Below are 72,089 nucleotides of genomic sequence, written 5' to 3' on the forward strand. Positions count from 1 at the left end.
GATTGCTGGAGATTTGCATACTTATCAGCATCTTTCAGGATTGACAAAACCTTCCGGTTTGTATCACATACAACCTTTCCTCAAGAAAAATCGTCGAGGAAACAATGTTTTTTTGACATCCTATCTGCAAGATTTCATAAATAATGCAGTAATCGCTAATATAATTCCAACAGACTCTTAGCATCGCTACGAGTGAGAAAGTCTCATCATAGTCAACTCCTTGAACTTGTTGGAAAACATCTTAACGACAAGTCGAGCTTTCTTAATGGTGATACTTACCATCATTGTCTGTCTTCCTTTTAAAATCCATCTGTACTCAACAGCCTTATGACCATCGAGCTGTTCCGCCAAAGTCTACACTTTGTTTTCATACATGGATCCTCTCTCGGATTTTATGGCCTCGAGCCATTTATCGGAATCCGGGCCCACCATCGCTTCTCCATGGCTCGTAGGTTCATTGTTGTCTAGCAACATGACTTCCAAGACAGGATTACGTACCACTCTGAAGTAGTACGCATCCTTGTCATCCCACGAGGTTTGGTAGTGACTTGATCCTGAAGTTTCATGATCACTATCATAAGCTTCCACTTCAATTGGTGTAGGTGCCACAGGAACAACTTCCTGTGCCCTGCCACACACTAGTTGAAGAGACGGTTCAATAACCTCATCAAGTCTCCACCATCCTCCCACTCAATTCTTTCGAGAGAAACTTTTCCTCGAGAAAGGACCCGATTCTAGAAACAATCCCTTATTGCTTTCGGATCTGAGACAGGAGGTATACCCAACTGTTTTGGGTGTCCTATGAAGATGCATTTATCCGCTTTGGGTTCGAGCTTATCAGCCTGAAACTTTTTCACATAAGCGTCGTAGCCCCAAACTTTTAAGAAATGACAGCTTAGGTTTCTCTAAACCATAGTTCAATATGGTGTCATCTCATCGGAATTACGTGGTGCCCTATTTAAAGTGAATGCGGTTGTCTCTAATGCCTAACCCATAAAAACTATCGTGGTAATTCAATAAGAGACATCATGGTATGCATCATATCCAATAGGGTGCAGTTATGATGTTCGAACACACCATCACAGTATGGTGTTCCAGGCTGTATTAGTCGTGAAACAATTTCCACAATATCTTAATTCCGTGCCAAACTCGTAATTCAGATATTCATCTCTATGATCATATCATAGATATTTTATCCGCTTGTCACGACGATCTTTCAACTTCACCCTGAAATTACTTGAACCTTTCAATAATTCAGACTCGTGATTCATCAAGTAAATATACTCAACATCTACTCAAATCATCTGTGAAGTAAGAACATAACGATATCCACTACATGCCTCAGCACTCATTGGACTGCACACATCAAAATGTATTACTTCCAGCAAGTTGCTTTCTGGTTCCATTTTACTGAAAACAAGGCTTTCAGTCATCTTGCCCATGTGGTATGATTTGCATGTCTCAAGTGATTCAAAATCAAGTGAGTCCAAACGGTCCATTTGCATGGAGTTTCTTCATGCATATGCACCAATAGACACGGTTCGCATGTCTCAAACTTTTCAAAAATGAGTGAGTCCAAAGATCCATCAACATGGAGCTTCTTCATGCATTTTATACTGATATGACTTACATGGCAGTGCCACAAGTAGGTGGTACTATCATTACTATCTTATATCTTTTGGCATGAACATGTGTATCACTACGATCGAGATTCAATGAACCATTCATTTTAGGTGCAAGACCATTGAAGGTATTATCCAAATAAACAGAGTAACAATTATTCTCCTTAAATGAATAACCGTATTGCGATAGTCATAATCCAATCATGTCTATGCTCAATGCAAACACCAAATAACAATTATTTGGGTTTAACACCAATCTCGATGGTAGAGGGAGCGTGCGATGCTTGATCATATCAACATTGGAAACACTTTCAACACATATCGTCAGCTCACCTTTAGCTAGTCTCCGTTTATTCCGTAGCCTTTTTGTTTCGAGTTACTAACACTTAGCAACCGAACCGGTATCTAATACCCTGGTGCTACTAGGAGTACTAGTAAAGTACACATCAACACAATGTATATCCAATATACTTCTATCGACCTTGCCAGCCTTATAATCTACCAAGTGTCTAGGGTAATTCTACTCCAGTGGCTGTTCCCCTTATTATAGAAGCACTTAGTCTCGGGTTTGGGTTCAACTTTGGGTTTCTTCACTAGAGCAGCAGCTGAATTGCCGTTTCATGAAGTATCCCTTCCTGCCCTTGCCCTTCTTGAAACTAGTGGTTTCACCAACCATCAACAATTGATGCTCCTTCTTGATTTCTACTTTTGTGGTGTCAAACATTGCGAATATCTCAAGGATTGTCATATATGTCCTCGATATATTATAGTTCATCACGAAGCTCTAGCAGCTTGGTGGTAATGACTTCGGAGAAACATCACTATCTCATCTGGAAGATCAACTCCCACTCGATTCAAATGATTGTTGTACTCAGACAATCTGAGCACAAGCTCAACAATTGAGCTTTTCTTCCTTAGTTTGTAGGCTAAGAAAATCGTCGGAGGACTTATACCTCTTGACGTGGACACGAGCCTGAAATCCTAATTTCAGCCCTCAAAACATCTCATATGTTTCGCGACGTTTCAAAAACATCTTCGGTGCCTCAACTCTAAACCGTTTAACTAAACTATCATGTAGTTATCAAAACGTGTATGTCAGATGTTCGCAACATCCACAGACAACGTTCGAGGTTCAGCACACTGAGCGGTGCATTAAGGACATAAGCCTTCTAAGAAGCAATGAGGACAATCCTCAGTTTATGGACCTAGTCCGCATAATTGCTATTATCAACTTTCAACTAAATTTTCTCTAGGAACATAACTAAACAGTAGAACTAAAGCGCGAGCTACGACATAATTTGCAAAATCCTTTTTGACTATGTTCAGGATAAACAAGTTCATCTTATGAACTCCCACTCAGATAGACATCCCTCCAGTAATCTAAGCGATTACATGATCCGAGTCAACTAGGCCGTGTCCGATCATCACGTGAGACGGACTAGTCAACATCGGTGAACATCTTCATGTTGATCGTATCTACCATACGACTCATGCTCGACCTTTCGGTCTTCTGTGTTCCGTGGCCATGTCTGTACATGCTAGGCTCGTCAAGTTAACCCTAAGTGTTTTGCATGTGTAAAACTGTCTTACACCCGTTGTATGTGAACGTAAGGATCTATCACACCCGATCATCACGTGGTGCTTCGAAACGACGAACTTTAGCAACGGTGCACAGTTAGGGGAGAACACTTCTTCAAATTTTAATGAGGGATCATCTTATTTACTACCGTCGTTCTAAGCGAATAAGATGTATAAACATGATAAACATCACATGCAATCAAATAATAGTGACATGATATGGCCAATATCATATAGCTCCTTTGATCTCCATCTTCGGGGCTCCATGATCATCATCGTCACCGGCATGACACCATGATCTCCATCATCATGATCTCCATCATCATGTCTTCATGAAGTTGTCACGTCATCTATTACTTCTACTACTATGGCTAACGCTTTAGCAATAAAGTAAAGTAACTACATGACGTTTATGTTGACACGCAGGTCATAAATAAATTAAGACAACTCCTATGGCTCCTGCCGATTGTCATACTCATCGACATGCAAGTCGTGATTCCTATTACAAGAACATGATCAATCTCATACATCACATATATCATTCATCACATCCTTTGGGCCATATCACATCACATAGCATACCCTGCAAAAACAAGTTAGACGTTCTCTAATTATTGTTTGCATGTTTTACGTGGCTGCTATGGGTTTCTAGTAAGAACGGTTCTTACCTACGCAAAGACCACAACGTGATATGCCAATTGCTATTTACCCTTCATAAGGACCCTTTTCATCGAATCTGATCCGACTAAAGTGGGAGAGACTGGCACCCGCTAGCCACCTTATGCAACTAGTGCATGTCAGTCGGTGGAACCGGTCTCACGTAAGAATACGTGTAAGGTCGGTCCGGGCCGCTTCATCCCACGATGCCGCCGAATCAAGATTGGACTAGTAACGGTAAGCATATTGAACAAGATCAACACCCACAACTACTTTGTGTTCTACTCGTGCATAGAATCTACGCAATAGACCTAGCTCATGATGCCACTGTTGGGGAACGTAGCAGAAATTCAAACTTTTCCAACGTGTCACCAAGATCTATCTATGGAGAAACTAGCAACGAGGGGAAGGAGAGTGCATCTACATACCCTTGTAGATCGCTAAGCGGAAGCGTTCAAGAGAACGGGGTTGATGGAGTCGTACTCGTTGTGATCCAAATCACCGATGACCAAGTGCCGAACGGACGGCACCTCCGCGTTGAACACACGTACAGCCCGGTGACGTCTCCCACGCCTTGATCCAGTAAGGAGAGAGGGAGAGGTTGAGGAAGACTCCATCCAGCAGCAGCACAACGGCGTGGTGGTGGTGGAGGAGCGTGGCAATCCTGCAGGGCTTTGCCAAGCACCACGGGAGAGGAGAATGACTTAGGAGAAGGGGAGGGCTGCACCAGAACATTGGTATGGCTGCCCTCCCACCCCCCACATATATATAGGGGCAAGGGAGAGGGGGGAGGCGCAGCCTTGGCCCTTCCTCCAAGGAAGGGTGCGGCTAGGGAGAGTCCCTCCTCCCCAAGGCACCTCGGAGGTGCCTTCCCCCTTTAGGACTCTTCCTTTCCTTGCCCTTTGGCGCATGGGCCTCTTGGGGCTGGTGCCCTTGGCCCATATAGGCCAAGGTGCACACCCCTACAGCCCATGTCGCCCCCCGGGGCAGGTGGCCCCACCCGGTGGACCCCCGGGACCCTTCCGGTGGTCCCGGTACAATACCGGTGACCCCGAAACTTGTCCGGTGACCAAAACAGGACTTCCCATATATAAATCTTTACCTCCGGACCATTCCGAAACTCCTCGTGACGCCCGGGATCTCATCCGGGACTCCGAACAACATTCGGTAACCACATACAAACTTCCTTTATAACCCTAGCGTCATCGAACCTTAAGTGTGTAGACCCTACGGGTTCGGGAACCATGCAGACATGACCGAGACGTTCTCCGGTCAACAACCAACAGCGGGATCTGGATACCCATGTTGGCTCCCACATGTTCCACGATGATCTCATCTGATGAACCACGATGTCAAGGACTTAATCAATCCCGTATACAATTCCCTTTGTCTATCGGTACGATACTTGCCCAAGATTCGATCGTCGGTATCCCAATACCTTGTTCAATCTCGTTACCGGCAAGTCTCTTTACTCGTTCCGTAACACATCATCCCGTGATCAACTCCTTGATCACATTGTGCACATTATGATGATGTCCTACCGAGTGGGCCCAGAGATACCTCTCCGTTTACACGGAGTGACAAATCCCAGTCTTGATTCGTGCCAACCCAACAGACACTTTCGGAGATACCTGTAGTGTACCTTTAAGCCACCCAGTTACGTTGTGACGTTTGGCACACCCAAAGCACTCCTACAGTATCGGGGAGTTGCACAATCTCATGGTCTAAGGAAATGATACTTGACATTAGAAAAGCTTTAGCATACGAACTACACGATCTTTGTGCTAGGCTTAGGATTGGGTCTTGTCCATCACATCATTCTCCTAATGATGTGATCCCGTTATCAACGACATCCAATGTCCATGGTCAGGAAACCGTAACCATCTATTGATCAACGAGCTAGTCAACTAGAGGCTTACTAGGGACATGGTGTTGTCTATGTATCCACACATGTATCTGAGTTTCCTATCAATACTATTATAGCATGGATAATAAACGATTATCATGAACAAGGAAATATAATAATAATCAATTTATTATTGCCTCTAGGGCATATTTCCAACAGATAGTTCATTTGACATTCTAGCCCTGATGATTCAAGAACGTCCTGATTTCAAGACACTCGATCCATCTGACATACTTGAAAGGCTCAACACAAATGAGTTTCAGCTTTCTGAGAAAAGAGATATCTACGGTCCAAACTATGGGAGAACTCGTGCCTTGAAGGCAAAAGTTGTTTCCTCATCTGAAGAAGAATCTGACAGCAGTTCTGATGATCCTGAAGACATTGGAAGGGAACTTGCAATGCTAGTAAAGAAGTTCCAAAGATTCACCAAGAAGAAAGGCTTCAGAAAATCTTCACGATCAAGCTCAAGGAATGATGAAGTTTCTGCTCATGACTACAAGAAGAAAACATGTCACAAGTGCAAGAAAACTGGACACTTCATCTCTGAGTGTCCACAGTGGGACAATGAGAACAGAAAGAAGAAGAAGAGCAAGGAATATGACTCTGATGACAAGAAGAAGAAGAAATATTCAAAGTCTTCTTCCAAGTCTTCCTCAAAGTCTTCATCACACAAGAAGAGCTCATCTGGCAAGGCACGTGCGTTTGTTGGCAAGGAAATGGATTCAGAGGAGGAGTCCGCTTCGGAGGAGGCAGAGGTGGAGTCTGAGGAGGAGTCTGATTCTGGCATTGCGAGTCTGGCTACAGCATACGTCGCCAAGTCCATCTTCAACACTGAAGACAATGACTTCATCACCAACACCGATGCAAATGACAAGGACGACTCGACTCCTTCCTACTGCTTTATGGCACGCGGTGCTAAGGTAAACACACGCACTACTCACTATCAAACATCCAGTGACGATGATTCTGATTGTGATTCAAAACCCAGCTACAAAACACTTGCTAAAATTGCAACTGAACAACAGAAAGCCATGGAACATATTCAAAAACTGTTAGACAGAAGCGATGATCTATTGGGTGCTGAAATGACTCGATCTGAATCCTTAATTGAAGACATAAAAAATCTTCACGTTAAGTATCAGGAACTTGAAGATCGTCATGATACTCTCTCAACTACTCATGAAAAGCTCTCCTATGATTATCTTCAAAGGAAGCAAGATCTTGAGAAATTGAGAGCGGCTCATGAAGACCTTCAAAAGGAAAACGAGTCACTACGTGCCGAATAGATCAGTTTCGCTCAGGAAGGATTTGAACCACCATGCCTTAAATGCATTGAGCGTGATAATGTTACTTCTGTTGCTGAATGTTCCACTGCTACTGCTATTGCAATATCTTCAACTGTTGAAGTGGTAACTAACCCCTCTGCTGAGGACACCACTGCTATTGCTGATGAGAATGCTAGATTGAAGACATTGCTTGAAACAGGGATGTACAAAAGTCTTAAAGGGCATCAGACATTATGTGATGTCCTCAAGAAGCAGATTCTGAACCGAAACCCTAGGAAAGAGGGTGTTGGGTTCGTAAGGAAAATAAATGCAGATGGCTCTTACTGGAAACCTGAGCAGTACCCCAAAACCACATGGGTTGCTGCAAAGGAATCCTCAGCAGATCCACCCAATCTATCTGGCTTCACTTGTGCTAACCCCATTATCATTGATGAATCCTTTGATGCAAACTATAAACTGTTTAAGAATCAGAATGGTGAAGTGTTTGCCAGGTACATTGGTACTAACTGCAGGAATGGACCGCCTATGAAGAGGATCTGGGTTCCAAAAATGTGTCTGGAGAATCTTCCTGTGAATGTCTTCATGACACATCACATGAAGAAGACAAACCTCAGACCAAAGGCTTCATATGGTCCAAAGGCTTCATACAGACAGAGGACTCACCTGAGTCGCACTAACGCAAATGTTTTGCAGGGAAACCATACTCAGGCATATGAATATGAGAGCGGTTCATCGAACCGTCATGTTCATATGACCAAAAACGATTCTGCCTATTCTTATGAGTATTATTGTCCGCCTGCTGGACTGTTTGCTAGGGCTCCAAAGCCAAAATTCTCAGATGCTGCACTTAGACTTATTGCTTCTAAGCCACCCTTGAAGATGTGGGTGGTTAAGAAATCTTAACTCTCTTTTGCAGGGAAAGGTCTCTAGCAGAAAACCAAAATCTTCTGACGTTATTGCTGGGGACCTTAAAAAACTTGTGGGGCGCAAGATTAAATGCCCGAATGGCATCACTATGTATTTCGTTCCTGAATCACATGCTACTCTCCCTATTAGTCCTAATCTGGATCTAAGTTTTCATAACCCACTGGTTCGTCAAATGTTTCTGCTTCACAATACTCTTCGTGAAGCCTATCCCCCTAACTGCACTGTAGGGTACGACACCAGCGGCTTCAGAATGGATTATTGACAGTGGATGTACAAATCACATGACTGGCAAACAAAGTCTTCTCATGGACTCAACCTTACGTCCATCCGACAAGAGCCACATCACATTTGCTGACACTGGTAAAAGTAAGGTATTGGGTCTAGGTAGAGTTGCAATATCAAAGGATCAACACATGGATAAAGTCATGCTTGTTGAATCCCTTGGCTTCAACTTAATGTCTGTCTCAATGCTTTGTGATTTGAACATGATCATACTATTTGGAAAATATCGTTGCCTGGTGCTAATGGAATATGACAAGTCTCTAGTGTTTGAAGGGTATCGGAAATATGATTTGTACGTGGTAGATTTCTCAGCAGGGCCACAGCTTGCAGTATGCCTTCTAGCAAAGGCTTCAGAATGCTGGCTTTGGCATCGGAGGCTTGGGCATGCTGCCATGAGGAACCTCCACACACTTGCAAAGAAGAAGCATGTCATAGGCATCGAAGGCGTCAAGTTCAAGAAAGATCACTTATGCGGTGCCTGTTAAGCAGGGAAGATGACGAGGGCAAAACATCCCTCGAAGGCAATCATGACCACTACTCGACCCTTCGAACTGCTTCACATGGATCTGTTTGGTCCCACTCACTACTCAACCTTCTCCACTACTGCTTGCCTCTATGGCTTTGTCATTGTTGATGATTATTCTAGATATACTTGGGTGCACATAATCCTTTACAAGACTGAAGTGCAGGATGTCTTCAGACGCTTCGCCAATCGAGCTATGAACAATTATGGCGCCAAGATAAAGCACATCAGAAGTGACAATGGCACTGAATTCAAGAACACTGGCCTTGATACATATCTTGATACCTTGGGCATCACACATGAATTCTCAGCTCCGTATACGCCACAGCAGAATGGCATCGTCGAACGCAAGAACAGAACACTCATTGAGATGGCCAGAACGATGCTAGATGAGTACAAGACTCCAAGAAAATTCTGGCCTGAAGCCATTGACACTGCATGCCACACAATCAACCGTGTTTATCTTCACAAGCTTCTGAACAAGACATCTTATGAACTCCTAATTGGCAAGAAGCCAAATGTCAGTTACTTCAGAGTATTTGGCGCAAGATGCTGGATCAAGGACCCACACCACACCTCAAAGTTTGCACCAAAAGCACATGAGGGTTTTATGCTTGGATATGGAAAGGATTCGCACTCCTACAGAGTCTTCAATCTCTTTCATTACAAAGTGGTTGAAACAGTGGATGTGCGGTTCGATGAAACCAATGGTTCACAAAGAGAGCAACTGCCAAATGTGCTAGATGAAGTTCCAGCTAGTGAATCTATCAAGCTTATGGGAACTGGAGAGATTATACCTTCTGAAGCTCATCCTGAAGAAGAACTTATCATCTCAGCACCGGATCCACATGAAGACAATGCTCAGCCTGAAGACATTCCTCCCAACGACAACACAGATCGGCAAGAGCAAAGTCTTCGCCCTGTACATCCTCGTGTAGCCAATGAAGTGCAGATTGACAGAATAATTGACAGCATCAATGCACCTGGTCCACTCACTCGTTCAAGGGCAACTCAGCTGGCAAATTTCTGTGGGCACTTCGCATTCGTCTCAATTACAGAACCCAAGAAAGTTGAAGAAGCCTTCATGGAACCTGAATGGATTCAAGCTATGCAAGAAGAGCTTCAACAGTTTGAGCTGAACAATGTATGAGAACTGGTTAAGCGTCCTAATCCACGGAAGCATAACATTATAGGCACCAAATGGATATACCGCAACAAGCAAGATGAGCATGGTCAAATCGTCAGAAACAAAGCTCGCCTTGTTGCTCAAGGATATACTCAAGTGGAAGGCATTGACTTCGATGAAACATTTGCTCCTGTGGCTAGACTTGAAGCCATACGTATACTACTGGCCTATGCAAATCATCATAACATACTTCTGTATCAAATGGATGTGAAGAGTGCCTTTCTCAATGGCAAGATTGAAGAAGAAGTGTATGTTGCGCAACCACCTGGGTTTGAAGATCCAAAACATCCTGACATGGTATACAAGCTCAATAAGGCACTGTATGGCCTCAAACAAGCCCCTCGGGCCTGGTATGACACACTCAAATACTTCCTGAAGAGCAAAGGCTTCATACCTGGTTCCCTAGATCCCACTCTCTTCACGAAGACATATGATGGTGAACTGTTTATGTGCCAAATATATGTGGATGACATTATCTTCGGCTGCACCAATCAGAAGTACAGTGAAGAGTTTGGCTATATGATGCAAGAGCAATATCAGATGTCTATGATGGGGGAGCTAAAGTTCTTCCTCGGTCTTCAAATACGGCAACAACGCAACGGCATCTTCATATCTCAAGAGAAATATCTTAAAGAGTGCCTGAAGAAGTTCGGTATGCAAGACTCCAAAGGCTTCACAACACCAATGCCAGCCAAACATCATCTGGGTCCCGACGACAATGGTAAAGAGTTCGATCAAAAGGTATACCGCTCCATGATTGGTTCTTTGCTTTATTTATGTGCATCTAGGCCAGATATTATGCTTAGTGTTTGCATGTGTGCTCGATTTCAAGCGGCACCAAAGGAATCGCATCACTTAGCTGCGAAGCGAATTCTTCGATATTTGGCTCACACCCCAACTCTAGGATTATGGTATCCAAAGGGCTCAGAGTTTGATCTGGTTGGATTCTCAGATGCTGATTATGCTGGTGACAAGGTTGATCGGAAGTCCACATCGGGCACATGTCACTTTCTAGGACGATCACTCGTATGTTGGTCTTCAAAGAAGCAGAACTGTGTATCTCTCTCCACTGCTGAATCTGAATACATTGCTGCTGGATCTTGCTGCGCTCAGCTTCTGTGGATGAAGCAAACTCTCAAGGACTATGGCGTTCATCTGAAGCAAGTGCCACTTTACTGCGACAATGAAAGCGCCATCAAGATTGCCAACAACCTAGTTCAGCACTCGAAGACAAAGCACATTGAAATTCGTCATCACTTTCTCAGAGATCATGTTGTGAAGGAAGATATTGATATCATACACGTCAACACTGAAGAGCAATTGGCAGATATCTTCACTAAGCCCTTGGATGAGAAGAGATTTTGCAAGTTACGGTGTGAGCTAAATATCTTGGAATCCTCAAATGTCCTGTGATCAGGCACACATCCTAACACTTATGCATATTGATGACTTAGATGTGCAACACACGAAGTAACGTATATCTTCAATCAATGAAGACATACATTCTGAGTGTGAATACATTAATGTGGAAATTAACTTCAGAGCGCCACGACAATTGTGCGCCGTGTCTGAGTCTAATACTTCCTATACGGTGGGTAACGCCACCACCAAATGTTCCATTTTAAAGTGTTTCACTCATGGCGTTACCTTGCAATGTCTTCACATTTGGTTTGGCTTCAATCGTAACATGTCTTCATGATTATCTTCACTATGATGATATATAGATGTATACTAGTCTTCTGTCCTCTACAGCATTCACTTATAGCTATGTCTTCTTGTTCGAATCCTTTTTGAACTAAGTGAATGTGATCGGACCCTAACCTCTCTATGCTTTCTACCTCAAACTCTATCTCTCCAAGTCATATGCATTCTATTGAAACTGTCGAATGTCTTCTCTGCGTCCTTGTCAGCAGAAGACACAGAGACAAACTTTAAAACCGTTTTCAATGCTCATTCATCCACAAGAAATCTGGAGAAGTAGGAACGACCACCCGACAATTCAGGCGTGCGTGGGATGTGGAACTGCCCTCGATATTCCGCATGGTGGCCACGTGTTGTTCAGATGCGAATCGCCAGGGGCACCTGTGTAATAGCGCAGTGCCGCCCCTGTAACTATAAATACACACTCGCCTCGGTCATTATCTCCTTCTTCCTCCCTCGCACGAACCCTAGCGCCACCGCTAGCTCTCAACGATGCCGGCGACGAAGCGCTTCACTGCCGCAACCTCTCCGACGTCGTTTTCACGCCAACCGCGGACTTCGACCTCTCCGCCGTCGCCGTAGGTGTCTTCCGTCGTCAAGTTAGGGCACGGAGGACTGAACTGCTCGACATCAACTCCCACTCCATCTAGCAGTTCCAAGCGTGGTAAATAAAACCTCCTTTTACAGCCCCGTTTGATCCTATGGTTCTGTCACTTTCTGCCATAAGAAGTTTCTATTCACACAAGTTAGATCTCTCTCAGTCTACATCTCTTAACTTGCCTAGAATATTCACTTGTGCTTCATAAAGTAGTTAGATTCCTCACTTGTACTGATCTGTGGGTTCGTACAAATCTGGAACCAACTTCTTTTCTATGAGTGAATGTCTTCGCACGATGAGGTCAATGTCTTCTAAACCGATTTATCTTCAAAATCTTCTGAGAATGCATATGACCTCTTCCCCTTCCCTCGCACCTTAATGCTGTCACAGGTACATGTCCGTGGGAGAATCCTTTGGTTCTCATAGTCTGCATTCATTTGCAGAATTCTTACAGCATCACATAAACTCTCCTGAAGCCAGTTCCTGTTGGTCAAGCAAAAGGAAGCCTTTGAACATCTTGAAGCCTTCCAAGTTATTAATGGCTTCAGAAACAGCAGCAAGGAAGGGAGGCAGACAGAGACGTGGTGGAACGTCAAAAGATCTGCCTGATGAACTGGCAGAAATGTACAAAACTGATCCTGAAGAGAATTATGGTCAGCGCAAGACCCGAATCCAATGGATTCGAAGATATTGGGCAGAGCAATGGTTCCAATACTGCTTCGTCACTTAGGAGTATGCGGAGAAGTGTGCCATCAAGAGACCATGGGGAGACGCACTATACAAAAATCTCGTACCCAGGTCCAGAGACGAAGCTATTGCTCAAGGCTTCTATCCATGCATGGTCAGAGGACCGCAGCTAGCTGAAGCACATCCGTCATCACTCCTCTGGTGTCGCGATGACAATCTGTTCAAGCGCAACTTCCAGTTTGCTTAGAACTTTGCGAAGCAAAACAAGAAGAAGCTGGGATTAGACTTCAACCCTGGTCCCTCCGCACCAAGGGAAGATGGCACACGCGACGCAGAACCCAATATCATCGGTCCGTATGCAAATCTTGAGGGCCTCATCACTCGCATCTTAGTCCAAGGGACTGCAGTCAATGACCCTCCTGCTGACTCTGAGTCTGATGAAGCGCGTGCTGTACCAAAGCCACAGAAGATGAAGAAGCCAAAAGCTTCAAATCCGGCCCCTTCACCCAAAATCTCAAGGGCGAAGCCATTGGCAACTGCACCTCCTGAAGCCAGTGTGCAGTCTGAAGACTTATCAAGAGTCTCCAAGCCCCAGAAGGCCAAGAAGCCTCAGCAACACACAGGCAAAGAGCTCACAACTGCTGCCATTCTGCGCAGTGAAACCATTGATCTATCCAGTGATGAAGATCTTGGTGATGACGCTCTTGAGCAGCTCATCAAGAGCAAGGAAGAAGCTGAAATCTTCAACAATCTGCCTCTGTTTGACGTCGCCATCATCCAAAACTTCATCGATGAATGGTTTGCCTCACCAAACATAAGCTTCGATGATCTGCAGCTGCCCATAGGCCTCAGCGTCGCCTTCCAAGGCGCTATTGCTTCAGAACTTGAAATTGCTCAACGCATTGTTGAACTGAAGTAGAAAATTGATTTTGAAAAGGCTCAGTTCAAGAAGCACATGGCCAAGCTCAGCGTGCAGGAAGTGAAGAACTTAAAAATCATGTTGCACGAGCTAAAAGAAAACTTTCTAAAGAAGCGTGCTGAAGCTCAAGGTTCACGTGAGAGGATGAAGACTTTGGCAGATAGATGTGTGCAGGCCTACAATGAGGCCGAGAAGCGCAAGGCACTTGGGCGTCCCGGCATCGACCCCAGGATGGCCGCGAAGAAGAAGAAGAAGTCTGTTGTGACTGAACCAGAGGCAACAAGGCAAGAAGCTGCTCCGATTGTCTTCCCCACTGCTACAACTAGCTCGAAGCCAAAGAGCCGCTCCACTGCTTCCGAGCTCAAGAAGACAAGGACAGCTGAAGCTGAAGCAAGAAAGAGGAAACACTCTGAAGCCTCTCCTTCTGACCCCACCAAGAAGAAGCGCAAGCACAAGAAAGCTCAGGCTGCTCCCACAGAGCCCTTGATGGTTGAGCCCCTCTCTGTCATTTATCCTGACGCAGATCGTCAGCTGACAGTACATGAGCCTTCTCCCACAGAGGCTCCTGAAGCTGAAGACATTCCAGCAGCCGACCCCATCGCTGCTGAAGACATTGGTCACCAAGACAATGTACAAGATGATGCAGCCCTTCCTCAGCTTGAGACAAGCGAACTCATCAGCATTGGTCGTCCGTTGACGCCAATTACACAAGATGCATCATGGGCAGATCGCCCACAAGAGGAAGACAATGAAGCCCAGCCCACTGCAACTCCACAAGCGTCGTCTGCATTCCGCAGGCTTCGCAAAGGTCCAAGGACTCAGGCTGCTGACGACATTCCGGCTGCATCAGCCGAAGACAATGAAGAAGTACCACCAGAACCCACTTCCCCGCTCCACCAAGAAGCAGTTCTCCAGGAGAACGTGCCCGCATCTGACCCTCCAGCTAGTCAAGTGGAGGCGGAAAATATTGAGGCTGCCACCACCAACATTGAAGTCAATGTGGAGCCCTCCTCACCCAAAGCTTCTGAAGACAATGAAGCTACTGATCCAGATACGTCTGTTCCTGAGTCTGCTGCAGGTCCTCAATTTGATTACCATGTTGAGCACAGGCCTCAGTCCAGACGCCAATCCCAAAACTGCCAAGGTTTCTAGGTCCTGCATCAGCTCCTGGTTCCTTTAACATCACTAGCTTCAAGGCAGATAACACGTTCTTCAACAGCTCCAAGAACCCTTATTCAAGGGAAAGGATTGTATCAGATAGGTTCTGGAGCTATCCTCAGCACAGTTACTACTCATGCATCCTATACAACCAAGGTCGCATCTTCCCGCACAAGCGCCTTGATGTTGAAGCCATTGCTGGTCTGCCATGTTTAGAGGAAGCTTTGGATTGCTTTAAGCAAGTGGGTCTGCTGCAGTTTGTAACTGATGAGGAGCACTGGAATGAAGAGCTTCTGCTGCAATTTTATGCCACCCTCCATATCAAAGGATACAACAGAGATCCGAAGACTTGGATCATGGAGTGGATGACCGGCAATGTCCATCACGAAGCCAATGCCTTCGATATCATTGAGCTTACCGGCCTGCCCACTCCTGGTGAATTCTTCAAGGAAGGCTGTCAACTACATGCTGAAGCAATTGAGAGCATATTCCAGAGGCCTGAGCCAAATATGAGTCAGATGCTCTCAATGATGAAGCCATTGCCCCATGATGCACCTTATCCAACAGAGTTCTTCGTTGAAGACCTTGAGTACCTGCCCAGGACCATATATCACATCATCCGGCGGACTCTCTGGCCCATTAAGGGACACTCTCCACATGCCAAGATTGAGGGTGCAATGAAGACTCTGATTTTCTGCATCCTTCATGGCAAATGCTTCAACGGTCAAGACTTCTTCATACGCTAACTCGCTGCCTCAGGCTCAGACTTATTTGGCTTGAAGTTCTATGCTCCATGGGTAATGAGGCTGATCAAGCTTCACTCTGCAATTTCATATCAGCCCTCATCCCGCAACCATCGGATTTTCTTGCCAGACGTGGACACCTCTGCTGAAGCTATCTATCCTGAGCCTGCCAAGCAACCCTTAAGTCTTCAGAATGCAGAACACCAGAGCTTCACGCAGAACGTTGAAGGTGTTGAAGCCATATCCAGGGTGTATCCGTTGGCTGGCACCACACGTGCCCCATGCCCTGCATCAACTGACGCCACTGATAGCACATCTGCTCAAAGACCCAAGAAGCGCGCTCGTGCCCTTAATGACCGAGAGCTTCTTGTGGATGTCAACCGCATCAGAAATATTGCCACCAAGAACGCATTCGTGGCTCATGAAACTTGTCGCCGCACCTGGAAAGGACTCACAATGCTGTGCCCTGAAGCTGATCTTCATGAGGATGGCTTCAGAGAGAGTTTCAAGTTTGATTACACACCTCCCAGAAGGGCTGTGCCGCGCGGAACTCCTTCACTTGAAGACTCAGAGTTCTCTTCATCTGCTGCCACAGTGACTGCAAGAATCATCGAAGAAGAAGATGACGCTACATCACCACCACCTCCTTCAGCGCGCGTCGACTCTGCACCAAGCTCTTCCGCACCGCCAAACAACTCCACCGACCCTGCTGCGCCTGGGAACGCGTAGAAAACTCTATGTCCTCAAACCTTTTTGGTCATCGCTGACAAAAGGGGGAGAAGCATATGATGTTGTTAGTCTTCAAACGGGTCACTATGGGCGGGTGCCTTTATATTTTGCTACATTTTGCTTCGTGCTTGCAACTCCCGTTCTGCTACATTTGCTTCTTTGAGTTGTAACACTTAGACTCGATGGTCATCTGCTACCTGTTTGTCACTTTGTGTTGCGAAGATAAATTCCGCATGTGCGACGATAAATTCCGCACTTAGATCATTCTGCAGACGTCCATTTTTCATTATGCATGTCATTATCTTCATATACTTTTACATGCATAGTGGATTGTCATCATAAGTTGAAATGGATCTCCACAAGTACAACCTGCCATGTGCATTTGCATTCAAGAAGCAAATTACTTATATGCACATCTTCAGGGGGAGCCTTTGCAGCTTATGAAGACAATTCCTTTACAATTTCACAAATTATATTCCCCGTTGAAAACTTCAACTAGTTTGTCATTAATCACCAAAAAGGGGGAGATTGCAAGTGCATCTAGTGCCACCCCTAGTTGGTTTTGGAGTATTGACGACAAACCTAGTTGAGGGACTAATGTGTTTGTGAGAATTGCAGGATAACACAGGTAGAAGTCCCTCATTGATTCGGTTTTACTACCAGAGATGATCCCTAAAAATGTACGAAGACATTGAAGACAATGGTGATTTATGAAGATATTCACATTGAAGACTATGACAGGAGAAGACACCACGTGAAGCTTATGGAACTCGAAGAGTTAGATCTTTCGTAGTTCTTTTTCATTTGTGTTGAGTCATAGGAACCACCGTACTGTTAAGTGGGGTCCAAGAGAACCAGTCAGAATGACTGAAGTGATGCCTAATTCAAATCCTATGTCTTCGAGCGAAGACTATGAGAGCAAATCTTGTCCAGAGTCGGACAAGTCAGCTTTACTTGTAGCCCAAGTAAAGTTGCCGTGTGAGTTCGAAATCTGACCGTTGGTACACGTGTCAGTTCCTTAGTGACCCAGGGTCATTTCGGACAAATCAGGTCGGGTTGCCCAGTGGCTATAAATAGTCCACCCCTACAACCATAAATGGTTGGCTGCTCAGATTTTCAGTGCACGGCTTTTGTCTTTGAGAGCAACCCACCTCGAAGCCTTTGAGAGAAAAATCCTAGCGAGGAGAAAAGCCCTAGCCACCCAGAGCCAGAGTAAATTGGGCATCACTTAAGTCTTCTTGTCTGAGTGATCTGAAGACTTATTACACTTGAGGACTGTGCATCCTCCAGACGGTTAGGCGTCGCGTTTTGAGCATCCAAGAGAAATTGTGGATTGCCTGTGAACGAAGTCTGTGAAGGTTTGGGAGTCTACCTTGAAGACTTACCAGAGTGATTGGGCGAGGTCTGTGTGACCTTAGCTCAAGGAGAATACGGTGAGGACTGGGTGTCCTGAGCTGCGTGTTCAGGACTGGGTGTCCGGGACTGTGTGTCCTTTGGTTTAAATACCTAGCCGCTCCAACCAGACGTACAGTTGTCACAGCAACTGGAACTGGTCCAACAAATCATTGTCTTCAACGTGTCACTGGTTTCATCTTCACTTCCATTTACTTACTGTTACTCGTTGTGAAGTCATTGCATGCCTGTTATATCTTCTGTCTTCACAACGTGACTGCATAATCTGTTTGGCTTCATAACTTCTTCCTACCGGATCCTTATTACACTGAAGCTATTTGTCACTGTGCCTTCACTCTATTGAATACTTGACCATGGCCTGTCTAGTGTAATCTAACTTCCGCTGCATAGTGATAGGCCTATCTATTCTGTTTGTCTTCATAACTTCCACGTTTTGAAGACTTTCATAAAAATCGCCTATTCACCCCCCCTCTAGTCGATATAACGCACTTTCAGCTCCCCGAAATCGGCGTACACCAGCAAAGCCATCTCCTCAGGATAGGAAGCTGACCAAGCTTCTCGTCCCTCTGTCTGCCTCGAAGCTCGATCAGCTTCGGGGACTACTGCCGGAGTAAATAGCCATGGGTAGCCTAGCCTGCTTCCCCTGGCCCTTCTGCAAAAATTACGAGCCCGTCCGGCTCTCAAGAATCCAAGACATGGGGCCGCCTTCCCCTTGCTGGCTGTCACCCAGGCCGGCTTTCGGAAGACGGCCCGACTTTGGCCCTTGCGAAGGAAGCCACGGGAGGGCCGGCTTCGAGAAGCCGGCCGCGAGAAGGCCGACTCCAAGAAGCCGGCTCCCATAAAGCGGTCGAGACCGTACCCTCAAAGTTTGCATCCACCTAGCGGCGATGTGACGGGGCGTGGCTACAGTGAAGCCTGCCACCCCCAAATCCTGGAGCACGACCGGCACAGTGCGCCGTACGGGCGACCATGACCCGTCCGGCGCAACACTGTTGCCATGTTGACCCTGACGCCATCCACGACGGGCTGCCAGTACGGCCCACGGGCGGTGGGCCCCTTCGGTCAGAGAGACACCCGAAGGCGGCCACGCCTCCCCCAGTCGGCCCGAGACAGAGCCGGCTCCCCGCAGCCGGCTTGCCGCCTTCCTTGAAGGAGACGCCCCATTAAGGAGGCAAGACGCGGTGAGGCTACAGCAATCGCCCGCCAGGCGGCGGTACTATAGCCACGCCTACCACGACGAAGCCCACGTCACCAAGATGGAGCAACAGTAACCAGCCGCCGACCAGGTCCTGGACAGTGGGGCCTGCCTGTCGACCGAGGAGCCGGCAGCCGGCGGGACCCACCAGTCGGCGGGCCCCAGCGGCCGGCGCAGAAGCCGACGAGCGCAGTCACAGACCGCTGGGCCCCGCGCCCAGTCGAATTACCATTGTACCCCCGGGGGGTAGGCCTATATAAACCCCCGGGGCGCCCATGCAAAGGGTTCGACCCCCAGCTAGTTTTAGACACCACACAAGGAGAAGAAGCAAGCTAGCCGTGCCCTTCTTCCTCCTCCCACCAAACAGCTCAAGGAGCATTGTGTAGCTACTTGTCCATCTTGTGATCATGCGGAGACCCCGCAGAGCAGCAGTAGGGGTGTTATCTCCACGGAGAGCCCCGAAGCTGGGTAAGATCCGCCGGCGTGCATGTCTTCGCCTCATCCCGTTTCCAGGCACCGGTGATGTCTTACTGGCTCCCACAATGATAAGCCACCCGTTGGCATATGTCGCACCTACCACCCGACATCTTCCTTGACATTGGCTCGTATCATGGCAATCTCCATCTCTTGGTAGTATTCTTCCACTGTCTTCGTGCCTTGCTTGAGGAGTTGCAACTTCTTGAAGAGATCACGGGTGTAGTGTGTAGGCACGAAGCGAGCTCTCATGACATCCTTCATTTCCGTCCAAGTTGTTATTGGTGGTTCTCCTCATGCTTGTCGTCGGTCGATCACTTGTTCCCACCAAATGAGGACGTAGTCTTGGAACTCAAGTGAGGCCGTGGCGATCTTATTTTGCTCGTCGTACTTGTGAAGACGGAATATCTTGTCCACCTTCAAGACCCATGAGAGATACTCTTCGGGATCGTTGCTTCCAGAGAACTTGGGCATGGTGAACTTGAGCTTGTCGTAGCGTAGTTCTTCATCATAGTAGCGGTTGTGATGTTGCCCTTGTCGTGGAGGGAGGTCCTCGAATGCTCATTCCTCATGTTGTCACTCTTGGCACAAAGGAGGGTCATGAAGCACTTGTTCCACTTGGTGTCGTTCTTGTCGTGGAGGAGGACGAGGAATATGCGCTTGGTTGTGCCTTTCTTGTTGTTCTTTGTGATGCGCGGCTTCTTCTTGGATCTCCCGACGAAGAGCTTCCTCTTGTTCTCGCACTTGGCGGTTGCGCTCTTCAACGGCTCGAGTGGACTCGGGGAGTGCTCATTTTGCTTCGAATGCTTGTGCTTGATGAATGGCGTCATCATCTAGAGTCTCTTGACGAGGAACTTGTGGAGGTACTTGCTCTTTGTCATTTGGTTCTTGCGCTTGTTGTCCCGACCTTTCACGAGCTCGAATTCGGTCTTGTAAGCCATTGCCATGGAATGGATTTTCTAGAGGTTGGCGATCTTGAGGATCTTCACGGTGAGGGACTCGAGCTCGGGGAGGACTTGATTCATAGGAGGAGGAGTCCGAAGATTGCCGACTTGATCGGCGGCTTGAGTTAAGCCGACTTGATGACAAGGATGAGGAAGACAGGCGTCGCACGATCAGGTTGCGGAGTTCCTCCATTTGTGTATTCAATGTTTCGTCGATGTAGTCTCATTTCCGTGTTTCCGATTGATGAAGGTCGAAGGCGAGTTGCTCCAAGCGTTCACCCAATGCTTCGCTCTCTTGATGTAGAGCTCGTTGAGCGATGAAGAAGTGGTTCTTGGTGACGTAGCCGTGATCACCTTCTTGCTCCTCGAAAAGCGGGTTCGCCGACGAAGTTGGCCTATCCATCATAACCAAGTGGGTGAGTAGGAAAATGAGAGAACAATACCGAAGTTACCTTTTTCGAGGATTGAGTATGCAACAAGTGTCACTCAATGCAATGGCACAATAGTAGAATTGGAACCGGGTTTGTTTCTCACACCTACAAGTAGAAGGCTCATGGAGTAGCTCGGTTAGGAGGGTGGCCAAATTTCAAGCAAATGTTAGACAAGATATCGATAAGGTTGAGAAGGTTCACAAAAATGCAAGTAAAGCAAATAGATCAAACCCAAGGATATCACTAGGAACACACACACGGAAGATAGATGGGATCCGCACAACCAAGGGGTGAGCTCAAATGTGCAACCACGGAAAATGCTCTGTTGTGCGAATACTAGATAGACGCTAGCTCAATTGCTCAAATGGGCAAGATATGTAATGTAGGGTAGAACCCTATTCGGTTGATCTTTCACGAAAGGAGCGGATCCCGCGATGAACACGGAGAACACGAGGAAGAACACGAGGGGAAACATGAGGGAAAACACGAGAGAAACACTAAACCAACAAGAAATAGTCACACATATGCTAGATCCTCGAGTACATAAGAGATCACACGATCCACGGTCAACTAGGGGCGATACTATAACACCCCCAGTGTCATACTACAGTAACCCTCTGTGATTAAACTAATCATTTTCCAAACAGTTCTTAATCAGCTTTATTCAATACCCACTTGGAAATTCCAGTCAAATCAAATTCTAGTGAAGTTTGAAGTTGCCCAAAAGTTGCTGGAAAAATGTTCATCATTTTTCACAAATTCCATAACAATTATTTGTTAAGGAACACAACGTCACTCTTGTGCAAAGATGAGCATTAGTAATTAAAACAGCACCAATTCAGCATTTTAAAATTCTATCCTATTTATGGAAAATACCAAATGAATTCTTCCGGTCTCCAAAATATTTTTTGGCACTGTCTATAATCACCAGGGATTTAATGGGACACCTCCCAAATTTTTTCTAAGTGAAATAGTTTCCCAAATAATTCCCTTTCTATCTTTGTTAAATAAACAAAAGAAAAAGAAAAAGAAAAAGAAAAGGGGAAGCCCCCTGGGCCTAGACCACCCCCCCGGCCCAACTGAGCCTCGAGCCAGCCAGGCCGGCCCAATCCCGCACTCCCTCGGTCGCCTTTCTTCCCCACTGCTCACGCGACCGGGCGCCTGTGACCGAGCAATCCCGCCCGGACCAGCTCATCGGCGTCACCGCAGAGGCGATGAGGATGCCGCCCCATGCGACGCCTCGGTCCTCTCCCCCACTTGCCCCCTCGCTCCCCACTCCGTCCTCCACTCTCCCTCTCCCCAGATCCCTTTCTCCCCTGTGTCCACCCGACGCGGCCGCCGCTGCTGCCTCGCCGTGACCATGGCCGACGACCTCCCCGAGCCAAGCGAAGACGTCGAGGAGCACCGAAGGCATCTCCTGCGTCGACTACGGCCAGCAGCGCGAGCAGGGAGCCGTTGCTGCCCCGGATCCTCATCGTCTTCCACCTTCGGCACCACCGCCCTCGCCGTCGAAATTCGGCCACCTCGAGACTCCCTCGATCCCGCGTTGCTCCTCTACAGGCTCCTGGTGAGCCTCCCGTTCCTTCCCCTCTATGTACGCCGCCCCATTCGCCCCGTAGACGCCGTCCCCATCATTGTCGAGCCAGCCGCTGCCGTTGGCCTCACTACTGCGGCCACCGCGAATCTAGCTCACACCCGAGCACGCGCCCTACTCCCCTCAACCGTGCCCCCGCCCGTCTTGGCCGACCGCCCCGCCGTGCCTCGCTGGCCTCCCGTGCCGCTGCCGCCGCGCTGTCACCTGCTGCTGCTTCTTCTGCTGAAGCTTTGCCGCTGATGCCGCTGTACTTCTACTGCCACCCCACCCCGCGCGCCTGTTGACGCCTTGCCAACGCGCCGACCCGCGCCCACCTCGCCTGCCGTGCCCCGCTACCAGGGCACGCGCTCGCCGTCGCTGCTTTGCGCCCGTTCGCGCCGCCCGCCGCCCGTACTGCTCGGCGCGCCCACGCGTTCCGGCCGCCCCCCTCCACCACACCCCCTAGCCTCCCGCCTGCGAGCCGCTGCTGGCGCTTGGCCGCGCCTACCAGGGCCGCTGCCTGGGGCCTTCCCCTGCTCCCCGCCCTTCGCCGCTGCTGAGCGAGGCCGCCGCGCCTTGCGCCCATGGAAGCCTAGTCGGCCCCCTGCCTCGGTTAATTAGGGGTTAACCCCCCACTATCCCCACTGAATCCACTAACCCCCCCCCCCCCCCCCCCATTAACAACTCGGCCCCAGGTCTGCTAGTTTAAAAAAATGTATTTAGGCCATGGGTCGCTGACAGGCGGGTCCCATCGAACCAGTTCATTGGTCAACCGTGGACCAGTCAACTGATGAGTCAGCAGCTGACTGGACCCACTGGTCAGTCACACTGGTGCATCTTTTGTGCACTGCACCAGATGCACCTAGCCTTTTCGCTTTTTTTTAATTAGATTAAATTTCTAAAATTGTTTAAATCTCTGATAAATCATAGAAAATAATCCTTAACTCGGATGAAAATGTTTTCTACATGAAAGTTGCTCAAAAAAAACTAATGAATCCAAATGCGCGGTACGTTCATCTGTCACATGCGCCTAGCATGCTGAACATGGAACTTTCCCCTCTCTTTAATTTGTCCGAAAAATGCCTAACACTGGGAAAACCCCTCCGGGTGTTTTCCCTCTTCGTCTTCAAAGTGTAGTACCACGTTAGTCCACCTCTAGCACCGCGTATTTCCATGTTATGCCTTGTGATGCCTTGTCTGCTCGGTATTTACTATTTCTTCCCCCTCTTCTCTCCGGTAGACCCCGAGACTGATGCTGCCCCTGTGATCGACTATGTTGACGACGACACTTCTTCCTTTTCAATAGAGCTTCCAGGCAAGCGAACCCTCCTTGAGCATTCCGACATCGCCCATTTCTTTCCCTCTCATGCTTGCATTAGAACTGCTACTGCTTTCTGTATGGTCCTACTCTGATGCATAGCCCGTTTTTGTTACTTGTTTTCATACCTTACCTGCTTATCCTAAACTGCTCAGTATAGGTTGGTTAGTGATCCATTAGTGACCCCCACCTTATCCAAGTTTCCCCGCTTTATGTTCGATGACTCGATCAATGTAATCGACGTCTAGGCCCCGACACCGCACATCACCCCCCTAGTTGTACAACTCTGCAGAGTTACCATCGAGTGCCAAGGGTGGAACCTCTTACATCACTCCTGATGAGAGCTCTATAGTGTAGCTATACGGTCGAGGTCATCGAGAGTGATTTCCTCCTTAACCACTTCCGCTACGGCTCTGTCGTGCAACCCCTCAAGTGTGAACCTCGAGAGTGGATCCTCTTACGTTCACCTTGATGATAACATCGAGTGGAATTCACCGGGGGTGATTCCTCGGGTTTTCCCCTTGGTGTTAGACACACAGTTACTATGGTTACTATGACTTTACACTGAACCATGTTACTAAAGACGGTTCGGCCCTGAGAGGTACCCGCGCGAGCTTAATAGCGAGTGATGTGGAGTCGGGTTGACCTGGAAGGTGCCCGCGAGATATTTACGAGGCATGGTCGGGCATTCATAGCCCTTGCCGCAAGTACTCAAGACGGGGCGATGGGGTCACATCTTTCGTCAGTCTCTGCTCGTGACCGCACTACCAACACCCTAACGGTTTGGATATTTGATCCGAGGGGCCTCTGGCCTGATAGCACTAACCATCACGTGGGCATAGTATGGGCGTTCTGTGTCGTATGCATCAGCCGAAGCTTATTAGACATCAGCGACTGAGCGGCGCACGCCGGGTTGGACTGGTAAGCACCTGCCTTTTTGAAGGAGGTAGCTAGGTCTTCTGACCGGCCGCCCACGCAACGTGCAGGAGTTCCCGGGGCGATGGCCCAAGACCCCTGGGGGGCATAGGTTTAGTCCGGCGTGCTTGACCTCTCTCTTAAGCCTAGGTCGGGTTGTGGCGTATTGTTCGGCCGAGGCCGGGCATGACCCAGGAAAGTGTGTCCGGCCGGAGTTAATCAAGCGTGGTGGGTAAGTTGGTGCACCCCTGCAGGGAAGAAAACATCTATCAATAGCCTGTCCTACGGTAACGGACACTTGGAGTTGCATCCCGATCGATACAACTAGAACTGGATACTTGAGATGAGACATGGATATGAGAAATGGATATGAGGAATGGATAGTTTGGCTCTCGGATTGCTTTCTCGTAGGGAGTCGAGAAAGGATCTCTGGCCGAGGTTGATAACACTACTACTACTTTACTTTATGCTACCCTACTCCCTCATGTTGCTGCAAGATGCTGGTTTCTAGAAGATGCTAGTCTTCGATAGGACTAGCTTCTCCCCCCCTCTTATTCTAGCATTTCTGCAGCCCAGTCCATATAAACAACCTTTCTTTGACAATGTTGCATATGTAGTGTAGATCCTTGCTTGCTGAGTACTTCGGATGAGTACTCACGGTTGCTTTGCTACCTCTTTTCCTCCTATACCTGATTGTTGCGACCAGATAACGGATCCCAGGAGCCAGACGACACCACTGATGACTACTACTACCCCACGGGTGCCTACTACTACGTGATGGCCGCTGACGACCTGGAGTAGTTAGGAGGCTCCCAGGCAGGAGGCCTTGCCTTTTCGATCATTGTTGCTTTTGTGCTAGCCTTCTTAAGGCAATCTTGTCTAACTTATGTCTGTACTCAGATATTGTTTCTTCCGCTGACTCTGGTGTATTCGAGCCCTCGAGGCCCCTAGCTTGTAATATCAAGCTTGTATTGTTTTAATCTGTGTCTAGAGTTGTGTTGTGATATCTTCCCATGAGTCCTTGATCTTGATCATACAAATTTGCGTGTATGATTAGTGTACGATTGAATTGAGGGGGTCACAAGTTGGTATCAAAGCCGACTGCCTGTAGGTAACCCCCTTTCCAACTCCTTGACCGAAGTCAAGTCTAGTCACTATAAAAAAAATACTAACATGGCTGTGTGGCCTACGGGCCCACGTCGCCATTGGGTGGTATTAGGATCTTTTACTCCCCGTCTATAATCTGGGACTCTGATCTCTCTTCTATTCTGGTTAAATGGTTTTACTAACTCGAACATTAGGATCGATCACATCCGCCCGGAGAGCCCCTTATTTCAGATGATCGCTTGCTGCATCAGAAGATTCCGAAGATACTCTATGATATTCTCTCGAGACTTCGTGCCTATTGCCTTTGCAATTCCCTACCACCGAAATATCCTTATGGATAACTACACACACTTGCCAATATTGCATCCTATCCCATTGATCTTGTTATTACAAGATGCCCTGAACTGCTCTCCGTTGTTCCGAGAATCCCTTGAGCTTACTGCCTTGCAGTTCCTTGTCACCTGGATACCCCTATGGATAACTTATGCACCTATCGAGTATCTGCTCATCCTCAGTTGATTCTTATACTTCACAAAAGTCTTCGTAATACCATTCGTTCTTGTGAAAATCCTCAACATCCTCAACAGCCTACTGTTCTTGAATTTCGTGCTTGCTTGCATTATGGTTAATACCATAAGTCTAGTAATCTTATTTTCATCCTTGGTCATTTTCATTTTGAGTCTATTGATACAATATGTTGCGAATGCTCGCAATCATCAATCAGATCCTAGAATTCTTCCGTCTGGCTCGGACGTCATTTTAACATGTGCTGAATCTTGACCAATCAAATCGCCATCGATTGTACCCCTAAGGCTATTCTACCTATCCATCCCTAATCAGAGCATTGCTTCTGATCCCTTGTCCTGGGATTCATAATTCCTTTGCAATTGATGCTTTGAGCTAGTCAGTTGTTTCTATAATATGATCTCCTTGCATTCTTTCTTCCTCTGGTTGAATACTGAGGCTCACATCAGATCCCTTGTGGACCACCAGACCCTTTTTAGGATTTTATCCGACAACGTCCTTCATATTCAATAAGCTTGTGAGCCTTCCTCGGATACATAATGCTTTTGGTAAATTGTATCATCTTCTTTCTCAAGCATGCTCTACTACCGAGTTTGTGTTATTTATTCTTGAAATTTATGACATACGTTCCTAAGATGCCCCGATGGGTTGAAACTATGCCTTCCCTAATCTGCGTGAACTCGAAAGTTATGTCGGTTATAATCCACTGGCTTTTCGTCAGATAGCATTTCAATACTACAGCTTCATCAAGAACGAGAAGTAAAATGAAAGGTTATGCATTGTAGAAGTGGGAGTCGACCCTGAACCTTTGTGTTCATGCCCACGGACACGGTGTGGAACTTATCATGAAAGCTTCCTGCAAGGATATTTAATCATTTGTATAATTCTTCTGTTATCATGAATTGGATCCCTTGTAGTTATGGTCCCGACCATATTTCCTCCTTGATCCCATTTACTGGGTAAGTTAAAATTACTTATCCTCTGCAAATCATTTTCCCCCGTCCAACCTCTACTCCGATTTACCTTCTGACATTATATCCCATCACATCATTCCTAGCCTGATCGGCTATATTGTTATCGTGACAACTTTTAACTGGGCTACCTGGTCCTTATGCCCGAAGCAACTTCCGACGATGAGCTAAGCTTACGTCAATCCTTATCTTATCATTTCGCCTTGAACAGCAAGCTTAATTTCGAGTTTGTGTCATACCCATGGTTCCAATAACCTTTCGCTTCATCATTCCTTTGACTGGATGTCATCGCCGATCGATTACCTCTTCATGAAATATCTCGACAAATGTGTCGTGATCATCATCAACATTCTGAGCTTTTCCAGGATATCAATCAAATTCATGATGAGAAATACAATCCTTCCCCTCGATGATTTATGTTATCATCGATAACATTCTTGCCTTCCCCAACACAAACTGGTTCATATAATTTTGGAAATACATCCTTTTTGGCATGTCGATGGATTGTGGCTGAGCCCGTCGGCCACACCCTCATATTTTCCCTGCTAAAATTCTGTGACTTATTTTCTATGTTGTTTCCGATGGATCCTTGGTGTATCCAAAGTCTGACCTTTGCTTGAAACCATGTCAATGCTATCTCGAAGCATGTCTGTGGTAATCTGTTCTCCAATAAGAACATTTGAAGCACGATACTAAATTTTCATTATCAATTATCCAAACACTGTTGTATGGGTAATGTCATGAAATTTCTTTCCCCTTACCTAAATGGTTTTATATTTCTATCCTGTCATGGATATCATGCTCTGCTTGTCCTTGGGAAGGATATACCCCTGAAATATGTGTTTAAACACATTTTCCTTTCCATTGTTCTGTTTAATCTGAAAATTACATTTTCCTTTCCATTGGTTTGTTTAAACCTTATTGTGATCTATATTATATAAGCAGTTTTATTTCCATGCTTATGTAAACACCTCGTTGTATCACTCTGTCAGTAAGACCCTGTTACTATTGTTGATGACATTCTGGTAGCCACCGATGGACGAGAACTTTGCCTAATGGTTCGCCTCGTTCAACGAGCAGGAAAATGGTTCTCTTCGTCCCTCGCCCTTGGTACCGACATTGTTGCCGACATAACTGACAGGCTACCCTCTGACATGCCTTGCTATCATGACCGTGCAAGATGTCATCGCTCCTTCTATTTTAACCCACATGGTGGGCCTATAACCCACAGTTCCACAGGATCGGAACCTGACTCTCCTGTATATCCTATAATCCGAAATATCAATTGCTCTTGGCTTTGTGTGCTGTCACGAGCCACCGTCCGAGAGATGATCTGTTCCCGATGCTCTGAACCCCATTCTCACACTCTATTCAGGTATCGATCGTTTGTCCATTCGCTTGAAACTTCCTATTGTACCTTCATCTTTTGCTCTCGATGTTTTGTTAAGTTTCAACTCGAGAGACACTTCTGTCGCATTCTCTGAATTGTTTACCAGATAATTAACCCTATAAGGGTCAGTTCTTTCAAAGTTACTCTTTACTTCTGCACTTAAATCTCGGGATGAGATTTCGTGTAGTGGAGGAGATTTGTAACACACCAATTGTCGTACTACAGTAACCCTATGTGATTAAACTAATCATTTTCTAAACAGTTCTTAATCACCTTAGTTCAATACCCATTTGGAAATTCCAGTCAAATCAAATTAAAGTGAAGTTTGAAGTTGCCTAAAAGTTGCTAGAAAAATGTTCATCGTTTGTCACAAATTCCATAACAGTTATTTGTTAAGGAACACAACATCACTCTTGTGCAAAGATGAGCATTAGTAATTAAAACAGCACCAACTCAACATTTTTAAATGATATCCTATTTATGGAAAATACCAAATGAATTCTTACGGTCTCGAAAATATTTTTTGGCACTGTCTATAATCACCAGGGATTTAATGGGACACCTCCCAAATTTTTGCTAAGTTAAATAGTTGCCCAAATAATTCCCTTTCTATCTCTGTTAAATAAACAAAAGAAACAGAAAAAGAAAAGGGGAAGCCCCCTGGGCCTAGACCACCCCCCCGGCCCAGCTGAGCCTCGGGCCAGCCAGCGAGGCCTAGGAAGGGGACGACAGGGAGCCGGGGAAGACGCGGCAGTGGAAGCCCGCGCGGAGAGGAGTACAAGGGTTCACTGGTTTGGCTGCGGTGTGAGGCTGCCGTCGCCGCAGGGCCTGGCCAGCGGTGGGAATAGTAGGGGCGGTGAGGCCTCCGCGGCAACACAGCCAGCCAGGGGAGGCAGGAGCATGCGGCACGACCGGCGCTGCTTTGGGCGGCTGGAGTAAGAAGACCAGAGGTTGAAGAAGCACTACGACCGTTGGATGGACATGTACGGTCACTGGAGCTAGAATCGTTCATATTGACTAAAGTTGACAAAGGCCCCCGTCCCAGTCAACTTAGTAGGCCCATAAGTCAGCCTCCCACCATGGTGGGTCCCAGCTAGCAGGGGGAGTATTCAATTTTTTGTGCGTAATAAGGAGGCACTTCGGGTGGGTCCGAGCTGACAGCGGGTGGAACGTTTTTTCGCGAAATACGCTGGCCTGTCCGGTGGGTCCGAGCAGCCAGGGGGGAAACGTTTTTTTCGGGAAATAAGGTGGCCCGTCCGGTGGGTCCCTGCTGTAAGGTGGAGGAATAATTATTTTGCGCGTAATAAGGAGGCACTTCCTTGCGGCCGCCTGGACCCAGCTCTCAACCTCTCCACGTACAGTACTCTTCCAATGGAAGTCGGTCGTTGACCACGTTGACCACGCCATGCCGAGAGCACCAGGGCGGTGGTCTGGACGACGGCGAGGCCTAGGAAGGGGACGACGCGGAGCCGGGGAAGACGCGGCAGTGGAAGCCCGCGCGGAGAGGAGTACGAGGGTTCACTGGTTCGGCTGCGGTGTGAGGCTGTCGTCGCCGCAGAATAACAGGGGGTGTGGGTGAGTGGAGGGATGGCCTGGCCAGCGGTGGGAGTAGTATGGGGGCGGTGAGGCCTCCGCGGCAGCACAGCCGGCCATGGGAGGCAGGAGCAGGCGGCACGACCGGCGCTGCTTTGGGCGGCTGGACCAAGAAGACCATAGGTTGAAGAAGCACTACGGCCGTTGGATGGACATCGTACGATCACTGAAGCTAGAAACGTTTATTATTGACTAAGTTGACAAAGCCCTTGGTACGCTCCAACTTAGTAGGCCCATAGGCCAGCCTCCGAAACGGTGCACCCCAGATGTCAGGGGGAGGAATCATTTTTTGGGCGGCCGAAGTTAAGAATATCCGAGATTAAAGAAGAAGCACGACATCCGTTGGATAGACATCCAACGGCCACTATTGCTAGAACTATGTGTTGACTATAATAAGTTGGCAAAGCCTTGCATACGCGTCAACTTATTTTTTTAGGGGACGCGTCACTTAGTAGGCCCACAAGTGTGTGGCAAAGAACTTATAGCCCATTTGCGTTTTGTAAGAATGTACAACCCATTTTGGAATTCTAATGGAATTTACAACAACCCATTTGCAGTTTGTTAAAAGTACAACCCATTTTCTAGCTAGGACAATGATTAATAATTTCAACCAACCGTTGAAGACAGAATTCAATAAAATTTCCCACATTTTGATGGGCTCCGAAATATTTTTATCTCGAAATTTCTAGTCAGATTAAATATAAATTTGTATTACGTAAAAATCCAATGAAACATTGCGCGCACAACAATGAAAATTTAAGATTTTCAAAATCCATAAATAATATTTTATAAACTAATTTCGTGTTTGGTGCATTTTTTTATAGTTACTGCCAAGTTTTTATAATTACATCCCATTTATTATTTTTTAAAGCCCATTTTCCTGTTAAGCCTAATGCATCCCTCCTAGGAAAGATTTGCAGCGCAGCGGGGCGGAGAAAAACAAGTTGACCTTGCCTGGGTATTCCACAAAAAGACGTATAGCTGGGCTAGCCATTTTCATCTTGAAAAAATTAGTATCTGGGCTGGATATCTGGCCTGGGATAGACGGGCCACAACCCGCCCAGTTAATACCCTGCTCTCCTCTAAACAACAACGAAATCATCGCCAATAAAAACTCTGCAGTGCTCATGCCTCAAAAACACAAATACTGCTCGAGCTGCTTGGTCCCAGTTATCGGCCGCACCTTGTGCAATTCTCTCGTTTATATTGACTACATAGGTTGACAATGGTGTGGGACCGTGATGTCACGAAACCAGGAGAAAGCAAAAAAAATATAGTTGTACATAATAAGGAGGCACTTGCGTACGTACGTCTATGGCCCTAGTGGGTCCCTAGTGTCATCCAGTCAAAATAAAGTCATCTCCTAAATCCTCATGTTCGTTGACGATGTTAACAATGCTCGGCGCCACGGCGAGCGCAACAACTCGAAGGACAACGGAGAGGGCCTCGTGGGCCCTACGGATGGTCTGATACAGCGCCCACTATTCATTCAGGAAGCCAGGATCATCGGACACCTATGAGCACCTTCGAGAAACTGAGATGACATGAAATGGTAAGGCCGCGCTTGGGAGCTCTGGTTTATTTCAAACATGTATTAACATACAAGTGTAATTTACTCGTCATCGAAAACAACGCGTAAAATACAGGCGTAATGAAACTGAGGGCCCGAGGTCTGTAAGTAAAACCGGCGGGTTACGCGTGTAATTTGAGAGACCAGTGTATATTTTACGAGCACTGCTATATGGACGAGATTACCAGACGATACATGCACGACGTGCGTATCATGCCATCCATGGGCAAGGTTGAAACAGCACCTAACGGCTGGATTAGCAATCGTCCAAGTGTCGTTCAGCGTTTTTATCGTGTGTCAAGTACTTCCAATATTTTACTAGTCGAAATCGACCAACCAAGTGCCTTCGCCCGAGACCATCTGCTTTAATTTACAAGCGTCAGTTTTACAAGTGGTTTTGGTTGGAAAACGACGATCCAATCACGACCTAATATCATGAGTTGGTCGGAAGATCATATGGTTTCATGTCTAACCTACCCAACTTGTCGTATAGGCTATGAATGAAACATCAGACGATGAACTTCTTAAGCACGGAAACAACAAAAGAGGATGATCTTCTTAACAAGCAAATCACTGGCATTAGATCGACATGCAAAACAATACGAAGCATTATTCTCAGGATGCCGCATGCCACAACATTCCAAGCTCAACTTTGCAATCAAACACAAGGCCTGGCATTACATAGACAATATTCAGAACAAACTCTTAACACAGGAATATCTCAGCAGAGTGACTATTTACTTCTAAACTGAACACAGGAATAGGAAAAAACACTCGACGCTGCTCACAGCAAGGGCGTCCCACTCAAAAATATCAAATGCATGTCTTCTAGCTAACATCAATGAGAAAATTTTGACAAGGTTTTCCAATTCCAATATATTAAACTAACATCTTCTTGCTAACATCAATGATTAAACTTTGACAAGCTTTTCCCATTCAAAATATGTAATGGCTATGGTCGTGGAGTCCTGTCGTAGCATTTATACTTGTTTGGGCACTTTTTGCCCAGGGCACTCCACGTATTGTTAAATTGCCAATGGTCTCTGCAGACTAGTCATGTCACCGGTGTCTAATAATACTCTGTAAAGCTTCTTGGTCATTCCTTCTGTAATGTAGCGCAAACAGTGACTGTTTCTTTCTACAAAGTGGAACGACCAACTAGACCCAGTAATGCAGCAGTTTGCCTTACACATTGGCTCCTTTTGTGCAGTTCAACTAAAATCGAAGTCGGAATAAAACCGAGCTTTAATTTTGATATCCCTGTAAGCAACAATAGGTATAAGGGAAACAATTACTAAGAAATAACGGTTGATGACTTGTACTCCCAGAAGAAAAGCATCTACTGATCTACTTTATCTTAATGGGAAACAAAGCAGGAGAGTAGCAATTCTCCATCAGTGTGATTCATTCATATTGATTGAGACATTATCTTAACAATGCCTTGTTTCAACATGTATAAAGAACGACAAAGCTTATAAAGGGGGTGATGTTGAATTTGTTGTAACAAAGCAACAAGCATCATGTCGGGGTTGGTCCCATTTTTGTTCACTACTTAATGGGAAAAGACAACAATACAATAGCTTCAATTCATCATTTATTTAAAAAAGTACCAATACAAGTAGCACAGCATCTCAAAACACACTGCACGATCACGTGGATGAAGGCAAGTACCAACCTGTCATGACGCACACAAGATCACGTATGAATCTGCCAACACGAATAGGAAATCCAATCTCGTTTTGTGCAGTTGCATTGAAATCAAGCAAAGTTGCCGGTGTGACATTTAAGTTTTCTATAGCAACAAGTTGAATAGATATCCCTATTTTAAGAGGCAAAAAAGAAAACAATTACTGGCCAATAAAGGAGAATGAAACATGCGGCCACAAAAAGAAGCATCTACCTTATCTTGATGGAGAACAAAGTATAGGACAGTGGCATTTCTAAAACGACTGCATTGATTCATATTAACAGAGAAATTCTTTTAAAACAGATCAGTAGTTAATTCTGAGATTAACAACAGCAAAATAGCTACATGGGACATGCCAGCACCATGTGCGTCCACACGTATAAATGGGTGATGCAGAGTATGTACCCAGGAAGCATATATGCGCTGGTCCCATATTTGTTCTCTTTGAACCTTCTTCCTATGTGAGGGCAGCAAATCTAGTCGTGCACAAACTACCCGACCCCCCAGTTTCTTTCCCTTTTCAACAAAGAGATTGGTTCCTTACAGATGTATGTACTGGGTTACCCCCCTTTTCCCTTTTCGACCTACAAAGCGGCAGGATAGCCAGTCTATACTACTTTCGCCCCTCCTTTCCTCATTGAACCACGTCCTAGATTCTTGCTCCAGCCCACCGCACCCTTCATTCCTCTTTGAACCAAGACCTATATTCGACTACAGATCAAAAAAGATCCACATGCAGCTAGAGCAACGACGGTTTCAAAGAAACTTATACCTTAGGGTCGTCGGGATGTGGCAAGGGGTGCGGCGGGAGGCCGGATCTTCCCACACTAAGTACGGCATGGAGGAAGAAGGGGTCGGTGGCCCTCCCGCACAGGCGGTGGGTGAAAGAGAACAGCACAGCCGACAGTGGATTGCCTCCCTCGCCGAAGGCGATAGAGTGAACGCTGCACCTCCTCCCCTTCCCGGTGCGACGGGATACGGACGCCTTCTTCACCAGCTGTGAGGGGGGAGAGAGAGACAAGAGGCCAACGCAGTCTTGTTTAGATCTGGTGAAGAGAGGGTGAGAGACTATGAATATAGCAAACCCTAGCAAATGCATCTAGACTCATTTTAGTGCTAGATACCTCCGTATCTAGACAAATCTAAGACAAGTAATTCGGAACGAAGGGAGTAACATATATGTAGTGCGGCGAGCGTGTGGAGAGTGCAAACCCTAGCGAACAAGCGCTGAGGCTCCCGCTTATATATACTACTATAGTACAGACTGAGCTCCGGTGCCTTCACTGCACCTGCTTTTGGCTGTATGACAGGTGAGCCAGCCACATTTTGGGCCCACCTGTCGTAAAACCCTAGCGAAAATTGCACCAACGTGAAAGACGACTGTGTCTCCAACGCAACCAAGGTGAACTGACGAAGGATATCATCTTTGTGCGTAACAAGCAAAGAGCACTGATGGAAGACAGCTTATTTTTCGTTGAAAATCGATCAGCTTCACCAGCCGACGCAACCATGAGGCGCAACCATGAGCATCGATAGGTCATCGTGGTGATGCATCATCCATTTGGCATCAAGTTTGGGTGAGGCACCTAAGAAGTTCGACAAATCCTCACTGTGGTCTGTTTCTTCTCAGTAATCAAGCTCGAGGAAGGAAGAACCACGTGGCAGAGGACAGTGAGGCGGAGCAACAATGGCCATCCAATTTTGTGCAGTTCCACTAAAATTGAGGAAGACATGCCCGGGTATGGAGACACGCATCGCTGTTTCCAAAAATATAAAAAAGGGTTAGCAACGACATCTCAATTGTGAATAAGAATTAATGAAAAGTACACCAACAAACAGAAGCATCATAATTATCTTGATGGGAACTAAACCAGGATACCTGAGAAAAAAAAAGCATTTCTTCATTTAACCAGTGATAGTACTACCACCATATGGACAATGACCGCACAACCACCATGTACTTTATGTCGAAACAACATGTATACTTCCACCGAGGCATAAATCAGGACAACTTTTTGAGTGGCATTTCCTCTATAATAGTATTAGTAGGTGATGTTGGACCAGCCGACGAACCCTAGCTACTATGCATGGGGAGCTGGGGAGTAGTCGCATAGAAGAAAACCCGCACGCAGCGACCTAGGGAGCTGGACCAGTACAAGAAGTTATACCTCAGGTGGGCGAGATGTCGTTTAGGCGGGCGGGCGGGATCTGCCCACACGACGACAGCAAACAAGGGCGCTGAGGATCTTCGTCCGCGCCAGCGCCGGCTCCGAGAGGACGGTGCGCATCGGCTTCCTCCGTCGCCGGCGGCGACAACGTCAACGCTGCACCTCCTCACCTCCCGCAGCAGACGGGATTCGACCGGATCTGTGACCATCGGTGAGGAGAGAGATAGAGTGGACACTGTCATCTTGTTTTGATATGGAGAAGGTGAGAGAGCGAGACACGAGAAACTCTATCAAACGAGAGGCTATAATGGAGTAAAAAAATCTCTCCATAGCAGTGGTTTTAAATAGAATACGCGCGTTCCCAGAAAAAAGAAACGAAAACTGGCGGACAATTTTTTAAGGGTCTGTCTAGGACACATCTAGATGTGACATAGTTATGTCACATATAAGTTGATGTCCACTCTGTTTGTGGTCTTTTCCTAGTTTTTTTGGTTTCTTGTTGCTACATTATATACTTGTGGGAGCTTAGATGTGATATCCTTAAATAACATCTAGATGTGAATTAGACAAACTGATTTTCTAACGTACCAAGAAAGAAAACTCGATCAAAAACACGCCCCCGCTTCCAGGTTGCGAGAGTCGTCGCGCGCACACACACATAGACATAGACATGCATATCCGTGTTTACGTAAAATTCCATTTCCATCTCCATCTCCAATCATATTTGTCCAACTGGCACATTATTTACATTGTTAATTATATACGCAACAATATTAACGTACAACATCTCTTGTTTGCGCACGTCTGGACCGCTGCCACGGCCGGTCCTGACCAACCCGAACCCTCTTCATCACCCGCGCGTGCTTCCCGCCCGAAACGGTCAGTGCCGCATTCATGCCCGGCCAGAGCGGACGCGACCTCTCACTGGCGCCGACATTGATTGTGGCGCGCCGGCCGAGAGAGCGTCGCCCGCGCCGCTTCTAGGTGCACGCGGCTGCTCCGCGTTCAAAGGTCGCAATAGCCGGCTACAACATGTGCGATCTCTTCCAGTAGTAAGTTCTTGGGAGTCCGTGCTATAGCTAGTTGTCCTCCCCCAACTTGTCAATCTCTTCTAGTAGTGCTAGTACTCCATGGCACGATCCATCGACAAGCAGGCGGGAAAGTTATGATATACTACTCGGTTTGCGGTGAGTGGCATGCCGAGCGACTGTGTGGGGTCGAGCCGTGGAGGAAGGTGAGACACGAACACGACAGACGTGATTTAAACGTTGGTTTTGCTTGATGGCGCGATCCAACGAAACGAAACGTTGGTTTCTCTCCATTTCCATTTTTTCTCCGGAAAAACGAAAACTTTTCCACTCCATTTTCATTCCTATTCCAAGGTTGCCCCGTTGCAACATTCCATCAAATACAAAGGAAAACTAACACGCATGCTGATGCATCTCAATGATTCACAGATCATAGCCAATATTTACGTCACAACTAAAGAAAAAAGTTGTGAGAGCGTGTACGATAGAAAAACTACTAATGGGGTCACTACAACTTAAACCCTAAACCCTAAACATGATTTAATTTCCTGGCCAGGTAGAACCTGTCGAAGGAAAGACGGCTGGCACCCTCGGATCATACGATGCTTTTGTGCAGTTCCACTAAAATCAACCTGAGTAACCCTGATGGCAAAGATATTGAAGAAGTGTGATTATAATAATAGTACTGGCACTAGTTCATGAGACATAAACTCATCACAAGTAGAAGCCGGTAGAAGTAGAGAAAGATCGACATGGAAATGGAGCTACGGCAGTGGAGCAAGCCAGCTCCAAAAGGAAGATGGACTACCTGGGATGTCGGGCTGTAGCTAGAAGGGCGGTTGGGACGCGACATCGGCCCATACCGCGGTGACCCCCGATTGGGACGCACCGATTGTGGGTTTTCTCCCTCGCCGATGTCGACCGCGTCTACGCAGAACATTGTTCCCTTCCCCTAGCTGCGGGATCAGGCCCGTCGTTCTATGCTTGTGAAGAGAGCAACCTAAGCAAGCAGGCTTGTAGATTAGGCTCCTGCTAGTGTATATATATAGTGGTTTTCTTTTTCTCTCCATATCAACCATTTTATATTGCGTACGTGTCATTCAAGAGTGAAATGATGGTTGCTTCTTCCGACTAACTTACTGTGTGATTTGTCTGCTCCTTAGTGGCCCCTACACGTACTCCCCCTATGTGTATGCAATAGTCACACGTACACATGGACGCAAAAACGCGCGTGACGCCCTAATGCATGCATGTCCGAGCACACGACGAAACACACACGGTCACGCTCAAGTGCTCAACCTACACGTGCATGCACACACATACTCAGTCAGGGTGAGCTAGTGACCATATGAACACCGGAAAATATATATATCGAGTGCAATGAGCGTATTATGAAGTCCACTGACCGTATTTTTACAAATATACAGTGACAGACATTGTATTTATCTCGTTTGAAATTAAGCCATATTAACCAGAGAGGAGGCAGCATGGACTAGCATTACTTTGTTGTGTCCTGTCAACTTGCCGAACGAGGAGAAGGTTGCAGGGCGGGAGAAGCTTGCGTGCGGTGGCTCGCAGGACAAGGAGAAACTTTTGACTAATGCAGGCTCTCCCTCGCTCAGGCGGTAGACGTGCAACAGTTAATTTGGTGTCAGATTGCCAGAAGCATACACTATACTACTAGTGCTATTATTGTTCGACTTCCCGAACAGCCAAGCGCAAAGTTTACTAGTACTACTACTATAGTCCATAAAGGTACGTACTATACTAGTACTAGGAACCGGATGGAGGAGCGTCTGCACTCTTATTATAATTTTAAAATGTGATAAAGCAATCTTCAACACATTTGGTTCTCTTCGAGGGTTCTCGCATGTGATAATGGAAGTTGATTGCATGGAACACTCGCCACAATTCTCGCTTAATTCTGTCTCATATCATGTTAAAAATAGTAGCGCTCAGTAATATTTGCTCTTTTTTGTTATTCAGCATGTAAACAGGTCAGCAAACCTTGCGGCGCATCTTCGTGCGAACCATGCTTGCTGCACTTTGAATGTGGCCGAGAGCTGGCTTGATGAAACACCTCGCTTCCTACTTCTTTTTTTGCGGGGTACCTCACTTCCTAGTGACCAGTGTCTTGGCTGATCGTCCTAAGAATGCTTATATATGAATAAAGCTCTCTCATTTACCCGCAAAAAAGATTTAAGCCATATTAACCGGAAAGGAGGGAGTATGGACTAGCACTACTTTTTGGTGTGTCCCGTCGACTCGCAGAACGAGGAGAAGCTTGCAGGACAAGGTGAAGCTCGCTTACGCCTTTTGACTAATGCAACCTACCCTCGGTGGACATGCATCAGTCCATTCAGTGTCAGATTGTCAGAGGCATACACTGTAGTACCCAACATGCGGAGTACCATCATTGTTCGACTTCACGAAGGGGCGAAGAGCCAAGCGCAGTAGTATGCGTACTTGGTTTTGCACCTTCATACTACTCCACCCTCCATCACAGTTTACAGGGTGCGCTTCATTATGATGCATTTCTCTCAATGCATTTCCACCACCAGAGAGACTTTAGACGCGTTTGGTATAATGCTCAATTAATTAGGGCGTGGGAACCGCAATCAAGTCCACAATTTTCTCTCCATGTACTGTACTACTATGGAGTGCATGCATGTGTGTACCCGGGGTGGAAGCACTGCATGCATGTGTGTACGCATTATTCCCTCTAGTAATAGACGTCGTGCTATAACTAACAATGCTATTTTTCAGGCCGATCGCTAGTCGCCTTGGTCCCACAGATTTTTTTTCTTTTTTCTGAAGTGCGCTGTATAAAAAGTAACGGATTGAGTAGTATGAGAGGATTCAAAGAAGAGCGTATTGTGGTTGCTTCTTCAGAGAAACTTACAGTGGTAAAGGTGGGGCTTATGATTTGATTGCTCATTACTCACTATTAATGCGGCACAATGACCAGGCTGAGTCTCCCATGCGGTTGTGCACTACCCCCTCGGTTCTTAAATATACTCCGGAGTATTTGTCTTTCTAGAGATTTCAACGAGTGACTACTCTCTCTTTCTCAAATATTTGTCTTTTTAGAGATTTCAAATGGACTGGCACATACGGATGTATATAGACATATTTTAGAGTGTAGATTCACTCATTTTTCTCCGTATGTAGTCACTTGTTGAAATCTCTGTTAAGACGAATAGAATATTTAGGAACGGAGGGAGTACACATACGAAGCAAAATGAGTGAATCTACACTCTAAAATATGCCCGTTTGAAATTTGTAAGAAGACAAATATTTAGGAACGAAGGAGTATAATTTTGTGCATGGCACATGGACCCGGATGATGAAGAGGCTTCTGGCAATGCTATCAAGCTTCCATCATTTGTTTACATAATTGCATATTATACAAATAATTTTCCAGCAACATGAAATTTTACAATGGTGTGAGCTTTCAGCTTTTGTTTCGTGTGTCTTGCCATCGATGCTCTTTCGGAAACAATAAAAAACTAACTTCCTTGCTAATGCATGTCAATTATTAGCAGATCAGAGCTAATAATTACAACACAACTGAAGACAAAGTTGTGAGAAGGTGTTAAATTAAAATTGATCCGTGCTTTCATTGGCAGCAACGTCCCCCCAGCTCTGTCTAAATCAACAAGGCATGTTGGGAAAAAAAGTAGTTGTCTGGAGCATGCAACATTCTGATCATTTTGTGCAGTTCCACTAAAATAGAGCTGAGCGTCCCTGTTCCAAAGATATCAAGTGTGATTACGATAATAGAGGACTGCTGATGAAACCATAAACACACAAATAGAAGCCGGTCACCTTTGCAGTCTCTCTTAAGACTAACTAGTTGGAGAAGATTAGGCTCGGAGTTGGATGAGGAGGATAGAGCAAAACCAATCTCCCTTTGTGCAGTCGCACTGAAATGTAGAGACGTTGCCCGTGTGACATTTTAGTACAACTGCACAAAACACTCTTAAGAAAAAAGTGATTTGTGCAGTTCACCAAAAGGTCGCAATAGCAACGACGTGAAATGGATAGCCATGTTTGCAAAAAAAGAGGTAGAAAGGAAACAATTACTGGCCAATAATAGTTGATGACACATGCGACGACAAAAAAGAAGCATATTCCTTGTCCTAAGGGAAGATAACAACACGGTTGTGTTTGTCTAAAACGGTGTGAGGACGAGAATGCAATATGGAAAGTATGCCGGACGAGCGACGTTTTGGGCAAAGAACTATGGAAGATCCACATGTAGCGACGTGGGAAAACGGGCAGTAGAGCAAGGCCGGAGGGGATACCTGGAGGTCGTCGGGATGTAACTAGGTGAGCGGCAGCGGGCGGAATCTGCGAGCAGGTGGCGTAGGCCCTGCCGCGCCGAAGCTTGGTCAGAGAGAACGACGTGTACCGCAGATCGGGACGTGCTGCCTCGGCGCCGTCGAACGGAGAAACGATGCACTTCCTCCATTTCCCCCGGCGGACGGGATGCGGCTGGACCAGTGACCAACGGTGAGAGAGAGAGAGGCCACCGCACTCCCTTTCCCCCAGCGGACGGGATGCGGCCGGATCAGTGACCAACAGTGAGAGAGAGAGACGCCACCGGAGCCTTGTGTGAGATACTCTGAAGAGCGGACTACCTTTTCCTCCATAAAAATCGTTTTATATTCTGTGTACGTGCCATTGAGCGCTATAACTTTATTTAAAAATAACGCGACAACGCGTCAAGTCGAACTTTGTTTCGTGCACACGTGGTACACGACCTCCCTAGGTAAACAACCGCTACAGGCATTCAAATTAGCACGTGGGCTGCCATTTTGTAAAGAAATGAGCTCCACTGTGTACCCGTGCGGGTGTGGCTGGGCACGAAGCGTGAGTACGTGCACGGTGCACCTATTCTCTTCTTGTATACATACACCACCTGCGTGGGGTTGTGTGAGAGAGATACAAACCTAGAGAGATATAGTGTGTGGGTTCTTGAGAGTTTTTTGGGGGGGGGGTCAATCAAAAAATTTAACATATGCAATGTGTGTGAAATAGAGTCCTGGATGTAACATATATATAGAGGGGGCGATCCACGAGAAGAGAGTGGAGGTATCATCGGCTTGAGGTGTCCATAGAATCGAAGAGAGGGATGATGTGTGTGTGTGTGCGTGCGCGATCGATAAAGAGTGCCATCGAATTTGTGTGTGCCCACATCAAAGATATAGAGTGTTGGCCTACTGGAACGTGAGATGGGACATGTGCAGTTTGTCTCTGTGGCATGGATACCTACCTACAGCGCTCGACTATCGGTGTGTGGTGGGGGAAGAGGGAGGCCCAATTAACTATAGAGGTACAATGGGTGGTATATGTGTGGAGGAGGAGAGAGGCCTACCTCATGTATTAAGGAGATCGATCTGCCTCATGTATTAAGGGAGATCGATCGACATCCATGCATATGTGCAGGAGATGAATAAGGTTGGGAGAGACAGAGCTAGAGTGTTGGAGGGGGTGGTAGTGGAGTTGCTTCTAACAAATGGTGGGATAGGCTTGCTAGACAAACGGAGGGCACGCCCGCAATATCAATAAGAGAGGAGATGGCTGCTTGTTGTCTGTGCACGTGCGTGTGAGAGACGGGTCAGGAGGCATGCACGAATGATGAGGGGGGACGATGTGGCTGTGGTAAGCAGACATAACTACATAGGAAGATCAATCGCCCTTTGTAAGAGAAAGGAGAGACATAACTTGTGAGGTACGTCGATCGATGGGGGGGTAGTTAAAGTCGATCTAGGTATATGTTGGGAGATCGATCGGTATACATGCATGTGTGTGTTAGAAGCAAATGAGGCACGAGGAGAAGGATAGAGAGAGAGGGATGCATGTAGGAGGTGGTACGAGAGGCATACTATATCGAGGGGGAGGAGTGTGCGAGTACGAGAACAATGAAAAGAGTGGTGGGAGTGAGGCATGGACGGTGACAAGATTAGAGGGGAAGCTTGTGATTGTGCTAGGCACACCTGGCTAGAGAGGCATATCGATCGATGTGTGCCGTAAAGAAGGAGCTGGGGGGGCCTACATACACCATGGGTGAACGACCTAAAGTGAAAATACGAATTTGCGCGATGGAGCTAGAGAATGCTGAGGGAGGGTGAGAGGGACGCGGGTGTGTGCATGCACAAGAGAAAGTTAGCGCTAGCTACAAAGATAAGAGGGTTGTGTGGGTGTAAAAGACGAATAGAGATCATATATACTTCAATATAAAAAGCGAATTCGGATATCTGAAGAATTTATCATAGTGTTTCAAACCGACGGATGTGTGAATATATATAACGGTGATACACATGGTGTGATTATGAACATGGTATACTACATTTAATATGTTTTATCTCTACTCTTATAAAAAACGGAGTTGTTGATGATGGTGTGCCCGCCATCCTGCATTATAGGCCTTCTAACTTATATCTGGCAGATAGCAAGGAAACTATGATGGTTGAAGTTGGCAACAATCATGATTGTAGATTCTTATTGAAATAGAGAAACGAATTCAAATTTAGTTCGAATTGCAGCGGTAGTATAGACATTTGGAATGCACTAAAATGTTGGTATGAGTAGGTTACATGCATTATACAGCAAGCGAAAAAATTTAATCGGACATAACATGGATTCATACTCCCTCCTTCCATCTATATAGGGCGTAATGAGATTTTTAAGACCGCCTTTGACTATTGACAAGATTAATAGTACATGACATGCACAATGTGAAAATTATATCATTGAAAGAACCTTTCACAGACGAATTTAACGGTGTGCTTTGTGTAAGTTGCATGTCATATATCATTGCTCTAATATTTGGTCAAAGTTAGCATCGAAAATCGCATTAGGCCTTATATAGATGGAAGGAGGGAGTAGCTTTGAATAGCATTTGTATAGTAAAATGGGGCAAGACTCTCTCTTTGGGTGGTGTGAATAGTTTTATTTTTTTCGTTTTCTTTTTGGTTGAGGGAAGTGCGAATTGATTTGGTACGTACAAGTATAATATTACTACACGTTAGGCTTGTCCCTAAAATTCAACCAGCGCCTTGTTATATCCCGAAAATTCAGATATCGTGCTCCCAAAACTGGCGCCTTCACAACCCGCGCCTTGCTATCCCGAAATTAAAACGCGCGCAAAAACTCCCTCCAGCTGCCAAATCCTGACAAGCGAAATCCCCCTTCTAACCCTGAGCCTAAAGGACCGCTAGTTCAAATCGGTGGGGGGTACTTTTGTAACACACCCTACATTTTGGACAAGCGCGTTCCTAAGTCATGCTTCACCCCCTCCCATCGCCCCCTTTTCGCCATTCAAAATCCCAGGCTGCCATAACCTCTCCGCTCCAGCCGCGAAACCCCACCCTCCTCCGCCCGCCACGTCACCGCTGCCCAGCCGAAGCCTCTTCCCCGACGACGTCATCCAGCGCAACAGCTCGACGTCCCTCGTCCACCTACCCGGATGAGGATCCGTCGTCCATCTCGCCGTCCCGTCGGTTCAGCTACCCCGTCCTCCACCTCCAAGGAGCTGCTCCGTTGATCGCCTCGTCTATCGCGGCTGCTCCATCCCCACAGCGCCGCCTTAACCTGCTCCACCGGAACCGCAACATCCTCACCGACTCCTTGGACGAAGCCGAGGCCTACTCAGCGCCACCAAAGAGGTTGTACACTCATCGCATCGCACCTTCTCCTTAACTTGACCTCCCGGCGCCGACGGTGCTCCATTGTAACGCCCTCGATGCGGCTATATCTCCTACATGTCGAAGCACGACTTAGAGGCATAACCGCATTGAAAGCAATGTCGCAAGTAAGGTAATCTTCACAACAACCCATGTAATATATAAAAGGGGAAAGGATACATAGTTGGCTTACACTCGCCACGTCACACAAATACATGAATAACATTACAATCATCCAATACACTCATGGTACGACTACGGTACCAAAATAAAAGATCAACCCCAACATGCGACATGGTCCCCGATCACCCCAACTGGGCACCACTACTGATCATCTGGGAAAGACACATAGTAACGGCGAGAGTCTTCATCGAACTCCCACTTGAGCTCAAGCGCATCGTCTGGAGCAGTATCATCGGTCCCTGCATCTGGTTTGGAAGTAAACTGTGAGTCACGGGGACTCAGCAATCTTGCACCCTTGCGATCAAGACTATTTAAGCTTATAGGTAAGGCAAGGTAATATGTGGATCTGCAGCAAGCGACTAGCATATATGGTGGCTAACCTGTTCGCAAAAGAGAGCGAGAAGAGAAGGCAAAGCACAAACGAAGAACTATGATCAAGAAGTGATCCTATAACAACCTACGTCAAGCATTACTCCAACACCGTGTTCACTTCCCGGAATCCGCCGAGAAGAGACCATCACGGTTACACACGCGATTGATTCATTTTAATTAAGTTAAGTTTCATGTTATCTACAACCGGACATTAAAAAATTCCCATCTGCCCATAACCGCGAGCACGGCTTTCGAAAGTTCAAATCCCTGTAGGAGAATCCCAACTTAGCCCATCACAAGCTCTCACGGTCAACGAAGGATATTCCTTCTCCCGAGACATTCCGATCAGACTCGGCATCCCGGTTCTACAAGACATCCTCGACAATGGTAAAACAAGTCCAGCAACACCGCCCGAATGTGCCGACAAATCCCGATAGGAGCTGCACATATCTCGTTCTCAGGGCACACTTAGATAGGTCAAGCTATGAGTAAAACCAACCCTCGAGTTTCCCCGAGGTGGCCCCGCAGGCTGCCCAGTTCGGACCAACACTCAGAAGAGTACTGGCCCAGGGGGGTTTAAATAAAGATGACCCTCGGGCTCCGGAAACCCAAGGGAAAAAGAGGCTAGGTGGCAAATGGTAAAACCAAGGTTGGGCATTGCTGGAGGAGTTTTATTCAAGGCGAACTGTCAAGGGGTTCCCATTATAACCCAACCGCGTAAGGAACGCAAAATCCGGGAACGTAACACCGATATGACGGAAAACTAGGGCGGCAAGAGTGGAACAAAACACTAGGCAAAAGGCCGAGCCTTCCACCCTTTACCAAGTATATATGTGCATTAAGATAAACAAGATAATATGGTGATATCCCAATAATAAACAATGTTCCAACAAGGAACGATCTCCAATCTTCACCTGCAACTAGCAACACTATAAGTGGGGCTGAGCAAAGCGGTAACATAGCCAATCAACGGTTTGCTAGGACATGGAGGGTTAGAGGTTTGACATGGCAATTTGGGAGGCATGATAAGCAAGTGGTAGGCATCGTAGCATAGGCATAGCAAAAGAGCGAGCATCTAGCAAGCAAAGATAGAAGTGATTTCGAGGGTATGATCATCTTGCCTGCGAAGTTGTCAGAGTTGACTTGATCGTCGTAAGCAAACTCAACGGGCTCCTCGTTAGCGAACTTGTCTCCCGGATCTACCCAAACAAGACAAACAATCCAAAGGAACACAATCAACCACGTGCAATGCTCAAACAACATGATGCAAACATGGTATGCTATGCGGGATGCGGTATGTGATGCATATGCAAGATTTGACAAGGAATGATTGAACCTGGCCTCAACATGGAAATCCAAGAGTGCCACTGGAAAGGTGAGGTGATTTCGGTTGAAATCGATATAAAGATCACCGGAATCGGATGCACGGTTTGGAAATGGCAAGCAAAACAAATATGGCACCGGTCTGCGATAATCAGCAAGTAGCCATCTAAACGCATCAAGTAATTATGCTACAGCACTCAAACATGACAAAAAAAAATACATGGCAGGGATCCACTCATGATGCTTGACAAAAGATGAACACTGAGCTACGGCCAATTCATCCATTAACAGGTTCAAACAAGCATGGCAAAAGTGCAAATGATAACAGGTTTCAGACTTATTGAAATTAACACAAGTCTGGAATTTAACATCAAGTAGCACACATTGGAGCATGAAAACTATATGCTACAGGAACTTACAGGGCAAATCAAGGCATGGCATGAAGCTACTCAAAGCACTTAACAAAAGTCCCTTAGTGACCTTGAGCCAAAAGGGATCAGAAATTACAATTGCAAGCATGTGAACATGGCAAAAACATAATCAGATTACAGACTTAGTGAAAAACTGGAGCATGCAAAACAGTTTAACGAGTAGACATGTTTACGAGCTCGATGCACTCACTACAGAGCATGGCATGACAAACTAAGCATACACCCATCAAGAATACATATCATAGAAGCTATACATGGCAAGAACAATAACATAGCATGCACGGATCAATAGCAACATCCTCGGCAAAATCGCTAACAAGTCAACAATCTGCCAGGATTCACGAAATAGCAAAAGTAGAGCTCGATTGACTCAAACTAGGGTGCTCCATAAATGCAAACAAAGACATGGATGAGCACCACAATGTTAACAAATCATACTTAATGATCATCCTCAAAAGAGGCATGGATCACTAGGAAACAACATGAACATATGGCATAATGACAAAATCAGGACAAGGACTTAGAGAAATTCTAAGTCCCTGAAATCAGCATTAACGAATGCACTACTTTGCAAGCTTGTGCTAGTCACCACACATATCACAAAAATACATGGTAAGCACATCTGTAAAGATGGCATGGCATATAACAAAACTCATGTAGAGCTCAGGAGCATATCATGCACACATTAATCAAGGCAAAAATGTCAAATAGCTATTTGATGAAACAGATCTGGCAATTTTATCACATAGCCCTCTTCCAACAGCATTTCGGGCTTCAAGATGAGCTCAAATGAAAATGATGCAATGAGATGAAATGGTGTACTCTCTGAGACGAACAATTTGATATGTTACACGCGCAAATCGAAGCTACGGATGCGGAGTTACGATGCGATGAACAATGCTAAAAATAATGCAGACTTAGGGAAAAAACGAGGTCAACCCCTAGGGTTTCACTGTAGCAGATCTGGATCGGGGCACGCTTCTCGAGGATCAACGGGGCTTCTCGCCGGAGTTGGGCGTGGAGGAGGCCGGAGTCGAGGGGGAAGACCGGAGCGGCGCCGGAGGACGCCGATGACGGAGGTGGCCGCGAGGATGGGGCGGCGCGGCGAGTCAGCGGCGATGGCGGCGGTGGCCGGCGCGGGACTCCGGGCGGCGGCGCGGGAGCTGAGGCGGTGGGGCGGTGATAGGAGGCGGGCGCCGAGCGGCTGGGCCTCGCGGGGGCCTGACCCGGGCTCGTGGGCCGGCAGCGGGACACGTGGCGGCGGGCGATTGGAGGGGAGCGGCTGCGCGGACGTGTCCGGCCTGGTTCGGACGCGTCCGACGGCGGAGAGGGAGCGGGGCTAGGGTTCATCCGCGAGATTTTTGGAGGGGGTTCTATATATAGAGGTAGAGGGGCTAGGAAGCTCCAAATGGAGTGCGGTTTTCGGCCACGCGATCGTGATCGAACGCTCTAGGTGATGGAAGGGTCTTTGGTGGGTTTTGGGCCAAATTGGAAGGGTGTTGGGCTGCAACACACACGAGGCCTTTTCGGTCCCTCGGTTAACCGTTGGAGTATCAAACGAAGTCCAAATGGCACGAAACTTGACAGGTGGTCTACCGGTAGTAAACCAAGGCCGCACGACAAGTCTCGGTCCAATCCGGAAATGTTTAACCCCCACACACGAAAAGAGGTAGAAAGGTCCACCGGAGGAGATAGGAGCGCCTAAATGCAAAACGGACAACGGGGAAAATGCTCGGATGCATGAGACGAACACGTATGCAAATGCAATGCACATGATGACATGATATGAGATGCATGACATAGGCAACTACACACGGAGACAAAAACCCGAACCCGAGGAAATAAACTAACTTAGCGCCGGAAACGGCAAGAGTTGGGATACATATAAGGTAAATTACATCCGGGGTGTTACATCCATCCCGCACCCCCATGGAGCGGCTACCTTGAAGCCGGCGCCGTGGGCGACATCTCCATGGCGGCTGTCCCCCAGTGCGAGGCCCCTTCGGCGGTGGCGTCCATACCAGCCGGATCTGCTGTTGATGCTCCGGCTCTCGCTCGATCGCTCGCTCGCCCAACTGCTGCTGCTGCTCTCCCCCTCACTCATGCTGCTACTCCGCTCTGATTAAGCCACACATCAGTCGACTGAATCGACTTTTGGGTCAGTCGATTTTCAGGGGTTGGGGGGGGCTCGCCGGAGTTAAGGAAGAACCACCCGCAGCGGGGATGGGGGCTCGCTGGAGAGGTACCCCATTATCTATCTTAGGGTTCAGGGTGGGGGCGGGGGCCTAGAGGGCTGGCCGGGGCGGCGATGGCGAGTTGTTTCGGGGCGGCGAGGCGGCGTTGGGGCCGGTGGTGGCTGGCGGCTCAGGGGGGTGCAGGTTGAAGATGAACTGCAGGCCCTCCCTAAACTACATGTCAAGTGCCTCTTTCCTACCATTGCGTTCAGTTTCGACAGTAGCATTCATATTCCACAGTAAATTTCAGTTTCGACAGTTAAGTTCAGAGTCAACAATTTTTACCTCATCTATTGTAGTCAGGTGGTTTTTGGTGATGTTAATTTTACATCCATTTTACATCATCTATTGGAGATGCTATTAGAATCCCACTTGAGATTGACGATGTTTGTCTTGTGCTGCTTCAGCCTTGACGTCTTACGGCTCACCGGAGCTGCTCCAACGACAGAACGATCCGTCACAACAGAGCAGTGCCCTGGACGCTGTCTACAGATTCCTTAGATCTTCCTCCACACCTCCGACAGCCACCTCTGCCTCAACTGCTTCAGCGACCAATCCAATGATGATGAGGTCGACACGGCTACGGCAAAGAGGTTGTACACTTGTTGCATCAGTTATTACTATACATTCACGTCGATCCATTTGTTGGGGAATGTAGTAATTTCAGAATTTTCCTACGCACACGCAAGATCATGGTGATGCATAGCAACGAGAGGGGAGAGTGTTGTCTATGTACCCTCGTACACCGGAAGCGGAAGCGTTAGCACAACACGGTTGATGTAGTCCTACGTCTTCACGGCCCGACCGATCAACCACCGAAACTACGACACCTCTGAGTTCTAGCACACGTTCAGCTCGATGACGATCCCCGGACTCCGATCCAGCAGAATGTCGGGGAAGAGTTCCGTCAGCATGACGGTGTGATGACGATCTTGATGTTCTACCGTCGCAGGGCTTCGCCTAAGCACCGCTACAATATTATCGAGGATTATGGTGGAAGGGGGCACCGCACACGGCTAAGAGATCAATGATCAATTGTTGTGTCTTTGGGGTGCCCCCCTGCACCCGTATATAAAGGAGCAAGGGAGGAGGAGGCCAGCCCTAGGAGGGGGCGCGCCAAGTGTGGAGTCCTACTAGGACTCCCTAGTCCTAGTAGGATTCCACCTCCCATATGGAATAGGAAAAGAGGAAGGGAAAAGGAGAAGGAAGGAAGGGGGCGCCCCCCTTCCCTAGTCCAATTCGGACCAGACCAAGGGGAGGGGTGCGGCCACCCTTGAGGCCCTTTTCCTTCTTTCCCGTATGGCCCAATAAGGCCCAATACGTATTCCCGTAACTCTCCAGTACTCCGCAAAATACCCGAATCACTCGGAACCTTTCTGATGTCCGAATATAGTCGTCCAATATATCGATCTTTACGTCTCGACCATTTCGAGACTCCTCGTCATGTCCCCGATCTCATCCGGGACTCCGAACTCCTTCGGTACATCAAAACTCATAAACTCATAACATAACTGTCATCGAAACTTTAAGTGTGCGGACCCTACGGGTTCGAGAACAATGTAGACATGACCGAGACACGTCTCCGGTCAATAACCAATAGCGGAACCTGGATGCTCATATTGGCTCCCACATATTCTACGAAGATCTTTATCGGCCAGACCGCATAACAACATACGTTTTTCCCTTTGTCATCGGTATGTTACTTGCCCGAGATTCGATCGTCGGTATCTCAATACCTAGTTCACTCTCGTTACCGGCAAGTCTCTTTACTCGTTCCGTAATACATCATCCTGCAACTAACTCATTAGTTGCAATGCTTGCAAGGCTTAAGTGATGTGCATTACCGAGAGGGCCCAGAGATACCTCTCCGACAATCGGAGTGACAAATCCTAATCTCGAAATACGCCAACCCAACAAATACCTTCGGAGACACCTGTAGAGCACCTTTATAATCACCCAGTTACGTTGTGACGTTTGGTGGCACACAAAGTGTTCCTCCGGTAAACGGGAGTTGCATAATCTCATAGTCATAGGAACATGTATAAGTCATGAAGAAAGCAATAGCAAAAAACTAAACGATCAAGTGCTATGCTAACGGAATGGGTCAAGTCAATCACATCATTCTCCTAATTATGTGATCCCGTTAATCAAATGACAACTCATGTCTATGGTTAGGAAACATAACCATCTTTGATCAACGAGCTAGTCAAGTGGAGGCATACTAGTGACACTCTGTTTGTCTATGTATTCACACATGTATTATGTTTCCGGTTAATACAATTCTAGCATGAATAATAAACATTTATCATGATATAAGGAAATAAATAATAACTTTATTATTGCCTCTAGGGCATATTTCCTTCAGTCTCCCACTTGCACTAGAGTCAATAATATAGTTCACATCGCCATGTGATTTAACATCAATAGTTCACATCACCAAGTGATTAACACCCATAGTTCACATCGACATGTGACCAACACCCAAAGGGTTTACTAGAGTCAATAATCTAGTTCACATCGCTATGTGATTAACACCCAAAGAGTACTAAGGTGTGATCATGTTTTGCTTGTGAGAGAAGTTTAGTCAACGGGTCTCCCACATTCAGATCCGTAAGTATTTTGCAAATTTCTATGTCAACAATGCTCTGCATGGAGCTACTCTAACTAATTGCTCCCACTTTCAATATGTATCCAGATTGAGACTTAGAGTCATCTGGATCAGTGTCAAAACTTGCATCGACATAACCCTTTACGACGAACCTTTTGTCACCTCCATAATCGAGAAACATATCCTTATTCCATTAAGTATAATTTTGACCAATGTCCAGTGATCTACTCCTAGATCACTATTGTACTCCCTTGCCAAACTCAGGGCGGGGTATACAATAGGTTTGGTACACAGCATGGCATACTTTATAGAACCTATGGCTGAGGCATAGGGAATGACTTTCATTCTCTCTCTATCTTCTGCCGTGTTAGGGTTTTGAGTCTTACTCAACTTCACACCTTTGTAACACAGGCAAGAACTCCTTCTTTGACTGTTCCATTTTGAACTACTTCAAAATCTTGTCAAGGTATGTACTCATTGAAAAACTTATCAAGTGTCTTGACCTATCTCTATAGATCTTGATGCTCAATATGTAAGCAGCTTCACCGAGGTCTTTCTTTGAAAAATTCCTTTCAAACATTCCTTTATGCTTTGCAGAATAATTCTACATTATCTCCGATCAACAATATGTCTTTCACATATACTTATCAGAAATGCTGTAGTGCTCCCACTCACTTTCTTGTAAATACAGGCTTCACCGCAAGTCTGTATAAAACTATATGCTTTGATCAACTTATCAAAGCGTATATCCCAACTCCGAGATGCTTGCACCAGTCCATAGATGGATCGCTGGAGCTTGCATATTTTGTTAGCACCTTTAGGATTGAAAAAACCTTATGGTTGCATCATATACAACTCTTCTATAATAAATCCATGAAGGAATGCAGTTTTGTTTATCCATTTGCCAGATTTCATAAAATGTGGCAATTGCTAACATGATTCGGACAGACTTAAGCATAGATACGAGTGAGAAACTCTCATCGTAGTCAACACCTTGAACTTGTCGAAAACCTTTTGCGACAATTCTAGCTTTGTAGATAGTAACACTACTATCAGCGTCCGTCTTCCTCTTGTAGATCCATTTAATCTCAATGGCTCGCCGATCTTTGGGCAAGTCAATCAAAGTCCATACTTTGTTCTCATACATGGATCTCATCTCAGATTTCATGGCCTCAAGCCATTTCGCGGAATCTGGGCTCATCATCGCTTCCTCATAGTTCGTAGACTCGTCATGGTCAAGTCACATGACCTCCGGAACAGGATTACCGTACCACTCTGGTGCGGATCTCACTCTGGTTTACCTACGAGGTTCGGTAGTGACTTGATCTGAAGTTACATGATCATCATCATTAGCTTCCTCACTAATTGGTGTAGTAGTCACAGGAACAGATTTCTGTGATGAACTACTTTCCAATAAGGGAGCAGGTACAGTTACCTCATCAAGTTCTACTTTCTCCCACTCACTTCTTTCGAGAGAAACTCCTTCTCTAGAAAGGATCCATTCAAAGCAATGAATATCTTGCCTTCGGATCTGTGATAGAAGGTGTACCCAACATTTTCTTTTGGGGATCCTATGAAGACACACTTCTCTGATTTGGGTTTGAGCTTATCAGGTTGAAACTTTTTCACATAAGCATTGCAACCTCGAACTTTAAGAAATGACAGCTGAGGTTTCTTGCGAAACCATAGTTCATACGGTGTTGTCTCAACGGATTTAGATGGTGCCCTATTTAACGTGAATACAGCTGTCTCTAATGTATAACCCCAAAACGATAGTGGTAGATCGGTAAGAGACATCATAGATCGCACCATATCTAATAAAGTACGGTTATGACGTTTGGACACACCATTACACTATGGTGTTCCAGGTGGCGTGAGTAGTGAAACTATTTCACATTGTTTTTAACTGAAGGCCAAACTCGTAACTCAAATATTTTACTTCTGCGATCATATCATAGAAACTTTTATTTTTGTTACGATGATTCTCCACTTCACTTTGAAATTCTTTGAACTTTTCAAATATTTCAGACTTGTGTTTCATCAAGTAGATATACTCATATCTGCTCAAATCATCTCTGAAGATCAGAAAATAATGATACCTGCCGCGAGCCTCAATATTCATCGGACCACATACATCAGTATGTATGATTTCCAACAAATCTGTTGCTCGCTCCATTGTTCCGGAGAATGGAGTCTTAGTCATCTTGCCCATGAGGCATGGTTCGCAAGCATCAACTGATTCATAATCAAGTGATTCCAAAAGCCCATCAACATGGATTTTCTTCATGCGCTTTACACCAATATGACCTAAACGGCAGTGCCACAAATAAGTTGCACTATCATTATTAACTTTGCATCTTTTGGTTTCAATATTATGAATATGTGTATCACTACGATCGAGATCCAACGAACCATTTTCATTGGGTGTGTAACCATATAAGGTTTTATTCATGTAAATAGAACAACAATTTATTCTCTTACTTAAATGAATAACCGTATTGCAATAAACATGATCAAATCATATTCATGCTCAACGCAAACACCAAATAACACTTATTTAGGTTCAACACTAATCCCGAAAGTATAGGGAGTGTGCGATGATGATCATATCAATCTTGGAACCACTTCCAACACACATCGTCACTTCACCCTTAACTAGTCTTTGTTCATTCTGCAACTCCCGTTTCGAGTTACTATTCTTAGCAACTGAACCAGTATCAAATACCGAGGGGTTGCTACGAACACTAGTAAAATACACATCAATAATCTGTATATCAAATATACCTTTGTTCACTTTGCCATCCTTCTTATCCGCCAAATACTTGGGGCAGTTCCGCTTCCAGTGACCAGTCCCTTTGTAGTAGAAGCACTTAGTCTCAGGCTTAGGACCAGACTTGGGCTTCTTCACTTGAGCAGCAACTTGCTTGCCATTCTTCTTGAAGTTCCCCTTCTTCCCTTTGCCCTTTTCTTGAAACTAGTGGTCTTGTCTACCATCAACATTTGATATTTTTCTTGATTTCTACCTTCGTTGATTTCAGCAATATGAAGAGCTTGGGAATCGGTTACGTTATCCCTTGCATATCATAGTTCATCACGAAGTTCTACTAACTTGGTGATGGTGACTAGAGAATTGTATCAATCACTATCTTATCTGGAAGATTAACTCTCACTTGATTCAAGCGATTGTAATACCCAGACAATCTGAGTACATGCTCACTGCTTGAGCTATTCTCCTCCATCTTTTTAGCTATAGAACTTTGTTGGAGACTTCATATCTCTCAACTCGGGTATTTGCTTGAAATATTAACTTCAACTCCTGGAACATCTCATATGGTCCATGACATTCAAAACATTTTTGAAGTCCCGATTCTAAGTCGTTAAGCATGGTGCACTAAACTATCAAGTAGTCATCATATTGAGCTAGCCAAACGTTCATAACGTCTGCCTCACTCCTGCAATAGGTCTGTCACCTAGCGGTGCATCAAAGACATAATTCTTCTGTGCAGCAATGAGGATAATCCTTAGATTACGGATCCAAACCGCATCATTGCTACTAACATTTTTCAACATAATTTTTCTCTAGGAACACAATAAACTGGGAGCAACATCGCGAGCTATTGATCTACAACATACATATGCTAATACTACCAGGACTAAGTTCATGATAAATTAAAGTTCAATTAATCATATTACTTAAGAACTCCCACTTAGACAGACATCCCTCTAATCTTCTAAGTGATCACGTGATCCATATCAACTAAACCATGTCCGATCATCACGTGAGATGGAGTAGTTTCAATGGTGAACATCACTATGTTGATCATATCTACTATATGATTCACGCTCGACCTTTCGGTCTCCGTGTTCCGAGGCCATATCTGTTATATGCTAGGCTCGTCAAGTTTAACCTGAGTATTCCGCGTGTGCAACTGTTTTGCACCCGTTGTATTTGAACGTAGAGCCTATCACACCCGATCATCACGTGGTGTCTCAGCACGAAGAACTTTCGCAACGGTGCATACTCAGGGAGAACACTTGTACCTTGATAATTAGTGAGAGATCATCTTATAAAGCTACCGTCGAACTAAGCAAAATAAGATGTATAAAAGATAAACATCACATGCAATCAAAATATGTGACATGATATGGCCATCATCATCTTGTGCCTTTGATCTCCATCTCCAAAGTATCGTCATGATTTCCATAGTCACCGGCATGGCACCATGATCTCCATCATCTTGATCTATATCAATGTGTCGTCACATGGTCGTCTCGCCAACTACTGCTCTTGCAACTATTGCTATCGCATAGCGATAAAGTAAAGCAATGATTTGGCGCTTGCATCTTATGCAATAAAGAGACAACCATAAGTCTTTTGCCAGTTGCCGATAACTTAAATAAAACATGATCATCTTATACAACAACTTATATCTCATCACGTCTTGACCATATCACATCACAACATGCCCTGAAAAATAAGTTAGACGTCCTCTACTTAGTTGTTGCAAGTTTTACGTGGCTGCTACGGGCTGAGCAAGAACCGTTCTTACCTACGCATCAAAACCACAACGATAGTTTGTCAAGTTAGTGCTGTTTTAACCTTCTCAAGGACCGGGTGTAGCCACACTCGGTTCAACTAAAGTTGGAGAAACTGACACCCGCTAGTCACCTGTGTGCATAGCACGGCGGTAAAACCAGTCTCGTGTAAGCGTACGCGTAATGTCGGTCCGGGCCGCTTCATCCAACAATACCGCCGAACCAAAGTGTGACATGCTGATAAGCAGTATGACTTATATCGCCCACAACTCACTTGTGTTCTACTCGTGCATATACATCAACGCATAAAACCTAGGCTCGGATGCCACTGTTGGGGAATGTGGTAATTTCAAAATTTTCCTACGCACACGCAAGATCATGGTGATGCATAGCAACGAGACGGGAGAGTTTTGTCTACGTACCCTCGTAGATCGGAAGCGGAAGCGTTAGCACAACGCGGTTGATGTAGTCGTACGTCTTCACGGCCCGACCGATGAAGCACCGAAACTACGGCACCTCCGAGTTCTAGCACACGTTCAGCTCGATGACGATCCCCGGACTCCGATCCAGCAGAATGTCGGGGAAGAGTTCCGTCAGCTCGACGGCGTGATGACGATCTTGATGTTCTACCGTCGCAGGGCTTCGCCTAAGCACCGTTATAATATTATCGAGGATTATGGTGGAAGGGGGCACCGCACACAGCTAAGAGATCAATGATCAATTGTTGTGTCTTTGGGGTGCCCCCCTGCACACGTATATAAAGGAGCAAGGGAGGAGGATGCTGGCCCTAGGAGGGGGCGCACCAAGTGTGGAGTCCTACTAGGACTCCCTAGTCCTAGTAGTATTCCACCTCCCATATGGAATAGGAAAAGAGGAAGGGAAATGGAGAAGGAAGGAAGGGGACGCCCCCTTCCCTAGTCCAATTCGGACCAGACCAAGGGGAGGGGTGCGGCCACCCTTGAGGCCCTTTTCCTTCTTTCCTGTATGGCCCAATAAGGCCCAATACGTATTCCCGTAACTCTCCGGTACTCCGAAAAATACCCGAATCACTCGGAACCTTTTTGATGTCCGAATATAGTCGTCCAATATATCAATCTTTACGTCTCGACCATTTCGAGACTCCTCGTCATGTCCCCGATCTCATCCGGGACTCCGAACTCCTTCGGTACATCAAAACTCATAAACTCATAATATAACTGTCATCGAAACCTTAAGCGTGCGGACCCTACGGGTTCAGGAACAATGTAGACATGAACGAGACACGTCTCCGGTCAATAACCAATAGCGGAACTTGGATGCTCATATTGGCTCCCACATATTCTACGAAGATCTTTATCGGTCAGACCGCATAACAACATACGTTGTTCCCTTTGTCATCGGTATGTTACTTGCCCGAGATTCGATCGTCGGTATCTCAATACCTAGTTCAATCTCATTACCGGCAAGTCTCTTTACTCGTTCCGTAATACATCATCCTGCAACTAACTCATTAGTTGCAATGCTTGCAAGGCTTAAGTGATGTGCATTACCGAGAGGGCCCAGAGATACCTCTCCGACAATCGGAGTGACAAATCCTAATCTCGAAATACGCCAACCCAACAAGTACCTTCGGAGACACCTGGAGAGCACCTTTATAATCACCCAGTTACGTTGTGACGTTTGGTGGCACACAAAGTGTTCCTCCGGTAAACGGGAGTTGCATAATCTCATAGTCATAGGAACATGTATAAGTCATGAAGAAAGCAATAGCAACAAACTAAACAATCAAGTGCTATTCTAACAGAATGGGTCAAGTCAATCACATCATTCTCCTAATGATGTGATCCCATTAATCAAATGAAAACTAATGTCTATGGTTAGGAAACATAACCATCTTTGATCAACGAGCTAGTCAAGTAGAGGCATACTAGTGACACTCTGTTTGTCTATGTATTCACACATGTATTATGTTTCCGGTTAATACAATTCTAGCATGAATAATAAACATTTATCATGATATAAGGAAATAAATAATAACTTTATTATTTCCTCTAGGGCATATTTCCTTCACCATTAGGGCTATTTTGGTTCAACAGAAAAACATCGATCCACTGGTTGTTACCATCACTCTAAATTTCTGCATGCTCTCCTTACATAATCTCACCATATTTTTTTTGTATGCATGTCAGATATTGTACACAGTCATGCTGAACATGTAGAGAAAAAGAGAAGAGTTTTGCGCGGCAATACAATGTCATGCAGACATCGCTCCATGGTGGGTTCAATGGCAAACCCTCCCCACCCCTCTCCAGATTGTAATCCAGAGGAAGATATCTGTTCTGAGGTGGATTCGGACGCCGCTGACCACTCCTATTTACCCCCCAAGGTGTTTTCTCTACCTTGGCATGATGATGTTAGTCATATCATGCATATGTTGCCTTGCAGTGTCTAGTTTTAACATCATATATGTCATCTGCTTAGTTTAGACATGTTCTGTAATGCCACCTGTTTAGTTTCTATATCATATATGGGAATTATGCGGTCTCATGTCTTTTAGCCAGCCATAATATATGTGAAATGTGCAACGCCATCCTGTTTAACCAGGCATCATATATTTGAATGATATCTTACCCATCCTTTTCTTCATTACATTTCCATTTGTCGACAATGTTTGTACATTAAACTACTCTTCCTGTGAATCAGCCATTTGGGTGGGAGATGGAAAAATCTGGAGTGAAAACAAGGCCTGCAGAGCAGACAGTGCTACATGTCAAAGCAGATCTCTTGTTGGGTCCTGATAGCTCCTCGGAGATGGATTCAGAGACAGATGACCAGTCCTATTCCCCCACTGAGGTGTATGCTCTAACTTGGCACGGTTATACTGCTCATATCATGCATACGGTGTCTTGCATTACATAGTTTAGACATCATATACACAATATTCAACACCATGTTCTTAGTTCAGACATCATATCGAATGCCCTCTGTTTAGCATATAAATCACATATGTGAATTAAATGATGCGATCCTGATTACTTAGATAACATGTAGGTGAATTATGTCATGCGATCTTGTTTAGTTATTCATCATATCTTTGAATTATGTTATACTATGCTATCCAGTTTAGATAGACATCATATATGTGAAATTATGTCATGTTATCCGTTTTAGTTAAACAATATACATGTCAACTATTTCATGCCCTCTTTTTTCCACACTATCTATTGCATCTGTCTCTCATACAATGTATGTACATTCAACTATGTTTCCTGTTTATCAGCCATTTGAATTGGAGCGGGTGATGCCAGTATCTAGCAGAATAAAAACACGGTCTTCAAATAAAACAGTGCTACCTCTTGGTGGAGATAGCACCCCGGTTGTACATGCACAAGAACCAGCCCTACCACACCTAACCCAAACTCTCGCATATTGTACCCCTACTACGATGGACAGAGAACCAGCTTCACCCAATCTAACCCCAACCCTAGCCGATAGTAACCCAGTTCCTGTTGACATAGCACCATCTCCACCACAGAGCTCCCAAACAAGAGCAGTTAGTAAGGCAGCTCCAGTGCCCATAGGGATAGTACTATCACGGCGAACCCCAACTCCACCAGTTAGTATGCCTATTCCTGTGGAGGAAGCACAACCAGCTAGTCGTAGTTTAGCATCTATCGCATTTGATGTTGTTAAATCGTATGTGCGTATCTTCCCATCTTGGAAATATTATACTGAAGATGAAGGAAAATGCCAGTTGCAGGTGTTTGTCCAGGAGTTATGTGTAAGTAATGTTATTCATGGAAATTACTTTGCTTCGTCCCATACATCCTACCTCCATGATGGTTATAATACAGCAAATTTTCCCATTTTTCTCTATAGAGAAGGACCGATTTGGAAACTCAGGATGAGGTAACCTAAGCTAATACCTCTGCTATCTTCAAGAATGCTTGGTGGCAGTATCGGAATTACCTGAAGAAAACATACTTCACCGGCAAAGAAACTCATCAAATTCCCTTACGTTCTACTGAGACACATTTACTGGACGATGACTGGGAACACCTTGTTCTGTACTGGTCCCGAACCAAGAATGTGGTAAGGTCTATGAGCTCATTTTCTATTTTTAAGTATTATATTCTTGCGTCTTACTGTACTCTGTTCATGTAGAACAAGTGCCTAAACATGAAGAACAACTGTTCTAATTTAAGATTCCATTGCTACCATAGGACATAGATATATGTTTGTTTGATGCTTTTATTATGTACTAGTACTTGGCAATAGAAGACTTGGTAGTTTAATCCTGTCCACCTTACTAATGAACTAGTTCACCGAAATGAGTTTCATATACTAGTACATGCTAAACTTGTTATGTGTCTGCTTGTTTCTTCTTTTAGAATGCTGACAGAATATTGGGGAGGAGTGCCTTATTAGGCAACGGTAAAGGAAGTAATGCAGATAAGGTTCATGATAGTGACACATCCTGTCTTGGTTTAGTGTTGGAGTTACTGGCCACTACCGCTTGCACAAGCTATTCAAACTCACTATCTGAATCAGTTCGGTTTCTTGAGTCTTAACTACAAGCTGAAAGACATCGATCAGTTGTGTTGCTACAAGAAGCGGAAGGACTGTGGAAGTCCCTGGAGCATTCAGATGCATACTTTCTGGTGCAACAGCAAGCGTTGGAGGATTTTAGCGCCAAATAGGACAAAGCTAATCAGCTTGCTACGCTTATTGCCAGCATGGTGGATACCCAGGATAACGTTTCTTGAGCTCTTCTGAAGTTGTTTCAGTTATGCTCTTGTTTTGCTGCCGCGTTTATTTGCACTGGTGGCCAATTTTGACGGCCAGTGTATATGATATGCTGCTGTGTTCCCTATATTTGCATTGGTGGCGAACTTTGATGCCCAATGGATGTAATATGTGTAATAGCCGTGATAGCCTAGCGTTATTTGCTTGCTTATTTATTTCCTTGTTGTCTTGTTTATTTGTTTGCTTGTAGTCATTGCAGTTCTTTTTTCCGCGGTTAACTAGTGGCTGCAATAACCTATTTTTTAAAACTAGGCCACAATAACCATGGGCTAATATTTACTGTAGTGACACTGGGCCTCCTACGGGCCGTAGAAACAGTGGGCCTTCTACGGGCCATAGAAACAGTAGGCCTTCTACGGGCCGTAGAAACAATGGGCCTTCTACGGGTCGTATCATCAATGGGCCATATACGGGTCATATGATCGATTGGCCAAACATGGGCCAATAACAGGCCGCATTATGGTCGTAAATGGGCTAGAGTTGGAATCGTCCGTTCATGGGCCGACCGTAACAGGCCATCGTTAATAGGCCGTATTTGATGACGCTATGAAAATGGCCCAACGTATTAACGGACCATAAACGGGCCGACTGTAACCACGGGCTGAATTTGGCCCACAAGCAGAAAATGACAGTAACGGGCCGTAAGTAAACGAATGCTGGAAATGACCCCAAAAATAAATGGGCTCTGAGAAGGCCGAAAGATAACATGGGCTGGAAACGGCCCAACAGAATAACGGGCCGTTAATGGGTATAAAGTGATACACTGTTCATTACGGGCCAGTTTCACCACGGGCCATTAATGGGTGTAAAGTGATACACTGTTCATTACGTGCCAGTTTCACCACGGGTCGTTAATAGTCCAAGAGTTACATAGGGCCTCATATAGGCCGAAAGACGTCATGGGCCATACATGGGCCAGAAGTGAAAACGGGCTGGAATCATATTGGATGGCCCAGATGACGCTACTAGGCCTAATTCGGATAGGGCGTAACGGGCCTTGGGTTAGCGGGCTGTAAATGGGCTATATGCGAGCAGGCCGTTAATAGGCTTTCCATGGGCCAGTCCGCCACCTTTTGACCAAGTCAAATGGGCCGGCCTTTTCACAGGAATGGGCCTCTGTTGGGCCGTGCCATGTGTCGACGTATCATAGGCGCCTTCCGTCCAATGAGTGGTTGACATCTGTCCCAACGATGAGCTGGCACGTGTTTCCTCCAGCCAATGATGATTTTACACGTGGAAAATCCCCATTGGTCGGGGCTGTTAACGGGTTATCGGATCGAAAACCCGACCCGATAGCTTAACGGCGTTCCGTTATGGTGGATGCCACGTGTCGGTCACCCTTGACGAAAGCACTTCTGTGACGCGCGATTTATTGTCATGGAAGTGGACACTTCCGTGATGATAATTTTGGCAATGTCATGGAACACTTCTACGACAGCACAGGTATGACTATCTTGATTCTGTCATAAATTTGTCATGGATGTACATGCATGACAAAATAGTGACCTACTGTGACAAACACGTATCATCACAGAAGTGTATTTTTTTTTGTAGTGTATGCATCAGCCGAAGCTTATTAGACATCAGCGACTGAGCGGTGCGCGCCGGATTGGACTGGTAAGCACCTGCCTTTTTGAAGGAGGTAGCTAGGTCTGCTCACCGGCCGCCCACGCAACATGCAGGAGTTCCCGGGGCGATGGCCCAAAACCCCTGGGGGGCATAGGTTTAGTCCAGCGTGCTCGACCTCTCTATTAAGCCTAGATCAGGTTGCGGCGTATTATTTGGCCGAGGCCGGGCATGACCCAGGAAAGTGTGTCCGGCCGGAGTTAATCGAGCGTGGTGGGTAAGTTGGTGCACCCCTGCAGGGAAGAAAACATATATCGATAGCCTGTCCTACGGTAGCGGACACTTGGAGTTGCATCCCGGTCGATACAACTAGAACTCGATACTTGAGATGAGACATGGATATGAGAAATGGATAGTATGGCTCTGGGATTGCTTTCTCGCAGGGAGTCGAGGAAGGATCTCTGGCCGAGGTTGATAACACTACTACTACTTTACTTTACGCTACCCTACTCCCTCCTGTTGTTGCAAGATGGTGGTTTCCAGAAGATGCCAGTCTTCGATAGGACTAGCTTCTCCCCCCTCTTATTCTGGCATTTCTGCAGCCCAGTCCACATATACAGCCTTTCTTTGATAATGTTGCATATGTAGTGTAGATCCTTGCTTGCTGAGTACTTCAGATGAGTACTCACGGTTTGCTTTGCTACCTCTTTTTCCTCTATACCCGATTGTTGCGACCAGATGACGGATCCCAGGAACCAGACGACACCACTGATGACTACTACTACCCCGAGGGTGCCTACTACTACGTGATGGCCGCTGACGACCTGGAGTAGTTAGGAGGCTCCCAGGCAGGAGGCCTTGCCTTTTCGATCATTGTTGCTTTTGTGCTAGCCTTCTTAAGGCAATCTTGTCTAACTTATGTCTGTACTCAGATATTGTTGCTTCCGCTGACTCTGGTGTATTCGAGCCCTCGAGGCCCCTGGCTTGTAATATAAAGCTTGTATGATTTTAATTTGTGTCTAGAGTTGTGTTGTGATATCTTCCCGTGAGTCCTTGATCTCGATCGTACACATTTGCGTGTATGATTAGTGTACGATTGAATCGAGGGAGTCACAGGTACAAAGGTAGCCGGTCTTCTCCGTGAGGAGGTCTTGAGGTTCTTCTCTGCAAGGAGGTCTTGAATCCAAAGGGATCTTCTCCGAAGAGGGGCCGCGGTCTCTCTCGTGGAGTAGATCCGATGTGGATGGGCAATGCTCTATCTCTAATATGAGCTAAATCAATGCCAACCCTAGCTAGAAGGAATAGGAGGTCTATCTATAGTCTTAGTGCAAAAGAGGGGCGAAGGGGTACATGGGCTGCGGCCCAATACGTAACAGCACACACGCGTCAGACGTCCGGGAGTCACCGGTCGTCCGGTGGCTCGCGAGGGTCCGGACGTCCGGTGCCTGTCGGACGTCCATAGATTCGGCTCGGGTGGTCTTCGGTCGGACGTCCGGTCGGGGTCGGTCATGATGCGGAGCATCCCATGGACATCACCATGTCAAGAGTCCATTTGGCGAGTGACATGTGTGACCTCTACTTCACATACACAAAGGTGAATCATCTCCTTTACACGTGCTCACTTGACCCCTTCGAGGATGGTATACTACTTGACACTCCACTCGTGTGCATGCATAGGTATTGTCGGAACACTACGAACGACGTGGAGGAGTGCAAGCACCAATGAACACCTACACCATCCGCAAGGGGAGCGTGGAAGCAAAGACACCAGAAGAAGAGCTGTCGAAGAAGCTTCAGCGAGCGGACGTTCGGACGACACCGGACGACCGGCCCCTCCCAGCGAGCGGACGTCCGGCCCCCACCAGACGACCGGCACATCTACACCCGAGCCAAATCAGCCGGACGACCGAAGAACACTGGACGTCCGACAAGTCCCCAGCACCCGGATGACCGATGCCGACCAGACGTCCGACACCACCAGTCCAGAGAAGAAACGTCGGAAGTCCGACGCCCTCTAGACGACCGGACCCCCGTGAGCGACCGGACGTCCGACCCTGCCTGTGCACAACCAGGTCTTTGGCCTTGTATCTCTCTCCCACTTACCCCTTCGTGGCTTAGACGATAAATAGACCTTCCCCTCATCCTTTCTAGGGTTAGCAAAGTAGTAGCTCATTTAGAGATAGAGCTTTGCTCATCCATTACGGATCTACTCCAGGAGAGAGACCGCGGCCCCTCTTCGGAGAAGATCCACCTTAGATTCAAGACCCCTCACGGGAAGATCCCCTCGTGGATTCAAGACCTCCTCATGGAGATGAACCTTGCCTTGTATCTTTCCCTTTGTTTTTCATGTACCTTGTGGATCTTGTGTGTTTGATTGTCTAGTGGATGTGTGATTGGACTTGTTCTTGAGTGTTTCCCCTTGTGGTTTCCTTCCGTTCTTCCCCATGTTCTTCGTGTTCTTAGTTGGGATCCGCTCCTTTCGTGAAAGATTGATCACATAGGGTTCTACCATACATCATCTTGGTATCATGAGCCAGGTTGATCACGATTTCGGAGGCTCCCCTCTTTGTTGTGTTCTTCCCTAAATTCAAAAATCCTCACCAAAAATAGCCCCAAATTTTTTTGTGATTTGTTGGTTTGAAGAAGTTTTGTTGGATTTGATCCATGGATTTGCTTGGTTTCAAGTGGATCTAGCATCTCCTCAAGTTTCCCCATCTTTCATCCACGAAATCTCATCCATTTTGACCCCAAAATCCTGAAATTCCGCCCAAAATCGCGCCCCGGATCTCGCATCTCGCGTTGACCCCGACCCACCGAACGACCGACACATTACGGACGTCCAGAGACAAATTTACGGATTTCCGAGCCTGCCCGGACGTCCGGCCCCCGGACATCCGTCCTTTTATGGACGTCCGTAACGTCTTGTGGGAAGACGTCAGCGAACTCCTGCAAAATGTTAGTGACAGCAGGGGCAAAGAGGAAGGCACGTCCTCGAATGAAAATAATGCCTCTTTGCACACAAAAGCATAGCAAACAGATTTGCTAAAATCTAGCTCGTCAATATCAGATTTTGTGGCAAGGAAACATGCACTTTTCAATTTAATTTCAGAAGCAACACTAGATGGTTTATTATTAGGTTTCATTTGTTGGTCAAATTCTTTTGCCGCAATCTAATTTTCACTCTTATTTTTCTCCTGTTTTGCTTTATTAGCTCTATTATTATCATCTTTCAAAATGGATTCACGAGTCATAGGAACCAAAGTAATATGGCTATCCTTATGAACAAGTGTATACTGATTATTTCTACCATGGTGTACAGAATTTTTATCAAATTGCCATGGTCTACCAAGTAATAAGGAACGTGCCTACATGGGTACCACATCACAATCAACATAATCAGCATAGTTAGAGATACTAAAATGCACACGAACAGTACGTGTTACCTTAACCTTGCCGCTGTTGTTGAACCATTGGATGTAGTAAGGATGTGGATGTGGTCTTGTGGTGAGAGATAGCTTCTCCACCATCTCCATGCTAGCCAAGTTGTTGCAGCTCCCTCCATCTATGACGACGCGAATAGAACGTTCCTTCACAACTCCCTTTGTATGGAACAAATTATGCCTCTGATTTTTCTCAGTTTGTGTAACCTGCACACTCAAAACACGTTGAGAAACTAAACATTCATACCTATCAGCATCTTCAGCGGCCATGTATTGCGTATCATGATCAGAATCATCTCCACCGTGTTCTTCATGTGTAATAAGTGCCAAAGTTCCTCATCATAGTCGCTAGCGGACTCATACCCACTATCCTCAGTAGCAATCATCACACGCTGAGATTTGCATTCTATTGCAAAATGTCCTCTTCCCTTACAACGACGACAAATAATATCACTTGTGTGCCCTGTTGATGCCATGGAAGAAGAAGAGCTCTCCGCAGGCCCGGCAGGTGTGCTCTTGGCAGATAGTGGTGGCTGTGCCTGCTTTCTTGTATCACGGCTAGAGGTGGCACCTGATGGAGGTGCTGGTGTAGTGGATTAGAGGATGCACGTGGTGTCCATGATGAAGATCGACCTGCAGAAAAGTTAGTTCGCGCTAATGCATGTCGATCCTGCACTTCATGTTCAGCTTTACAAGCAAGATGGAATAAACGAGTGATATCAGTATACTCCTTATACTCTAGAATGGTATGAATCTCTCCATTTAATCCACCCATAAAACATGCAAGCATAGGTTCATTCTCCGCAACAATACCACATCTAATCATGCCAGTTTGTAATACCTAATAATATTCTTCTACAGAATTTTTTCCTTGTCTTAAACGCTGCAATTTTTGAAGTAATTCACGTTGATAATATGGTGGAACCCGACGAGTACGCATAGCAGTTTTCAAAGCAGCCCAAGTAGCTGGAATAGGATATAATCTACAATGTCCAGACCACCACACACATGCAAAGCTAGTGAAATCACAAACAGCAGCAGGAACACGTCTCTCCTCACGATATTGTAAACATGTAAATTGTTGTTCAGTTTCTAACTCCCAAGTAAGATATATATCAGGAACATATCTACCCTCAAATGGTGGAATATTCAATTTCAGTTTAGGGAGATGGTCATGATCTCGTACCTGAGGGAGAGCCCTACCATTGCCATTATTTGCATGTGGATGACCTGGTGGTTGTGGTGCTGGTGGTTGCACGTAGTTCTGATTTTGATCAACCTCATCCTCGTAATCACCCACATAATCATCCTCCTCCACATTAGTAGCAGGAGCCACAGAAGTATCAACAGCAGCACCAATAGTTTGGCCAGGCGCAAGAGGGACACGGCTCGCTCGGGGGAGGGTTGTTTCGCGACGTGGAGGTAGTCGTTGTTGTTGTTGCTGTTGTTGTCGTAGAGGTGCGTTAGGTGCAGCCGGTGGTGGTGGTGGAAGACGCGCGAGCAATTCATTAAACTTGTTATCGAGTTTTGTTGCGAATGTCTTGTCCGTGCCATCTATCTTCTCCATGGCCTCTTCAAATCTATTTAGCACATCTTGCACCTGTCCACTCATCATTTGCTGAAATTTATCATGCAACTCCTTATTCGTCATGTTCTCCCAGTCAGGCTCGTCGGCTTGTGAGCCTGCCATGGTTAGTAGCAATAGAAACACACAAGACTATGATCCTACAGACTACTAACAAGAGGTAGTGGTGGGTGTCACAAATCCGTCAAGAAAATGTCAAGTTCTTACCAGTTCTTATCCAGTAGCAAGCGGTGATCGGCAACCGTCGTAGTCAAAACTCTCAAAGCTTGGATAGACCAATTACCAGGGAGAGTCAAACGCACGACGTAGATGTATGTGGAGCTGGGAAGGCTTATAATATGGTAGCAAAAAGGGTCAGCAATAAACAATTCAGAGATGCAAAGTTGAATAAATGCTCAACGACTGTACTGTGCTGGTCCTAGGCTAGACTGTGATAGAGACACGAGCCTAGAACACTAACAAAATCACGGCGCTACACGTAAACAAGTGAGGAGCACGCTCTGATTTTTTTTTCCTTTTTTCACTTTTTTTTGCACTTCCTTCCTCTTTTTTTGCTCCGCAACATTTTTTTTCAAAAAAGTCAACAAATGGTCTAAAACCGCCTAGCCATAATTTTCCAGACTTAGTTTTTTTTAAAAAAACTTGAACTATTTTTCTACTGCGGGTAGCACGATAGTTCGGGAGTCCTACTCTGTCACGACTCGGAGTATGGCGTGATCTGGAAATCCAAAACAGAGTAACAAAATACTGGACTCGGACTAGGACTGGTGGCGGAGATGAATCTGGTGGAACTCGGACTGGTGGCGGAGATGAATCTGGTGGAACTCGGACTGGTGGCGGATATATATTGCAGCTGGACTCGAATTGTCGTGATGGCGACGGATATGTGGTGGCGTATATGGACTCGGATTGGTGGTAAATATATGGTGGTGGTATATGGTAGCGACGATGAAGTTGGTGTGGTGGTGGTATATGGCAGCAGCGATGATGATGATGCGGTGGTGATATATGGCAGCGGCGACGTGACAACCTGTGAACAGAACTCGAAACTCTAAAGGACTAGACGCTAAGACTAGCAACTTGACACGACGATGCAACCGCAAATTCAACAAAGCAAATACAGAAAAGATTATGCAAAGGCTCAGATTGGTTCGGATAGGATGAACTAACCCTAATTTTTTGGCTTTTTCATGGACTGTAGGTATGAAGAACAGACTCGATCTAAACTATGAAAAATTGTAAAATCTCACCGAGCAACCTGGAAATCTGATACCACTTGATAGAGGCGAAGGTGTGCCGATGTTTCGATGAGATAGATATCGTTTTCTTTGGGAGTCGACTTTGACGATCCGACGACGAACGTGCGAAGACATCGCGCCTTAGCGATCGCTAAACCAACTTCCGAGGGTTATTGCCCACGCTCATGATCAACCTGACCACGAGGGTCTATTTCCTGCGAGCAAACGAAGAATGATCAAGAAACAGAGATTGCAATCTGGAGATTGCGAATATAAGATGAAAGCTTTATTGATCAAGGTGGGGTTCTGTCATGTCTTAGTGTGGTCGTTGAACACAAACGAAGTACGCGAAGTTGCAGCTATGGCGAACTTTTGATCTAAACAAAACCCAAAGTCTAAACGACGCCCTAAGGGCTGTATATATGGAGGAAGAGGTGGAATTTCGTGGCCCTTGGAGGAGGGGTCCGAAACCAACCCTAACTCTTGTTTCCCCACACATACGGACTCCAAAAACTGCCTATAATCAAGTAATTCGAAATTATATGGGCCTGGCCCAAAAATAAGGTGACGCGGCACCTAGAATAGCCTCTAGACGAAACTTATGAAGCAGCATCTTGTATATTTCGTCCGAGTCTTCATGCACTCATTATGGTGGCTTCAAAGTCCTGGAATCATCACTTGTACATCCATTCTTGTTCCCCTTGCGCATGCCATCATCTCCATGCTTGAACTTGCTCCAAGGTTCATCTTTCTTGCCCAAGCTAGGCCCTTCATTTGTAAGCACAACAAATGTATCCAGTTTAGGCAGCATCATATTCTCATGAACATTAGAATTGTTACCAAGAAACGAAAGTATCTGATAATTCAATTGGCGTGCGCGAGCTCTAGTAATTGGTCCAGTATGTATAGCAGCAGGGGCTGTGGGTGTAACAATGGTATTGATGTCCTCATCAAACACGTAACAGCACACAGGCGTCGGACGTCCGGGATTCACCGGTTGTCTGGAGGCTCGCGAGGGTCCGGACGTCCGGTGCCTGTCGGATGTCCGTAGATTCGGCTCGGGTGGTCTTCGGTCGGACGTCCGGTTGGGGTCGGTCGTCCGGGCGCCGGTCATCCCGGTGGCTTCAGAAAGCCGTAGTTTTGGCTTGGGTGTGGGTGTGTCAGACGTCCAGGCTGGGTCGGACGTCCGGCCCTGGTCGGTCGTCCGGAGCCTGTAGCTTCTTCCGCATCTCTTCTTCTTCATGTCCATCTTCCTCTTTTGATTCTCCTTGCTCCTTAGCTTATTCATGGCTATCTTCTTGACACCTGAGTATACATAATGTCTTCGTTTGAGGTAGTAGCCATGTCTCATGTGCATCGAAGTGAACTTGTGAGAGGAGAGATGTCACCTCGGTTTCAAGAGCTCTTGCACGTGCTCGTGTTATGGGTCCGCTAGGCACTTGGTAAGACGATGGTAGGTCCATGGGGATGACCTTGGGATGCTCCGCATCAATACGCTTATGCACCAACCTATGAGAGAAATGTGCCGTGTTCAATCCCAACTATGCTATGTACGTGGTGACCAAGATGATATGACTATGCAACAAGGCTCAATGCTATTGCTTACAAGCTCTACGTGTCTCCTCTTTTGCTTAAATGCTTTTTTCTATGATCGATGCTCGAGCCAAGTATGATATGAGACAAGTATTATAAGATATGCACGGGAGAGACTTATTGCACAAAGATGATAACACGATCACTACGGTACACAAAAGCGTGGACCGACAATTCTCAACTTGCTAGTCTCGATAGGTAAGCGACGCAAAATGGCTCGGGTTATCAATGCAAAAGCAAAGGTGAGTGTCGTCGAGTTTACTGTCCTTGCTTACGGTTGGAATGGAGATGAATTTGTCGAAGCCGGTGTGGAGTCTGAGTCGATGGTCGAGAAGCGGTGATGATGATGTCCAAATGCGCCTAAGTAGCCGAAACACCTTAGGACACACGAGAAACCACAGCTCGAAACTCAAACAACCACGAGAAATAGTGCGAAAGAACATGAGTGGTGGTTTGGAAACAAAACTATGCAAAATAGAAATGGCTGAAAGTTTCTGGAGGGTCCGTGCGCACGGAGTAAGTGAGGCCCGTGTGCACGGGGTCCCGATGGCCCGTGTGAACGGGGTGCTTTGCGAGCGGATGAACTGCTCCTGATACGTGGGAATTTCCAAGTTTTTTTGGCCAATTTTGAAGGAAGGAAAGGTGGGGAAGCTGGAACCTGGGTAGATCCACTTGCCAAACACCAAATTCGTGGACCAAAACAACCAAATCTCACAAGACCCAACAAATTGCAAGAAAAAATGGGGGGGCTGTTTTTGGTGGAGATTTTCGAATTTGGACGAAAAACAACAAAATCAAGCTAGCAAATGGGGGGATGGGACTCCAAGATGTGAATCAACCTTGCTCATGATACCAAGATGTTGTAGGGCAAAACCCTAGGGGGGTCTTTTCACACTTGGAGGGGGGAAACAGGAAGAACACTCAAGAACACAAGGCACAAAATACTCAAACAAACCAAAATATCACATCCACTAGAGTAGCATACATGAGATCCACAAGATTACATGAACAATTCAAGGAAAATAGCACTAGGTAAGTTCTTCCCACTAGGTGAGGTCTTGATCTTGATCTTCTCCAATTGGAGGGCTTGATAATCCCAAGGATTCTTCCCAAGAGGGGTCTTGATCTCCAAGAGGAGGGGATACAAGGAATAAAGCTCACAATTTTTTATCTAATACTTTGCTAACCCTAAACATGGTTCTAGGTACGACTTATATAGCCTTGGGGTCGAAGGAGATGAAGAGGAGGGTGAAGTGCAATCTCAGCCGGCCATCCTGGGAGGCCCGTGCGCACGGGGTAAGTTGGGCCCGTGCGCACGGGGGTCCCGTGGGCACGATAGATGTCCGTGCGCATGGGGTGCTCCAGCGCCACCTTCCTGGGCAGTCCGTGGGCACAGGGTTTCGAAGGCCCGTGCGCACGGGGTCACCTGGGACTTCCAGTGTTGTTGTTGTTGTGCTCCGTCTTGGTTTGCGTGGCCTTGGGGTGGTCCTCCTTCTCCTTGGTGATGCTCATGAGCTTCATGGTAGTGTTCCTCTTCGTACCTAATGAGACATAGCATATTTTGGTGAGGTAGCAACCAAGTCCCATTTGTATCCGTATGCAAGTCAAGTAGGAAGGAGTTCACCTCGGTTTCCAAAGCACGTGCTCTCGCTCTTGTCATAGGTCCACGTGGGGCTTGATGTGTTGGTGTAGAGTCCATG

The sequence above is a fragment of the Triticum urartu genome, chromosome 3 (genome assembly GCF_003073215.2).
Source record: "Triticum urartu cultivar G1812 chromosome 3, Tu2.1, whole genome shotgun sequence".
Taxonomy (NCBI): domain Eukaryota; kingdom Viridiplantae; phylum Streptophyta; class Magnoliopsida; order Poales; family Poaceae; genus Triticum; species Triticum urartu.